Source organism: Sceloporus occidentalis, unplaced genomic scaffold (assembly GCF_023333645.1).
Source record: "Sceloporus occidentalis isolate IW3139 unplaced genomic scaffold, rSceOcc1.0.p SCAF_27, whole genome shotgun sequence".
Lineage (NCBI taxonomy): Eukaryota > Metazoa > Chordata > Lepidosauria > Squamata > Phrynosomatidae > Sceloporus > Sceloporus occidentalis.
Window position 1 is genome coordinate 6,556,685 of NW_028317007.1, and position 72,089 is coordinate 6,628,773.

Here is a 72,089-nt window from a genome sequence, read left to right on the forward strand (position 1 = left end):
AGGCATGGTAACTCTTCTCCAGATTAAATTTAAAATTCAGTTAGCGCTGTCCCAATAAATGTATTGCATTCTTGACAGCTTTTTTTCCCCCCAAGTTCTTTTTTTTTTAGTTCTTTTTCGTATGGTGGTTTTGCTGACCATATAATTTATTTTATAAAATGCATTTCTGTGCAATTTAGTGGTAGGAAGACAGATTTGCTTACATGTAGTTTTGTGCTCTATGATAAAAGGGACAAATTAACCACATGAGAGGTTGGTATTAACCATTTCAAACTATTGCAAGTCAGATTGGTCTGTCACCTATGTGTCACATGCTGGGGTAGCATCGATGAATCAGCAGCAGCTTTTTTCAACAGCTTGGTTGATATTAAGAGGTATATCATTATAATTTCCTCAGCATGAAATTGGCAATATGGATTGGCCTGTAGCCTAAGTACTTGTCTATGGAATACGCTAATTAGCTATCACAAGAACATGAATAATTTCCAGTGCTTCTGTATTTTACAGTATTCAAATAAAAGTGATATTTTTTCTCATTAAATTTCTCATTAAAGAGACACTATATATATAAATAGATGAATTGATATAGATTTATATACTTTCAAAGGGTCTTGAAATCGTGTGCAATAATGTTACTGGTCAAAATGGGTATTTACAAGCAAAAGGAAATAAACATAAATAAAAAACACCATCTAAACGAATGTCGCCCCTCACTAATATCAGGTGGTTAAATCCACTCACCGGCAAAACAGAATCCTAAAAGGTAAATGTACAGGACAAACAACACTGGCCAAGCCTTCAAATTCACATTTCTCTCAGTTATTAGGAGAGGTATTGAAGGTCCTGAGCTTCACCTGCTTCACCTTCTTAAACTAATTTTGTTAATTAACTTTGGATGTGGTTCATTACCACTGCCTAACCTGATGTGTAGACTGCTGGGAAATGTAGTTTGATGAATGAGACCTTGTAGAGGGTATACTCTATGAAATATCCATGGTCCGAAACACATTCCCTCCACAACCAATCCTCTGTCCCTGTTGCACATCTGTTCCACTATCACAAACCTACTGGGGTGAATGATCTGACTCAACTGGCAGTTAGCTCTGGAGAGATTTTCTACAATTCCCAATTTTATTCCTGGCAAGTAACTGTTGCATTTTTTCTTGGTTTGGGCTCATCAAAGTAAGAGGCATATGGTAACTTAAAGTGCCTCCTGAGTATAAATGATACCTCAGAGTTGAATTCTAGAAACTCTTTCTCAACTATGGAATAGTTTTTCTCCCGGAAATTCAATTTTCTGCTTAGACACAAAATGAAATACTCTTTGCCCTTGATCTCCTGTGATAGTACTGTTCCCAAACCAGCATCAAGTCTACACTATAAACACTTTGGAGAAGTCTGATGTAGCAATTACAGGTTTAGCACATAAAGCAGCTTTCAGTGCATTTAATGTCCTCTTCTGCCTCAGGTTCCATTTTGCCATAACAGGACCTAGTAAGGCCAGTTAGAGGTCTTTCCACAAGAGCAGTCAACTCATCAGCAGTGTGGGGGTTTCCTTGGATGATCTAGCTGCTAAGAGATGAAGCTACGCTCTTTGTGAAAGATCGATCACCAATTGTTCCACAACCTGCACACCTGTGCTGATTTCGGGATGCAGCCATTTGCATGCCAGGTGGATCAGGTCATATACCGTATTTGCTCGATTATAAGACGAGGTTTTTTCCAGAGCAAATGCTCTGAAAAATACCCCTCGTCTTATAATCAGACCTCAAATAGGTCTGACTATGAGACGACTAAGATCCAGATCCCCCGCAGCTGCAGGGGACCTGGATCCTCCTGTCTCCCCCCGCCCGCCCCACTTACCGGTACTTCTAAGTCCCCGGTGTGTAGCTGGGGCAGCGTGTAGATGTCTACGTGATTCGTGCAGACAACTTCCGCTGCAGCAGGAAGGAGGTGTGGCTAGCAGCGGGGGTTGTCTGCGTCCATTGTGTAGACCTTCCCCGGCTGTCAGAGATCAGAGTTCCCCGCACCGGGAGGCACTTTAAGTTAGCCACGTCTCCTTCCGGCTGCAGCATAAGTGCGTGGAATCTACACGCTTCCCCGGCTACATGACAGGGAAGTCAGAAGCACCGGTAAGTTTGGGGGGGGGGGGCGGGGGAGTGTTAAATGGGGGGCATAAGGCATTTCTGGAGGCAGAGTGCTCTGTGAAATGCCTTTTAACCCCCTTAATGCCACTCTGCCTCCAGAAATGCCTTTTTAACCCTCTATACGCCACTCTGCCTCCTGAATGCCTTAAACCTCCCTATATGCCACTCTTCCCCATAATATGCCTTTTAACCCTCTAAATGCCAGAGTGGCATATAGGGGTATAAGGCATTTCTGGAGGCAGAGTGGCACATAGGGGGTTAAAAGGCATATCATGGGGCACAGTGGCTTTTAGAGGGTTAAAAGGCATATCATGGGGCACAGTGGCATATAGGGGGTATAAGGCATTTCTGGGGCATATGTGCATAACTGGGGGGCAGGTTGGAAAATAGAAGGAAATAAAACCAAAATATTTTTCTCAATCATAGCTTTTAGTTAAAAAAAAATACATTTACTCGTAAAACTTTTTTCCTATAGGGTCGTCTTATAATCAGGCTTTTTCTTTTTTTTCTAAATTAATATTCAGATTTGGGGGGTCGTCTTATAATCAGGGTTGTCTTATAATCGAGCAAATACGGTATCTCTGATATATACAGTACTGAGCAAATGTATTATGCAGATGTAAAAAAATGGTGGAAAGTAAAAATGTGTTAAAATAGACATGTTAATAGTTTATTCTTGTAAGAGAGCATGAGTGAGAGTGTGAGAGAATATGAGAAAGTGAATGAGGGTGAGTGGCATCTATTTTTTTTCCTAATGTAAAAAGCCCTCCGAATTTCATCCGAACCGAAAGGGCAGGATACAAACCTTTTCCCGTTCCTCCAAATTCGTCCAAATCATTTTGGTCCATTTGCATAAGTTCTTTATGATTTTGGCTGTGTGTCTGGGGTTGTTGTCATGCTGCAGAATAAATTGAGGGGCAATCAAATACCTCCCTGATGGTATTGCATAATGGATAAGTATCTTCCTATACTTCTCAATGTTGAGTAGACCATTAATTCTGACCTAATCCCCAAATAACCTTCTACTACAGCCAAATGTTTTAAATTTTGACTCAGCAATTTTTCTCTACTCAGTTCATGTTTTTTTATGAATAGTTGAGTTGCTTGACCTTGTTTCTACTTCGAGGTATGGCTTTGTGCGTCTTCAAAAGAACTGGAAACATCTGTCTGCTTTGAATTTTCTGCCTAGGGGAGAGATCTTGCTGACGCAGTATGCGTACCTTGTGTCTTGTTCCTGTGCTCAGTTTTTCCATGGTTTAAACTGTCATTAAACTGTCTTCAGAAACCTCACCTTGTTTTTAAGTTTGGCTGTTCCTCACTTCCTCACAGTGTTATTCCTCCTACACAGCTGATTCTGTTCCAGTTAATGATTGTGTTTCACCCTACACATTAAATTGATGATCATTGGCACCTGTTTGGTATAAGTGTTTAATCATACACTATATGCCTAAAAAAATCATGATTTTGTTCAAATATAAGTGTAAATTTTAACATAATGTGTCAATTTTGTCAATTTGTATGAATTTACGAAAACAAGGAGGAACCCCAAACAAAACAAATCAATTGAAGCAAAGAGCGCTGATTTTTTTTTATTTGTTTGAATTTTGGGTTTTACTCAACTCACCTTCATTCATTCTCTAATGCTCTTTCATACTCTCTCACACTGTCTCTGATTGTTTGCCTACCTTCCCGGCCAGCTGCTTTTGTCTCCCTGTCTCCTCATTGCTCAGCACCGCCTCTTTTCTTTCTTCATTTGATGCTCCGTGGACAACTTCACATGGTCTCCCGGTGAACTTCTGTAACCTCCAGACACACCCTTTGCTCCAATTGGGTCTGCTATTTTGCAGGAATCCACAGAGAGACCAGAACAATGCAGATATATTTGTGGAGAAAGAGAGGTGCAGAAACGCTCATCTTTCTCAGCAAATCTGTCTTCGTTATTCTGGTCTTTTGGTGAATTTCTGCAAAAGGACAAAGCCTCCAGGCACACCATATCCATTGTTTCTTCAGTTGGGGGAGAGTCTTTGCCCAGAAGCTCCTTTATTTTTGCAGATAACTATTTCTGCAGTTTGCTTGTAGCCATGGCTAGAGAGTAATGGGTTCTTTTATTTTTAACCATTTCAGTACGGCGTGTTATATGGCCAATTCTTTATCTGAGGTACAGGCTTGTGTGCCACAACTAGGTTATCTGGAAGAAAGCTTTGTTGTTTTCCAGGGAAGAGGGTGGCCCAGAGGCTCCGCCCTTTTTCAAATTGTCCGTTATATTAATTGGCCATTTCTATGTTTCTGGTAAATCCCAGTGGTACTTCTAACTTATTAAAAGCACATCGACTGAGTGTTGATTATCCCAAAGTATCAGGGTAGAGCCACAGAGAGAATAGCATAATTGTGTTTCTTGTCAAAATATTACCAAACGTTTAAATGTTAGTAATAGTAGGTTTGCAATAACTAAAATGCATCAATGTTGATGCAATATTGACATAATACATTGATTGGAGAGGGCTGGCATAGTTAAGCCAATGATATAGTACCCCTAAATATTTGTCTACTCCTTGCAACTTAAACAATGCTCAATGTGCACAGTCTGGTCCTGTGAAATAACAATGAACTGCTTAAAGTTCTCTTAAAGTAGAGAAATTATACAATTAGGGCATAAATGCTGCCTAAAGCACTTAATACCCTACACACCATAATGACTATATGTGAAACTGCAAGGAAAATGCACAGAACATGATTTCTGGCAGTGGCCCAAAGCCTTCAATTCAAAGTACCCCAGGGGAATTGTATATTCTGCCTAACTATAACTACAGAAAATGTCTTTTTGATATAACATGTACTTTATAGAGATTACAAATGTACCCGAATTTATCAATGATCTTGCAAATTCAGTAGATATAAAAAAAAATCTAATTTCCTAACAAGTCTGGTTGTCCTGGAAAACGTTATTTTAGAATCTTTGTACTTCATGTGGTCAGGGTTAGTAATGTAAAATAGTAGAAAGAGTACATGTTTCTATTCTTGTTGCTATTCATGCTGACTAATTTGAGGTATGCTCAAGCCAAGTAGAGGCTTAATTTGCAAAGTAAATATGAGGGGGATATTTTTCTGGATATCCGGGTATGGTACATTATGTACATTATGTAAGATTTATTTTTCCTAACATGCATTAACCATTGTTCCTTTCAAGGCGAGCACAATAGTAAATTAAGCATTACCAATTCCATTGTGTGAGGCATTCTTCAGTGTTTATATTATGTATTGTCTATGATCATCCTCCATGCATCTTCACATCTCACCCAAGAGACTACCCTTGGTCACTTTTTAATTGCATTAAAAATAAGAATACCACAATCTATAATTATACAGCAATTGAATTAAATTCTGAAATTTTATTGATTATGTTACAAGCATTTCAGCATGTCATATGGGTTGGCCGACCATGGGTTCTTAACATTTCTTAAAATGTTGTCTTTTTTTTCCTTTTCTTACTTATTTTAAGTCTTAAAAAAACATATCTTTAATAATTTGGGTATACATGTGAAAACAGCAAACATAACATAAAACTTGTAGAACAAGTGTTGAATTATTGAAATGCCCAGGAGCATTTTAGACTTAGGTAACATCAGCTGATTAGCTTTTATTATCCAGAGCTGTCTAAAAACACATTTACATTTTACTGAAGTAGTAAATAGGACAGGATATGCATTATTTGTCATTTCAGCATCAGCTCCAGCAGACAAGTACATTGATTACATTTTTAACACCTGTAGGGGGAATTTGGGCTATGCTACATATAAGCATCAGCCAGTCTACAAAAAGAAAATCCAAAGAAGGTTTGGAAAAAACAGAAAACAGGCGAAGGCTGGCACCTTCTGGCCCTGGGGGACAGGTAAGGCACAATTCCCCTTCCTCGGCTCCCCCATTTGGTAACTAGAATACACAATTAAATTCACTTATACACACATAGACTCTTACACTCACTGTAACACCAGGGGCAGGCTGGGGGGCAGGGGGGCAATTGAATCTACATTAACCCCTTCGTAACAAAGGCTGATTTTACTTTTTGTACCCTTCGTGACAATGGCCGTTTTAACATTTCTGCGCTGCTCGTGTTTAGTTGTAATTTTCTTCTTTCCCGTTTACTGAACCCACACACATTATATATTGGTTTTTTTCAGGACAAGAAGGGCTTTCTTTAGATGACATTGTTTTGATTGTATCATATTATTTACTATTAAAAAAAGTATAAAATATGGTGAAACATTTTGAAAAAAATGACTGTTTCTAACTTTTAGTTGAAAAATCTTTTACTCATCTATAAAAGGTAGTGAAAAAACCTGCTAAATAGATTCTACTATTTGTCCTGAGTTTAGAAATACCCAATGTTTTTATGTTTTTTTGCTTTTTTCTACACATTATGGGGCAAAAAGTACAGGTAGCGTTTTGCTATTTCAAACCCATTTTTTCCAAATCTGGTAATTCTTCCCCTCATGTGTCATTTCGGGTATCTTTGAAGCCGGCCAATGCAATTTACCCCATCAAGTCATATATTTTTGAAAACTAGACAGCCCAGGGTATTCCAAATGCTAGTATTTTAACCCTTTTCAAGCACCAATTCTACCATCAGCCTTTGTCAAACTTTATGGTAGTAATTTTTTTTGCATTTGTTTTTCCACACACATTTTACTTCAGGTATGAATTAAAAGGTTCTGGTATATGTCACTATCACGAAACACCCCAATATGTGTTCAGCAACATCTCCAGAGTACAGCGATACCTCACATGAATGATTTTGTCTGGCTGTTTGGGGGCAAAAGGGCCACATTTGGGACATGCGCATTTTTCAATGTTGAACTTTGGCATTTGGGGATCCACTGCCCATGCCCTATTTGGTACATCTTTGAGCCGGGCCATTTCAGTGTGGCCAATAAAGCCATATATTTTTGAAAACTAGACACCCCAGGGTATTTTAAATGCTGGTATTTTAACTCTTTGCATGCACACATTTTACCACCAGAATTTTTTCAAAGTTTGCAGTAGTATTTTTTTGTGTGTATGTTTCCCCCACACACCTATTTTATGTATGAATTTACAGCTCCTGGTTTATGCCGCTGTCACATGACACCCCAATATGTGTTCAGCAACATCTCCTGAGCGCAGTGATACCCCACATGCATGGGTTTGTCATTGTTTGGGGGAACTAAAAGGCCACATTTGGTACGTGTGCATTTTTCTAATTGGAAATTAGATGTGTGGCCATCCTTCCCCCCGTGTTATTTGGGACATTGTTGAACCCGGCCAATTCAATTTACCCCATCAAATCATACATTTTTTAAAAGTAGACACCCCATGGGCATTTAATATGCCAGTATTTTAACTCTTTCCATGCGAGAATTGTTTTAAGCTAATGTGCTAATTTTAGGACTTGCTCACAAAAATATATTTTTTATATATATATTTTATTTAAACATTTTTTTCAACTTGAAGGTTCCCCTGATAGTGACATCAGTGGGAAATTATTTTTACATTTTACTGTTTTTTTTACTATTTTTTTCTAATTATTATTAATTTTATTTTATTTTTTTATTTATTTTTACTAATCACACTGTGATTAGAAAGCTGGGCTCCATTGACTTGCATGGTTGAATGCAGTACCTGTATTCAACCTGCAAGTGGAGCCAGAGTTCTCTAGAGGGTCAGGAGACCGTCTAGCGAACTTTTTCACCTTTATTGTTTTTTTTTCCCGGGCTGCCGCCATCTTGCAGATGGTGAAGATCACTGGCAGCTGCGGCTGTAACCGCTCTCCGGAGGGGTCACAGTCCATCCAAAGGTAAGTGTTTGGTGTCGCTGGATGCCTCCTGATCGAGGCATTCCAGCGACACCATTTAAGTTTAGGAGGTGATCGTTGATCGCCTCCTAAACGCTTTTAAAACGGGCGTCCGCCGCCATACAATGTATGGCGGTTGTTGACGCCCCGGGGAGGGGCCAGACATGGCCCCTGGTGCCGATCGTGGCGTTGCTGAATGCCTCGAGGTCGAGGCATTACAGCAACGCCGTTTGGGTGCAGAAAGCGAACGTAGATCGCTTTCTGCACCCGTTTAAAGGCGTGCCGGTTCTGGCACGTCATTTGTCATAATCGACTTGTTTTTCCGTGCCGTGCCAGAACCGGCAATTGTCATTAAGGGGTTAAACGGCCGCACGGCCGCCCATTTAAGCGGCTGATTCGGCCACACCAGGGCCGTCTTTAACGCCCGCAGCATCCGCGGTAGGCCGGCCGAACTGGCCGGCACATCGAAATGCCATTGCAGCCGATGTGGCTGTGACTCTTAAAGCGGCCAGCGTGTCTTACAGCCGCTTTAAGAGTCACAGCCACATCGGCTGCAATGGTTAATCATTAAGCGGCCGTAAGACACCAGCGTGCCAGCGTGCCTGCACAGTGCCGCCCAGTGTCCTGTGTGACTCCGCCCCCTTGCCAATGTGATGGGCCGCTCAAGGGGGCGGAGTCACACAGAACAGCTCCTCGTGACAGCTAGAAGAGAACGTTGGAGCACAGCAGCATTGAAGGATGCGGCAAAAACATAAGTATTAAAAAAAATAAAAAAATACACTTTTGCTGCTGCAGCTAATGAAAAAAGTAAGGATACTTAACTTGGGTACTAACCATTTCATTTCTGCCAATTAAAAAAAATAAAAAATAAAAAATGGGGTAATAGGCGGAAGGGGAGCCATATTCAAAGGGCCGCATTGGGACAACAATTAAATGCAAAATGGGGTGGCTAGGGGGTATAAGTACACAAAAGGGTGGTTGGGGCACCACATAAATCAATACACAAAGGTGGGGGGCTGGGTTCAAATTATATGGGTCAGTCATTAACAATGCAAAGGGGGGCATCAATACACAAGGGAGGGGGCTGGCTGGGGACATCACATAAATCAATACACAAGGGTGTTGGGGCATAATGTACAAAGGGGGCTGGCTGTGGGCAAATCGACATGGGGCAATACACAAGGGGCATAATGTACAAAGGGGTCTGGTTGGGGGCACAAATCCACATGGGGCAATACACAAGGGTGTGGGGGGAAATACATTAAAACCAAAGGGGGGGCTGGCTGGGCATCAATACACAAGGGGGAAAACAAACAAACAACAAACCAGTGTGGAAAGCATTTTGGATGTGGGTGTCAGTGTCGCAGAGCCTGTCCTGGTGTGTGTGTGTTTGGATATCGGTGTGGCAGAGCCTGTCCTGGTGTCTGTGTGTTTGGCTGTCTGTGTGGCAGAGCCTGTCCTGGTGTGTGTGTGTGTGTGTGTGTGTGTTTGGGTGTTGGTGTGGCAGAGCCTGTCCTGGTGTGTGTTTGGATGTTGATGTGGTAGAGCCTGTCCTGGTGTCTGTGTGTTTGGCTGTCTGTGTGGCAGGGCCTGTCATGGTGTGTGTGTGTTTGGGTGTCAGTGTGGCAGAGCCTGTCCTGGTGTGTGTGTCTGGGTGTCGGTGTGGTAGAGCCTGTCCTGGTGTGTGTGTTTGGGTGTCGGTGTTGCAAAGCTTGTACTGGTGTGTGTGTTTGGGTGTCGGTGTTGCAGAGCTTGTACTGGTGTCAGGGCAGGCTGTTTGGGGACAAAATTGGCTCACCCTGGGCTGTTTGGGGATAAAATTGGCTCACTCTGGACTGTAATTTGTTAATGTTATCTTGGTGCTGGTCGGGTTCTATGGGGGCAGTGTGGACACCAGGGCTGGCTTTGGGGGTGTGCATCCTGTGATCTATGCCTGTAATTTAGGGGTTTTATCTATACCTTTAATGCTTAGTTGTTATGTGATTTCCAGTTGATCTGTACCTGCAAAGCTGGGTTTGTGTGTTATTCTGCTATGCTATGTTTGCATACATTATTTATGTATACCTGCAAATACAGAGTTTGTATTTCTTATTCAGTTGATCTATACATGCACGTGCTGTTTACATGTGTTGTTTATTTGATCTATACCTGAACTACCTGGAGTAAGTAAAACAGAGGTGTGGCTTAGTGAATGAGGGACAAAGGGACTCTGGGGATAATTACAGGCAGGGGCCCAAGGAAATGCCTAGGGTCAAATTTTTCCATATTTAAATTTTATTTTGTTACAAAGATTAGCTGTTTTTTAATGTATTAAACATAATTTTTTTTACTCCCAGTCCCATCACATTACATCAATATGCGTTAGAAAATCAGGAAAAGATGGGCATGTATAGTGGGCTGATTCGGTGGCGCAACGGGCCACTTGACTAGACTTGCCCCCAGGCCTTAGGCTGCCAGCCCTCCCCTGTGTAACACACATTTAAAAATGTAACAGCTTTCCGGCTTTCAGGTGTTTCCCTTTCTATAGATGTCACTGCTGACATCCACTAGAAGCTTTTTGGAAGATTAAGTAGGGTCTGTCTAGACTTCCCTGCTAGCTGATTGCACACATTGTGATAAGCAATGTAAGGATGTGAAGAACTGCTCGCTGATCACAGTAGGATCAGTGCAGGGGAGATTGGAGGGAAGAGAGTGAGAAACAGCATTTCTCCCTATTCCCACAAATGTAAAACATTTAAAAAAATCATTATATATATATATTTATATATATATATATATATATATATATATATATATATATATATTCCACACCTTTTACATGATTAATGAATGATAAGATCTGTTTCCACATTTCTAGATAATGGGAATTGTAGGACATGAACACCCCTTTTAGCCTTGTGAACATTTTTCACATATGTAAAAATGTCATCAATATTTTTTTTTACCTGAATTGTATTTACTATTTCCATGTATGAAATATAATTCAAAACATTGAACCTTTTGGCAACTAAAACCACAGATTTATATTTCACCTTGTAGTCCTGTATTATCTCTTATTATGAGCAAAAACATAAATTCAGTTTGTGAAGAGTTAATGCAAATATGAATACATTGTTTCTTTAAGGTCACTTAAAAAAAGGAAGGAAGGCAACGTTCCCTCTTGCCAAACACTATATCCCACACAGTACAAATTGTGTCAGTCTCATAATTGGCTTGATAATTAATCTTGGAAAAATCCCAATTTATAATTTTTTTACTGTGACATTTTTGTAAGGGGGTGTAAGTGTGGAATATCTGCTCTTATCAGCTGCATTGGATTTGATCCAACAGTAATAATACAATAACTTAAAAGTATTAATTATTTAGAATTTAGGTTTGTATATCATAGTTTGAAGGCTAATCTTTCATAACCTGCTGCTTTAAAAGTAGAGCAAATCAAATAGTCAGTAGAAGCGTAATAAGCCAGATACTTTAATTAAGGCTGTTTTTGCTATAAGACTTTTCTTTCCTCAAAACAAGTTATGTATTCAGATTTAATAAAAAGCAGATATACACTTGGCCTAGATTAACTCCCTACATGTATATGTTATGTAGAGTTATCAAATATCAATCATCATATAATAAAAATAATAAATAACAAATCAGCAATTCTTTAGCAACAGATGTAAGACATTCTTTGCCATAAATGTATCAAGACCTACATTTATGTTTCAAATAATACACATAGAGGCATATCAAAATAGAAGGTGATGGCAGATAAGAACCATTCAGCCCACCTAGTGTGCCCATTTTCCTGATACCCAGATCTTAATTAGTTAGTTTAATGGGTTTGCCTTAAGGTTTATAGAACAATCAACTCTCCAGTCTTCAGTTTTATGAAAATGTATTATTATCTATTGAAAGCTCTCACACCCAGACACCACAGTAACATACCTAAACACAGAATAACACACTATCCCACCAAGGCACTTGCACTAACCAAAATATATGTAATAAAATGTTGTGCAAAACAGAAAAAAGTGATAATAATAAATATAATATTATACTTAGCAATGTATGTTTCCACAATTTTTAGACACGCAAACTAAAACAAAATATAACAAATGTGTGAGCCTGTATTATTAATAGGAGACTACATTTTAAATCTATAAAGTTGCACTCACATTCACTAGAGCCACTTAAATATGGGCTCTAGTATATAACACACATACATTTACATCTGCCTCAGAATATCTTAAACAATAGGTACACATAATCAGTAATGTTTTTTTCCCCAGTATACTCTTTTACTGCTGCTTGAAGTAAATCTTGTTGAAATGTGAGTCCAGAAGGAGACAGGACCCCCTCCAATGAAATCTATTTTGAAACAAGAAACCTATCCAAACTGAAAAGTTAGGAAACAAAATGTGTAGTCCAAAAACAAATGCGCCAAAAAACTAAACAAAAAAATATAGTCCAAACTATTTTGCTCACCATGCAGTTAGATTCTAGTCCCTATTTTATCTCATTTGTATTCTGCTGCAGTATATGAGAAGATTGGAATTCAAATACTAGAGATAAAGATATCTTATGTAATTAGATCCAGCCCTGGATATGTCATTGTAACAGTAATATGCAACATGGATAATGCCATAAGCTTTTATAAACTTTTCAAGGCTTCAGTCTGAAAAATATAAGTCACTTGTCTAATAATTTTTCTGAGTCTAATGGACTAGCAATGTCTTATACCCTGCCTGTGCTTAAACTAATCACTGCTTGTCAGTTTCCCAGCAAGTATAGATGTGTAATTGCTAATGATCTGAATAGTATATGCATTTGATTGTATTATAATGCATTTACAGAGAGGCACTCCATAATATGTTTATAGTGCCCCTGTTTGTTAATAATTATATGATGGAGCTCATTTTTATTGCAGTGTATACTAAATGAATCTAAACTTATGCAGATTTGTTTTTCTAAAGAACTATTTTTCATTAAACTATAACATGTAATTATAGTATTTAAATATACCCCAAATTACAGCACTCAAGTAGGTATATGTGCTTGTATGTATATATATGTATGTATGTATGTATGTATGTATGTAAGCATGGATGTGTACTTGTGTGTGTGAGCATGGATGTGTACTTGTCTGTTTGTGAGCATGGATTTGTATGTGTATACATGTGTGTGTGTGAGCATGGATGTGTACTTTTGTGCATGTGTGCATGGATTTTTACTTGTGTGTGTGTGCATGGATGTGTAAGTGTAAGAGTATGAGTAAGTGTGTGTAATGTTTACATATTGTATGTTGGAAGGGGGCAAGGGGCAAAGAAGGCATGGACCAGTTGTCTGGGGCAATGATGGCACAGACTAGCTGTTGAAGTTGGGGGGCCCAGGAAGAATTGTCCAACAAGTCTGATCAAATGGCTCCTAATATTATCAGATGCATCAGGACCTACTGTTCCGCATGGGCTGATAATTTAAGAATCTGATAATTAAGAATGTAAGGACCCAATGGCCCATACTTTGGCATGATCCACACCTATCCAAGGTATTAACACCACATCCTGCTATTTCTACCAGGAGGTCAAAGAACCTGAAGGACATGCTCGTGCAAAATTAAATACCAACCCTGCGCAGGGTATCATTGACGTGGCTAGGTAATGCACCAGAAGATATGCATGGTTTGGAAGATGTAAAGCATGCCGATACATAAGACCGACTCACACATTTAGAGATGCCTCAGATCTGTATACATTACAGATACGTACCTTTATGAATTATTGAAGCACAGGTGTAGTTTATCTGATTGAGTGCTCTTGTTGCAAAAGATATGGTAAAGACCTGTAGAGAATTCCACGTAAGGGATCTTGAACATGTCAGTTCGATTCAATGCTTAAGGAGAAGCACACTCGCCATGTGCAGTTTTAGCAAAATAGCAAAGCCTTGTGTCTTAGCTTTGTCACCATTGGAAAAGTGAAACAATCCACCAGAAAGGGGGACATAATCCAGAGTGTTTCTGAATCTATCACTTACAGACCCTCTCCCCCACAGTGTTAAATGAGGGCTTTTCTTTTTCTCCATTTATCGACAATAACTAAGAACTTACTATCTCCTTTTGTAGCAGATATTTAGGTGCTATGTGAATAAGAAGCAGCAAGAAATTTAAAAACGGTGGTGATAGTAGCCCCTAAAACTTTTAATTATCTGTGACATCATGGGGGTCCGTGGGTTATAGAGGTGGATACACAAAGTCCTGGACATCTTCCAAAATGGTGATTCCTTTAGTAAATGTGGGTGGGGATAGTATTTATATATCACCTCTACTGTGATCTGTTAACTGTCTATAGGATGTCTGATTACAATGGCTTTTGCATGATTAGTTTATCGTTCTAACTATTACAGTATAAATACTGCAGTGGCAAGCTACCGTGTTGCCGAATCTGAAACTATGTAACTAAGAATACGAAAAAAAATTAAAATGTGGGCAAGAATATTTATTTCACAAATTTGTTAACTGTATGTCAACTGATAAAAACTAGAAATCTGAAAAAATGTATTAACTTATAAATAAATTAAATAAGTTTAAATAACATTTGCTGAACAGATATGGTACAGCATAACTCCCATTAGTAGTAAGAAGGTATATATGTTGTCAAACTTAATTTGACAGGTGACCCGCCCCTTTATGGGCGGAGTTAACAAACCTCATTTTAGCCACGCCCCCAGTAAAATCTCGTCAAACTTAATTTGACAGGTGCCACGCCCCCTTTGATCTTGAATAACCGCGCCCTTTTTTATACGCGCTTGATTTCATTCAATTTCTGATTATAAACCTATTTAATTATAATGAATTAAACACACACCTTTTGTTATACGTATCTGGTCTCATTCACCGTACCAAAATACGATTAATAACCCTTTTGGACACGTATCTGGTCTCATTCACCGTACCAAAATACGATTAATAACCCTTTTTGACACGTATCTGGTCTCATTCACCGTACCAAAATACGTTAATATTAGGTATTTTATATGTTGCTACATGTTTTTACAAATAGTGGGCATATTTATAACTGAAAGAGGGTTTGAATAAAAAAACAGAAAAGAAAAATTTCTACAGATGCAAACAGTTACAATGAATAGGGTTTGAATAAAAAACAGAAAAGAAAAATTTCTACAGATACAAACAGTTACAATGAATAGGGTTTGAATAAAAAACAGAAAAGAAAAATTTCTACAGAAACAAACAGTTACAATGATTAGGGTTGGAATAAAAAAACAGAAAAGAAAAATTTCTACAGATACAAACAGTTACAATGATTAGGGTTTGAATAAAAAACAAATGATTAGGGTTGGAATAAAAAAACAGAAAAGAAAAATTTCTACAGATACAAACAGTTACAATGATTAGGGTTTGAATAAAAAACAAATGATTAGGGTTTGAATAAAAAACAGAAAATAAACATTTCTACAGAAACAAATAGTTACAATGATTAGGGTTTGAATAAAAAACAGAAAAGAAAATTTTCATAGTGACAAATACAGACTGGCATTAACTGCCTTACCAGAAATACACGACTTCTTACCTCCACAATGCGTAGTTAGAGAATGAACTAAACCCGATCACTACAGGAGACAAAACTCAACAACACAAAGGACATGTTACTTGAGCAACAGATAGCTCTGTCTTACTACTAATGACCTATCAACTAACAATGACTAGTCTATCCTATTATTAATGAGTCATCACGAGCCTAAAATGATGTGACGCTACTAATGACCTATCATAAACCTAAACAATGACTAGGTTGTCCTATTATCAATGAACCGTCTAGAGCCTAAAGGCATGGTTAACAATTAATAGGAACATCTGTGGATATTCGGATGAAACAAAAGGTTGTTTGAAAACTATATACATTTTATATAAAGACAGTATAAAGCATGGCACAAAATACATTGTGTAATAATCATAATAAGTTAATGCAAAAAATATACTTAACACCAAAAGAAACTGCTAGCTTTGGCAGTATTGAGAAACTGTTTCAGGCAACCCAAACACCCGGATTAAAAAGATCAGCGGTTAAAGAATGGTTGACAGAACAAGACACTTATACGTTACACAAACCTGCAAGAATTTTTTTTAAACGTAATATGATTTGTGTCTCCGACATCGATGGTCAATGGCAAGCGGATCTTGTCTCAATGATCGAATTTGCAAAATACAACAGCGGAATAAAATATATTCTGACCGTTATAGACGTATTATCCAAATATGCTTGGGCCGTAGTTTTGAGGACTAAAACGGGAAAAAGCGTAGCAGATGCCTTTAAGACTATATTTCAGGAAGGCCGTGTACCTCAAAAGTTACAAACAGACAGAGGAAAAGAATTCCTAAACAGAGATGTAAATGCATTATTAAAAAACTACAGAACCCTACATTTTGTGACAAATAACACCGTGAAAGCGGCGATTGTAGAACGCTTTAACAGAACTCTAAAATCCAAAATGTGGCGCTATTTCACCTCTCGTAACACATACCGATATATAGATGTTCTCCCCGACCTAATATTTAGTTATAACCACACCGCACATCGGACAATACGCTGCACCCCAGCTGAGGTTTCGAGGGATAACAGTCTAACCGTATGGAAAACTGTTTATGGCGATTATTTCAAGAGTAAAAGGATTACACCGACACTGAAAATTGGAGATCAGGTCAGAATATCTAAATACAAAGGTATTTTTGATAAAGGATACGAACAGACTTTCACAGATGAAATATTTACAGTGTACGGTATAAATACCAAAGGTGTAAAACCACTTTATATATTAAAAGATTGTAACGGTGAACCTATTGAGGGGTCATTTTATGCCGAAGAAATACAAAAGATTCCTCCAAACGCTAATCGTGTTTACAGAATTGAAAAAATTCTAAGACAGAAGACGGAAAGAGGAAAAAAATTCTACTACGTTAAATGGTTAGGACATCCAACATCATTTAATAGCTGGATCGAGAAAAACCAACTGACTAGTATCTAAAATATATAGCGATGGAAGAAAACGCATTTTATATCACTCTACCCAGTAACGCCTCTTATTTAATGTATCCTCATAATGAGATTTCCAATTATACAACAAAACTTTCCAAGCCGGTGTTCTTAAAAGGAGAATGGGAGGTTGCTTTATCAGAAATCCAGTATCCGCACACATGGAATACCTTTGAACCTCACGAGGGTGTGATATTTGTGGGTTGTCCAGGAGGGCCCCTCAAACAACTCAAGATATAACACGGATATTATAGAGATGTTAAAAGTTTGGTGAAAAATATTAATGAAGCAATTGCTAACAACAAACAACAACCCCTGGACTTGAAGGTGCACTATAATGAGTTAGAAAGAACAATGTCAGTTACGGGTACAGACACTTTTATAGCCAGTGATCGATTGACACACATTCTTGGTATTGATTCTAATCGCACCGACACCAACATAAAAGGACGCATGTGCGCCGATATAAAAGACAGCTTTTACACGTTTTTCATGTACACGGATATAATAGAACATCAACGTGTCGGGGATAGCTTTGTTCCTCTATTATGTACGGTTGAAATCACAGGAAACAATAATGAAATAATTACACAACGTTACATCAAACCCGATTACATACCCGTGAGTAAATACCATTTTGATCACATAACCATCGAGATAAAGAACGACCAGAACACAAATGTGTCATTCAAATACGGGAAGGTCATCGTTAAACTACACTTTCGTCCACGGAGGGTTGGTTTTTACTGAAACAAGCAAGGATGGTGGTTGTTAAAACTTACGGTGAGCCGCATGTTTACAGCGCTTATTACAAGTCGCAGGCCGGGCACGGCCCCCCAGGCTTCCATGGTATCGTGTATATGTATGGACGTGGATTGGGAGGTATTTTTCGCAATTTATTCAGAAAGGCTGTACCGTTGTTCAGACGCGGTTTGGATATTGTAAAACCTCATGTAAAAACCGCCGCTAAGAACATTGCAAAAGATATTGTGGGGCGTGTTTCAACAGCCGTTATGAGCAGAATGGCCGATCAACCTCAGGAGGGGTCGGGTCTTGTTTACATAGGCAAACAAATTCCAAAGAAGAAGCGGAAACACGTTGCAGCATTTCCTCCTAGCGCCTTAATAAAGAGGCGAGCAGCAAGTCTAGAAAAAAGAGAAAGACATCGAGACGGAGAACGGAAAACATCTTTTAAGCTGCTATCATGGCGTTTATCCATACAGCATCCGTGGAGTGTGCCAAATCCGAACTGGACCTGTTTGATATAAAACCGACACAGACCAGCATAGAAAAAAGTCTGTATGTAGAAGTGCAGCCGCTCGCAGCCATTTCTGAAACTTCACCGCTTGAATTCTACATCGCAGGGAGCGGAGAACATTATTTTGATTTGAATAACACCCTATTATATATTACGTGTAAAATTGTAAAAAATGACAACTCGCAAATTCCTGAAGGAGCGCGCGTCAGTCTAATCAACTACCCTATAGCGACTCTGTTCAATCAACTGGATATCACCCTTGGTGATAGATTAATATCACAATCTAATAATTTGTACTCTTACAGAGCATACATCGAGACGCTTCTGAATTATAGCGCCGATGCTTTGTCTACACAGTTTATTCTACAAAGATACAGCCGGGCATCATCAAGACCGTGTGCTAAACGGAGACAATAATGGTTTTACAAAACGGGCTCAAATGACAGAACGAGGAAAAACTGTAGAACTACTAGGACATCTACACAGCGATATTTTTTTCCAAGAAAAACTCATACTGAATGGTTTGGACTTGAAAATAAAACTCATCAGAAATAAAGATACATTTTGTTTAATGTCTGCAGAACAGGACCCATCAAACGTGTGCAAATTTCGCCGGCCGTGCGAATAGGTCACGCCCAAGCACTTTTAACCGGTAATGCTAAGTACGCCATTGAACGTGTTAGTATGAAAGTATTTAGCGTACCAACAGGAAGCCGAGTTTGTAATCAAGAGAATCTGTTCCTGGGGCCGATACCAAAGTTTGTAATTTTAGCATTTGTTGATAATGAAGCATTTTCTGGCGCTTACGACAGAAACCCTTTATGCTTTAAACATAACAATGTGAATTTTGCGGCTCTCTATCTGGATGGTGAACAAATACCCGCAAAACCGTTTCAACCCGATTTTGAACACTTTAACGCTGTACGTGAATATATGGCATTTTTACAATTGGCGCAGAAGAACTGCAGCGATTCGGGGGTTATCATCGACAGAGAAGAATTTGTGAACGGTTATACGCTATTTGCTTTCGATCTATCTCCTGATCAAGAGTGTAATACCCACTTCTCACTCATTCGGTTCGGTAACCTGAGGGCCGAAATACGTTTTTCCAGGGCATTGGAACGCACCGTAAATCTGTTGGTTTACGGTCAGTTTGAAAATATTATCGAAATAAATCAACGTAGGGAAGTGCTGTACGATTACCTCTAAAGATAAGCATGAACACTTTAGAGTTGACACACATTTTAAAGACGGATCCTTTTTCCAAGGATATATTTGTGGGGTTATTTCCCTGCGACTTGCTACCGATTGATAAACTGACCAATGTGCCTGCAGCGTTCATTATAAATACAGACCCACATACATTACCCGGAGAACATTGGTTAGCCTGCTATATCGATCAAAAGAGAAGAGGATATTTTTTTGATTCATACGGACTCTCCCCCGCAAGCCCATTATTTCCTAAAGAAATATTAGCTTTTTTGAATATAAATGTTAAGCGGATATGTTTTCAAAATGTGCAGTTGCAAAGTACTCTGTCATCCGTCTGTGGAGAATTTTGTGTATTTTTTATTCATCATATGTGTAAAGGATTATCATTTAAAGAAGTTTTAAACCATTTTACTAATGAATTTAAACAAAATGATCGATTGGTGTCACGTTTTGTGTGGAAATATATGCGTGGTATACGAAATGGGGGTTATCGTAGTGTGCATATTCAGAAATGTATAGCGTGTTATCAAAAACGTCATTGATTCAATAATTTTTTTATTAGCTTATGCATGTATTTGAGTTATCAATAATAAAACATACAACTTTTATAATGAAAAGTATTCAGTGGTTATTTTTTTTTAACCAATATTCACCCTGACCCCAGATCATTAAGAAACAATCAATCAAACCCACCGACAGTTTAAAAGGGTGTATAAACTCTTTAGAGGTTTCATCCTTTACAAGTCTAGGAGGTACAAGAAAAGCATGGACAAGACCACTATTTTCACTGATTTAATGGATGCGGTAAGCTCTTGAAAGTTTTAATAACTGTGTAAATTTTCTTGTACGATGAACATTATTCTGTAGTATTCTTTAACAAATATAAAAAATTTTGCATATGTGTGGCGTGTGTGCGGAAATAGTCTCTAGACCTTTAAATTGTATCCCTACGCGGTGTGAATGAGAAAATTCATAAAAATTTCAATATGTGGTCGGGAGTCTTGTATTTCTTATATTTATCTTTAAAAAAATGTGTATGTTAACCTTTAAATGTATGCCGCGGATGTAAGTATCTTGTAGGCGTGGTTAAGTGATCAATTTTACGTCACATACCGCTCAATACCCTATGGTGTTTCAGGAACAAACAAGTCAGACGTCATTTGACGCCAGCCTTTTGAACAATTTCTTTACAACCCTCAAAACCCAAAGCCTGCGCCCCTATGCCTTCTGTAGATCATTATGGTTATGATCAAATGATGCCTGATGAAAAAAACGACTTCATGATTTGGTACCGTGAGAACAATAATTGTAGATTTAACTTTGAAGACGAACTGAAAAAATACTGTATTGAAGATGTTAAAATTCTCAAACAGGCTTGTATCCGTTACAGAGATAGTATAATCAAAATGACAACAAGTAAAAGGGTAATTAAGGGTGACTTGGGCTCTGAGGTAGTCAAAGAATACATTGACCCTTTTCAGCTAACAACTTTAGCCTCTGTGTGTATGGCCATGTACAGGTTTAAATATTTACCGGAAAACACTATAGCGATTTTGCCAGCTGACAACTATCATAGAAATAAGAAGCGGTTTTCAACAGTGTCTATACAGTGGTTGATGTATATCGCTCATAAAGAGGGCATCACGATACAGCACGCCTTACAAGGTGGTGAAAAACCTGTTGGTTCCTATTTTTTGGATGGTTATGCATTAATTAATGGTAAGCCTACAGCATTTGAATTTCAGGGTTGCTTTTACCACGGTTGTCCCATGTGCTACAACGAAAAGGACTTTAACAGCGTTACAAATACAACCTACGCTCAGCTGTACCATAAAACTAAAATTAAAACACATTTTCTAAAAAAACAGGGTTATGAAGTCCGTGAGATGTGGGAACATGAGTGGAAACACTTAATAGAGACCGATCAGAGCGTACAGGAATTTATTCTTAAACAAAAATTCCCACAGCCTATGGAACCTCGCGATGCTCTCTACGGCGGCCGCACAAACGCTATTAAGCTGTACCACAAAGCGGCTCCCGGTGAGACCATACACTATTATGATTTCACTAGTCTATACCCCTTTGTTAATAAAACAAAAACATACCCCATCGGTCACCCGGAGATTATTTTTGAAAATTTTAAATCTTTTGACAGCTACTTTGGTATTGCCAAAGTAAAAGTCTACCCACCTAGAGGCTTATTCTTCCCTGTTTTACCTGTTAAGATGAACGGTAAACTAATGTTTCCATTATGCCACAAATGCGCTAACAGTAGCCAAACAATTATTTGTGCGCATACGGATGAGGAGCGGGCTCTCACGGGTACTTGGTGTACCGTTGAAATACAACAAGCGTTGACAAAGGGGTACAGGCTGGGTGAAATATTTGAAATTTGGCATTTCCCAAGGTTTACTAGCAGATTGTTTGAAGACTATATAAAAGTCCGTCTTAGGGATAAGCAGGAGGCCTCGGGGTACCCGAGCTGGTGCACAAACCAGGAGACAAAACAAAAATACATCATGGACTGAAAAGAGGATGTACGGTTAAGACCTGAAAAGATAGAGGTCAACCCTGCAAAAAGACAGATTGCTAAACTGTTTTTAAACTCTTTATGGGGTAAATTTGGCCAGAAATCAAATTTGCAGACCACAAGTATAGTAACCGACCCCGATGAGCTTTTTGCCTATACATTTTTACCCCAATACGATGTGTCCTCTTTAAATTTTGTCAACGATGAAACAGCTATGCTCAGTTGGAAGTATGCTGAGGGGTGTCACAGTACGGCTCGTAATACAAACATCTTTATCGCTTGTTTCACAACTGCCTACGCACGGTTAGAGTTGCGTATTGTCCGATGTGCGGTGTGGTTATAACTAAATATTAGGTCGGGGAGAACATCTATATATCGGTATGTGTTACGAGAGGTGAAATAGCGCCACATTTTGGATTTTAGAGTTCTGTTAAAGCGTTCTACAATCGCCGCTTTCACGGTGTTATTTGTCACAAAATGTAGGATTCTGTAGTTTTTTAATAATGCATTTACATCTCTGTTTAGGAATTCTTTTCCTCTGTCTGTTTGTAACTTTTGAGGTACACGGCCTTCCTGAAATATAGTCTTAAAGGCATCTGCTACGCTTTTTCCTGTTTTAGTCCTCAAAACTACGGCCCAAGCATATTTGGATAATACGTCTATAACGGTCAGAATATATTTTATTCCGCTGTTGTATTTTACAAATTCGATCATTGAGACAAGATCCGCTTGCCATTGACCATCGATGTCGGAGACACAAATCATATTACGTTTAAAATTTTTTCTTGCAGGTTTGTGTAACGTATAAGTGTCTTGTTCTGTCAACCATTCTTTAACCGCTGATCTTTTTAATCCGGGTGTTTGGGTTGCCTGAAACAGTTTCTCAATACTGCCAAAGCTAGCAGTTTCTTTTGGTGTTAAGTATATTTTTTGCATTAACTTATTATGATTATTACACAATGTATTTTGTGCCATGCTTTATACTGTCTTTATATAAAATGTATATAGTTTTCAAACAACCTTTTGTTTCATCCGAATATCCACAGATGTTCCTATTAATTGTTAACCATGCCTTTAGGCTCTAGACGGTTCATTGATAATAGGACAACCTAGTCATTGTTTAGGTTTATGATAGGTCATTAGTAGCGTCACATCATTTTAGGCTCGTGATGACTCATTAATAATAGGATAGACTAGTCATTGTTAGTTGATAGGTCATTAGTAGTAAGACAGAGCTATCTGTTGCTCAAGTAACATGTCCTTTGTGTTGTTGAGTTTTGTCTCCTGTAGTGATCGGGTTTAGTTCATTCTCTAACTACGCATTGTGGAGGTAAGAAGTCGTGTATTTCTGGTAAGGCAGTTAATGCCAGTCTGTATTTGTCACTATGAAAATTTTCTTTTCTGTTTTTTATTCAAACCCTAATCATTGTAACTATTTGTTTCTGTAGAAATGTTTATTTTCTGTTTTTTATTCAAACCCTAATCATTGTAACTGTTTGTATCTGTAGAAATTTTTCTTTTCTGTTTTTTATTCAAACCCTAATCATTGTAACTGTTTGTATCTGTAGAAATTTTTCTTTTCTGTTTTTTATTCAAACCCTAATCATTGTAACTATTTGTCACTATGAAAATTTTCTTTTCTGTTTTTTATTCAAACCCTAATCATTGTAACTATTTGTTTCTGTAGAAATGTTTATTTTCTGTTTTTATTCAAACCCTATTCATTGTAACTGTTTGCATCTGTAGAAATTTTTCTTTTCTGTTTTTTTATTCAAACCCTCTTTCAGTTATAAATATGCCCACTATTTGTAAAAACATGTAGCAACATATAAAATACCTAATATTAACGTATTTTGGTACGGTGAATGAGACCAGATACGTGTCCAAAAGGGTTATTAATCGTATTTTGGTACGGTGAATGAGACCAGATACGTATAACAAAAGGTGTGTGTTTAATTCATTATAATTAAATAGGTTTATAATCAGAAATTGAATGAAATCAAGCGCGTATAAAAAGGGCGCGGTTATTCAAGATCAAAGGGGGCGTGGCGATTGACGATTGAATAAATATTTTATTTCTATATTACTTCTGGGACTCATTTATTTTTTAGTCACGGCATTACCCGCTACTATTTCAGTTATAAACATGCCCAGACACGTCCGCTATTTCTAAAAACATGTCCGGACTTGTCTTAAACATGCCCAGACACGTCCGCTATTTCTAAAAACATGTCCAGACTTGTCCTGAACAGCACATACCCATTCCTAATGTGTACACCAATCGCACATAAGCAACATAAAAAAATACCTAATATAAACGTATTTTGGTACGGTGAATGAGACCAGATACGTGTCCAAAAGGGTTATTAATCGTATTTTGGTACGGTGAATGAGACCAGATACGTATAACAAAAGGTGTGTGTTTAATTCATTATAATTAAATAGGTTTATAATCAGAAATTGAATGAAATCAATCGTGTATAAAAAAGGGCGCGGTTATTCAAGATCAAAGGGGGCGTGGCATCTGTCAAATTAAGTTTGACGAGATTTTACTGGGGGGCGTGGCTAAAAGGAGGTTTGTTAACTCCTCCCACAAAGGGGCGGGGCACCTGTCAAATTAAGTTTGACAACATATATACCTTCTTACTACTCCCATTACTAGTTACTGAGCCAGACATTGACAGTAGTGCTGCATAACCCCTATCACAATACAGTAAGCCCCTGAGACAGCCTGTCTGTGTCACCACTACCCCTAAAACAGCCTGTCTGTGCCACCACTACCCCTAAAACAGTCTTTCTGTGCCACTGCTGCCCCTTAAACAGCCTTTCTGTGCCACCGCTGCCCCTAAAACAGCCTGCCTGTGCCACAGCTGCCCTTAACCCCTTAAGGACAATGGGCGGTCCCTGAACCCATTGAAAATTCATTTTGGGCCCGTACATGTACGGGCTTTGTCATTAAGGGGTTAAAACAACCTGTCTGTGCCACCACTGCCCCTAAACAGCCCGCCTGTGCCACCTCTGTCCTGAAGTGGCCTGGTTGTGCAACCTCTGGCCCTGAAACAACCTGCCAGTACCAACTCTGCCCCTGAAGCAGTCTGTCTGTGCCCCTTCTGGCCCAAAGCAACCTGCCTGTGCCACCTCTGCCCCTCTAAACAGCCTGCCTGTCCAATTTCTGCCCCCTAAACATATGAGGAAATGTATAATATGGTGTTTTTTCAGTTATTGTGTGTATAAAAGTTTAATTTTTTATTTTTGTACCCTGTGGGAGCGAGGCTGTTTTAACACTTTTGCGGTGCTCGTGTTCAGCTGTAATTTTCTCCTCACCCATTTAGTGTACCCGGTTATATATTGTTTTTTTTCAGGACAAGATGGGCTTTCTTCAGATACCATTATTTTTTCATATCATCTTATTTACTATATATATAAAAAAAAAAAACATGGTGAAAATTTGAAAAAAAACACCTTTTATGACTTTTATTTGAAAAATCTTTTAGTCACCTACAAAAGCAAGTAAAAAATAGATTCTACTATTTGTCCTGAGTTTAGAAATACCCAATGTTTTTATGTTTTTTGCTGTTTTTTGTAAGTTATAGGGCAATAAGTACAAGTAGCATTTTATGATTTCCTAACCCTTTTTGCAAATCTTGTTATTCTGCCTCCATCTCCTCTTTGGAACATCCTTGAAGCCAGTTAACTCAATTTATCCCCATCAAACCATATATTTTCTTAAACTAAACACCCCAGGGTATTTTAAATGCTGGTATTTTAACCCTTTCCATGCACTGATTATACAACCACACATTGTTAAACTTTGTAATAGTAATATTTTTTGTGTTTCTCACAAATTGTAATTTAGTTATAAATATACTGGTCCTGGTATATGTCACTGTCAAACAACATGCCAATATGTGTTCAGCAACATCTCCTGAGTACGGTGATACCCCACAATTCAGGTTTTCAACACAGACTTTTAGCATTTCGTCATTCTGCCTCCATTTTCCCCTTGGAACATCTTTGAAGCCAACTAATTCAATTTACCCCATCAAACCATATATTTGAAAACTAGACACCCCAAGGTATTTCAAATGCTGGTATTTTAACCATTTTCATGCATGAGATTCTCCCACCAGCCTTTGCCAAAGTTTGTGATAGTATTTTTGTTTTTGTATTTTTTTCACACAAATTGTACTTCAGGAATGAATTCATAGCTCCTGGTATGCTTCACTATCAAACAACACCTCAATATGTGTTCAGCAACATCTCCAGAGTGCAGTGATACCTCACATGCATGGGTTTGTCAGGTTGTTTGGGATTTAAAATGGCACATTTGGGATGTGCGCTTTTTTTCTCCATTTTGGTCAGTCTGTGTCTATGCCCTATCTTTGAGCCCGGCCACTCCAAACCATTCATTTTTTATTAAATTAGACACCCCTGTTTGAAATGCTTTTATTTTAACTCTTTCCATGTCAAGATTTTTGAGAAGATAAAGCGCTAATTTTAGCACTTGCTCATAATAATAAACTTTAATTTTATTTTAGTTATTTTATTTTGCTGGTACTGGGTGGTTCCTCTGGTGACATCACTGCATAATAATGTTTAAATGTTAGCACTTTTTTTTTTTCTATCAATACTGTTTATTGGCAAAGCGTGATACAATAGAACACCGGACAGTACAATTCCTGTAAGTGAAAAATCTGATACATAGTATGCCGGAACCTCAGAACTACAGTTTACATGAAGGTATTGAGAGGCATTGTACAACAGAACAGTACCGCGGCAGGTAAGAACATAACCATACTAACAGAGACATCAACGGTTGTGACCGAAGATGACATACATCACAGTACATCTGCTATCGGATGGAGATGAGTCCCGGTGTAAACATAAAGGGTGATACAGTATCAGTGAATTCACTGTAGTGATGCATACAATACAACATTATAAACAGCAAGAAAACTAAAAATAATATGTTCCAAGGGTACAACACATACTGGTATCTGATGGTTGAATTGACACAATTACAGAGACCTGACGTGGGATTGGAAAAAGGACCAAAGTCTTCAGAGCCCTCCAAGATCACAACATTGTGTAAAGACAATGTTTAACTCAAAATACATAGGTCAAGCAACTGAGGTGAGGAGACAAAAGTCGCCAAGGCAGCCATTTAAGGCCATTGGCATATTCACGACCGTGGGCAGAGGCCACAAGGTCTTCCATGTGTGAGATAAGATTGACCCTCAGCACTTTTTTTTGTTGTTGAATATTTTACTAATCACATTGTGATTAGAAAGCTGGGCTCCATTGACTTGCATGGTTGAATGCAGTACCTGTATTCAACCTGAAAGTGGAGCCAGATTCTCTGGTGGGTCTGGAAGTCTTTTCAACTTCATTGTTTTGTTTTTTTTTGAAGGGCACCGCCATATTGCTAGACTGTAAGCTTGTTTGAGTAGGGCCCTCCTCACCTGTTGTCTCTGTTAGTCAATTTGTTATGTTACATACTACTTGTTATGTCTTGTCTACCCATTGTACAGCGCTACGGAATTTGATGGCGCTATATAAAACAATAAATAATAATAATATTGCGAGTGGCAAAATTGCTCGCAGTGGCGGTTGTGACCGCTCTCTGCCATTCTTCCCAGCTGAACCTCCTTGGTCCCAGCACATCATTGGATTCACAGATAGGGGCTGCCTAAACTGAACCACCGTGCCACCCCCCCATATGTACGGTACCCTTGCATATCCCATCGAGATAGCAGAAAAGTCTCAAGTATTTATCTGGCACCTTCCCGCTTTCTAACTACACTAGCCAGGATGCAAAAGGTGCGGTTCCCAACGGATTTAAGCCTGGGAGTTCCAGGAGTTAAAGGTGGTCCATACAAGCGACTCTATTGGTCACTGGCAGGGGCCTCCACTGTTATCCACCAATGAAGGTCAGCTGCAACCGATCTTACGCGGGCCGCACCTCGAGCCCTGCTACAACAAGAGCGCTGCTACTTACGTGTGGGAGGGTCTTTTATACTGCATAAAGGAAGCGGAACCCAGCAGAGTTCACGTGACATCACATGACTCTGCTCCAGTACTCCTTCCTGCTTCCTTCCTGGTGCAGTACCAGAGATTGCAGAGGGAGGCCGCGCCCCCTGCTGAAGTCTGTGAGCGGCATCGAGGAGCTGCAGTGCAGGTAAGGGGGTGGGGAGGGTGTTTGAATGAGTATGCGTGATTGAGGGAATTAATCTGTGAATGAATGAGTATATGAATGAATGAGTGTGTGTGTGATAGCATGGATGTGTAAGTGCTGGAACCTATGCATGATGGGACTGTGATTGTTGTTAGCAATCACACTCCTATCATGCCAAGTCAGCCAGTACATGCTGAAACCTAGCTAGCTGCCCCCCTTGTGTATTGATGCTGCCAGCAGTATGGGGTCTGCACATCACTTACAGCCACCCTGTACCAGCATGTACTGGCTGACTTGGCATGATAGGAGTGTGATTGCTAACAGCAATCACAGTCCCATCATGCATAGGTTCCAGCATTTACTGTTTGGATGTGTAAGTGCTGAAACCTAAGCATGATGGGACTGTGATTGCTGTTAGCAATCACACTCCTATCATGCCAAGTCAGCCAGTACATGCTGAAACCTAGCTAGCTGCCCCCCTTGTGTATTGATGTTGCCAGCAATATGGGGTCTGTACATCACTTACAGCCACCCTGTACCAGCATGTACTGGCTGACTTGGCATGATAGGAGTGTGATTGCTAACAGCAATCACAGCAAGCACAGTCCCATCATGCCTAGGTACCAGCATTTACTGGTTGCCTGGGCATGATAGGAGTGTGATTGCTAACAGCAATCACAGTCCCATCATGCATAGGTTCCAGCATTTACTGTTTGGATGTGTAAGTGCTGAAACCTAAGCATGATGGGACTGTGATTGCTGTTAGCAATCACACTCCTATCATGCCAAGTCAGCCAGTACATGCTGAAACCTAGCTAGCTGCCCCCCTTGTGTATTGATGTTGCCAGCAATATGGGGTCTGTACATCACTTACAGCCACCCTGTACCAGCATGTACTGGCTGACTTGGCATGATAGGAGTGTGATTGCTAACAGCAATCACAGCAAGCACAGTCCCATCATGCCTAGGTACCAGCATTTACTGGTTGCCTGGGTATGATAGGAGTGTGATTGCTGTTAGCAATCACACTCCTATCATGCCAAGTCATATTGCTATTTTTTTTTGTCCAATTGTGGTGTGTTACCTACTTTTATTAAAAATGTGAGTTTTTATTATTATTTTTAAAGGTGGCGGGTCATTTTCAGTTTTGGCTAAGTGAACCGTGAATGTTTTGGTCCAGAATTTTCATTTTGGTGCATCCCTAGAATAAATAGAACTATTTCATTTTTAATTATCCTGAATTTGTAGTCACACAACTTTCTAGGCCCAGAAATCAGTGAGAGGAAAAGTAAAGGTTTTGTGTCATTTACTTTATTTTAATCTGCATATTTTATTAAAGGCCATATTTTCTCACAGTGAAAAATGAGTGCGGCCCGCATTCTGGTGAAGTGGCCCACTGCAGAAAAAACTTGGACACCCCTGCAGTAGGTAGTAAAGAAATTAAATTTGAGTGCTAGCCTTCCCTTAATCCTTGGATAACAAAGGCATGCTAGCATCATTTTGGGACGTCACTAGAAGTACTGCCATTTTGGTGGGAATTCCCACCGGTTATGTCTGTAGAGGTGTGGACAAAGATAGCAGAATCAAAAAAGAAGAAGATGCAGAAGTTGTGGGCAGAAGCAGAAGTGGTCAGCTGTCAGATATTTTAGGCTGGAAAACAAGTATTTTAGATTTCAGTATATGACATGAAATGGAGCCAGAGCCATTTTGCTTGCCTTAATCATGTAAAGGATTTTTTTCTTGTTCTCTCTATATTGAGAACAAATAAGCTTTTCATATAGCTGTTTCAGCAAGTATTTCCTAATTAGTTTATAGTCAATGGGAAAATTTAAGGAGTAGAAGCTACTTATCTCTAGGAATACAAATTTTAATGGGGACTACATTGCAAGACCACCAAAACTTATTTACTACCTAGGAGGTATTATCTTCTAGAGATATGTGTAATTAAGAACAAATTCCAGATGTCTTAAAGTTATTTCTTAGACCAGAGGTAAATAATAAAAATACAATGGTGCAAAAATGCTAGGAAGTTTTAATTATAATGAGTAAAATCCACAATTATGGAGGATTTCAATCAATAGGTAGAGAATATGGTAAAAAGCCCTATCTTTAAAAGTTTATGTTTTAAACAAAGGAAGGCCAGATAATTACATTTTGGACATCACAAGATCTTGGCACCATATTTTACTCTTATAATTACCTTGAGTATCTAACATTCTTCTGACAAATTGCAATTTAATGGCAGTTATATGACTTTAAGAAAGTTATTTTTCTTCCACTTCATTTTTCCACTGAACCTGTATTGATATCTACAAGGACCAGTTGGACCACAGCAACAAGTGGTGGTAAATATAATGGTATAATGATGGTATAATATCTCGTTTTGAATTATACATTTTGGCACAATTTGAAAGAATTTAAGATCAGAGGTAAAATATAGGGTATCTCTTTATAATAATATTGTGGGTGTGATGCTACAATAATTAATAGCGCCAGCATTTTGTGTATGTGATAGAATATTGGTTTTGCCTATTTTATTTCATTAATATCCCTAACACAGCAGAAGTGGTCGGCAGATAGTGTGAGTGAATGTGTGTCCATGTCTTTCAGAAGTAAATGCTGAGCTTTTTGCTTAGTTTTTGTCCGATTCATGGGGGTCTGACCTCAGTTTCATGGTCTTGTGGGAATTGTCAAATGTACTAAAATTCTGTAAATTTGCATTACATTTTGGGATAGATGCTTTACAAGGTGCTTAGGCTAACTGGAAGAAAGAAAGAAGTATTTGAGCTCCCATGCACTGGGCCTGATTTCATGCTATTTAAAACAATTTTTTAAAAGATCTTACAGCGCCCGGCAGATTGATAGAGCTCATCGACCTCTCCGACAGAAAACAACAGGTGATCTACTGCCTAGGGACATTATCTGCTGCCTGCAGGATTATCTGACCAAGGAGGCTATTCTCCAAAAATACAGAGGTATCGACCCAGTGAAATGGGAATCTTGTCCCCAGCAATACTACTGTCACGGGGTCAGGGAAAGAGGAAGGATCCTACTATGCAGATAAGCACTGTAGAGAAGTCCAGTATACAGTCCGTAATCAAAAGGGCAAAGGCAGGCAGCGGTGTCAAACGTATCCGAGGTCGAGGCAGGCAGGATAGGAGCAAAACGGTTAAACAGGTCCGAGGTCGTGGGCAGGCAGCAGGAATCGTAGTCAAAAAACAGGCAATGGTCGGTACACAAGGAAATCGAGATAATATAGAGTAATCAGCACACCCAGAAAGCATAACACTTTGAACGGGTGACTACAGGAGAGAAAAGTGGTGTTTAAATAGGTGAGTGATTACAAACAGCTGTGCAGCGTATTCTACGCACGTTGCGTACGTTGCGTACGCCGCGTACGCTGCACAGGCTGCATAGGCTGCGTACGCTGCGTATTTTGCGTACGCTGCGTAGATTGCGTACACTGCGGTACGCCAGATGCGGACCTACGCCGCGTCATACCCGCGTCCCCTTCGGCACGCGCGGGGGACGCGCCGGCGCGTCCACGGACAGCAGACGCGACCCTAGCCGAAGAGGAGGAGGTGGGACCGCGACACCGCCATGTGCGCCCGGCGGGGACCGCCGCGGAGTAGTCGGGACCAGGCGTGGCAGCCCTGGTGTCAGAGGTAGGGACGGCGGCGCGCGTGACAACTACACACATACTACGACAAGCTTCAGACGCCCCAAACCTCCCGAAAGCTTTAGGTTTGCCGCTCATCTCCATCAACAATTGGGAACCCACATTTCAAGCCCTGACAAGTCTCCTGGATCCATCGGGAGAACGGTCACCGAGGCCACAATGTCATAAGAGGCATTGCTTCCCTGAAAGTTCGAATGCTTAGAATATTTCTCACACTTCACATCATAACACGGTTCGGATTCTCTGCTGTGTACGGCTCTCAGCTATTCCGTTTCATTTGAATAAGGGTATTGGTTAATGACCTTGCTTTTGTTCAGCTGGCTCGATATTTGATATTGTGTCATCCAGATAATTTTTTCTCTGTTATGCAGAGTGTTCTCATGGTTAGGGTATTTGTTTTTTCCTCCAGATGTCCCATATGTCTACAGACCAAATTAAAATTATGTCTCTAAATATTAGAGGTCTAAACAAGCCCCAGCAGAGGTCAAAACTCCTCTATTTCTGCAATCTACCAAATCACACATTGCATTAATAACAGCAAAAACACTAAAATTTCGAAGGAATTTAAATTTACAGATAGGAATTATTCTCATGTCTTTCTCTCTAGCTCCCCTGACAAAACTAAAGGTGTTGCCATATTGATTCACAAAAGGATTCCATTTCAGCCCCTGGACATCTGGAGGGATTCCATGGGGCAAGCTCTCTTCTTAAAAGGTTTTATTGGGACTCAAAAAGTGACTAATATATACGTACCAAACTGAAGTCAATCTTTATTTTTGACTCAGATTTTATCCAAATTGGCAGACTACCAAGAGGGACTCATGATATTTGGGGGTGATCGCCACATGATTTTGGATCCCAGAGTAGATTCTTCCTCCCAGTCCTCCAATATCTCTTTTTCTAATCTTAAAAAGATGAAACGTTGGTTGCACCTGACCCAATTGGTTGATGCTTGGAGAGCGCAACACTCAAGGGATCAGGATTATACTTTCTTCTCTTCAACACATGATAGGTATACTAGGATAGATGCCTTGTTTTTGTTGCACCAACACTTATTACAACTTTGTTCTTCGAATTGGAATTCAAGATTGGAATACAGGCCATTAGTGACCGTGCACCGTTCTATATTATATTAAAATGTAAGCAATCCACACTTAAGCAGTGATGTTGGTGTTTAAATGGAAACTTTTTAGATAATCCCACATACTTGGCTGATTTGTCGACACATCTTAAGAATTATTTTAATGAGAATATTACCCACAAGTTTTCTTTTTCCACGACCTGGGAGGCACATAATTAAATTAGGCTCCAGTATTAAAAAGCAAATTTGGCACAGATCCATTCTCTTACACAACAGATACATAGATCATTTAGAAGAAGAGGAGTGTATTTTATTTACACAATTTCATTTTTAAAGAAAGTCCAAAAAAAGGACTGTGGATGGTATGCATAGGTCCAGAGCCTTTTTTTCTTGCAACGTAACCCAGAAGTAGCCTGTTTGTCCCACCTGCAAAGATTCATATTTGGTTTAGAAAGGTTTAAAGGCTCTAAATATTAAAGTGATTTTGATATAAAAGAACGCATGACATGTACCCACAAGTGCTTCTCTAAATGATTATGATTTATGGTTTTCTCCTTAAATCCCATAAATATGTACTTTCATCTGAATTTCATTTTGTTTTTCATTTTTGTGCAGTGATTTATAGTATCTTTAGATTATTTGTAAACATTTTGGATGAGAAAGTTTTTTTATTCTGATGATTTTCTGACATTTTAATTTGAAGACAGTGAAAGCATTTTCATGTTTTGTTTTGCTGTATGGGAACATTTTATGACTTATTTAAAATGAAGTTGTTGGCCAACTTAAATTGATCTCAGTGGAAAGGAAATATAGATATACATGTAATTTTCATTATATTTTGGACAGAACCCAGTGCCATCTAGACTGATCATGGCTACAAGCCTACTTAAAATTACTTGGTTTTTCAAATGCAATAAAGTACCACAAAACAACTTTAACTTCCAATAAAATTATCTCCCTCCCAAAATGATGAACCTAACCAAAGGCATTAATTCCTCTGTTTTTTGTGAATGTAATTTTTGTGATTCTTAGTCTTTTTATGATTCTTATATAATATGTTTAATAAATATGACCATTAAAAGAAATGAATATTGCATGTACGTTTCTACTTCCAAAATTAAATGAAGTGTTGGAATGAAACCTAGATATTAAATTGCTGTCTTTAAGTAATTTTGTTAAAAGCTTGGCTTTATTTTCTGTCACTGAGTTATATTTAACTGCAGTCTTTCCCTGGCAGACTGTTAATATCCCTATGCAGTATTTTAAGCTACGTTAAGAACAAAAGAGTACAATGTGTTTTTTTTATACAGTATCTAATGCTTGATTTACATAATCCTTGATTATCATTTGCAGAAGACAAAATATTAGACAGAATAAAAAAGAAATTCATTGTCACCAATGTGTAGTAGATCCTTATTGACTTAATATAAACTGTGAGCCAATGACAGCACATCTATGCCTGCAAGTACAAAAAGGGTTCTGCAGAAAATAATATGTGAGAATTCAACAACATAGATTTTCTAGACAAAATGTTTTTCTTCCATTTCTTCTCAGCTATTTGTACACCAAAGAAGCTCTGCCTGGGTTTTTTATTATTATTTTTTTTATTATTATTATTATTTGCTAGAATGTGTTACACATCTAAAGCAAACAGAATGCTATGTTTTTTTTATCTATAAAAAATACAATAAGGAACACAATTATTTTGATTGATCAATACCAGGATACGGGCAGAGAGGACTATATTGAGTTTCTTTTAGACTTAAGTAAACAGAAGTAATGAGGGTCATGTAAACAGACTGATTCTCGATCAACATTTTAAAACTGGTCTGAACATCATAGCAACCAATTAAATGTTCCTGTAGTTTAGACAGTTACATTTGTTGCCACTGTTAAAAGATCACATCTTAAAGATGTTTACATTACAAAGAATAACTATAAATCAAGAGAATTTTGAAAAACAACCCTCACTAATGTCATTCTGACAAATTGGGAGTTAATAATATGAAAATATGCCTTTTATGTGGTAGAAAAAAAACACTATCCCATGTCAATTTATGTACTATACAATAAATGTCTACAGGGAAATACATTTTCATTAGCATATTTTGACTCTGCAACCAATTAATGAAGTATAAGAATGTAAATGTCATTATGCAAAATGTAGTCAAACTGGTTTACATATACCACTAATTAAACAATGTATGCATATTCACTAAAACTAATGGAACAAACCTGTCAAAGGCCGGATCTTTGTGGGCACTGACTATAAATATAAATGCAGTGAACTTTAAATGAGCAATCATGCAGTGCATGTAATTGAACTCTTCTGAAATGTTATCTTTGTCAAATACATCTGACTAATCCTAAGATGTGTACTTTTTTGTGTCAATGTTCATCTAAGATAAAACTCAGATAAACCCTAGAGGAAATGAGTTATGAATATCATATATTAAAACTATAAGATAACATTTTGGAATAAATTGTTAAATTATATATTAATCACAGACATCTATATGAATTAGATATATTTAAAATGAAAATAGGAAGATAACGTCCTGATGTATGTCCATAAGAACCTTTTCCTTTGTAGAGAAAATGGATAATTATCTCTAAAATATCATCCCTCTATCTATCTATCTATCTATCTATCTATCTATCTATCTATCTATCTATCTATCTACCTATCATTCTATTTATCAGAGCTAGTAGTTTATACTTATTAATCTTCTCTGAAAAGGAATACTTTCCTATGAAAATACATCTTCATAGAATAATTATTAGTAATCATATAGTAAATGTAAAAGTTTGTCCTAAAAATATTTTCAGTATCTTAGATTTAGTTGCCAGAATCTCAGTCTTTTAACACTCATGAATGTTTAGATCAGTGGAGTCAGTGATCCAGTAAAATGAAAGAATACTAGCCCTCTCATATTTAACATGACTTGGTGCTCAATCATATCACTAATTGGCACGAACATGGTAATTGTCACCTGAATGGTGAACACTTGGCATTTATATTCAATTATGCAGCAGTTTCAAATGTACTTCTCTTAAATATCCCACTCAATGTCAGATTCTCACTTGTGTTAGTCGTTTTCCACCATATGATTTTTCCACCTTGCTTTTTTCATTTGTCACAATCTCTTTTCCTGTCATCTATGTGCCTTACTCGATCTTCAGCTATTTTCACCTATTTCTTAAGTAATAATTTTGTTTTCTGTCACTACAAGAATGTTGCCTTACACTTTATTTTCTAGACATGTGCAAATGGTTCTTTTTTGGGTGATTTTGGAGCAAATAAATTTGTTCCCTGCCCCTTTGGTTTGGATGAAAATTGGGGGGGGAATTTTTAAGTTAGGAACAAAATTAAACTTTGACACTCTCGTTCACCCTGTCACGCTCTCCAAATATTTCCATACCTTCTCTGCCAACCTTTTTGTTCTTCATCTTTTCTCTTCTACCTTCTGTCTTTCATCTTCTCTCCTTATCTTGTATCTTCTGTCTTTTTTCTTCGTCTGCATCTCCAGGAAGTACCTGGTGCATGCTCTCTCCTGACTATCGAAATAAGGGAGAGAACATCATTGAACATCACAATTTTGCCCCAAGGTGAACTTCCACCTTGTGATGCTTTCACTTATGTCTTTTCCCTTAATCCTCTCATTGGGGAGAGGACGTCAGTGAAAGTGCTGTGATTTTGGTAGAACATTGGGTAAAAACATTAAGAGAACATGTGAGAGAGTGATCTTGAATGAGAGTGTGAGCAAGAAGGCCTGAGGACTTTGTTTGCTTTGTGGGGGTCTAGGTTTGTTTTAAATTCTGTACATTTGCAATTACGAATCTGAATGCCTATCCTACAACATTTTTCCAACAGATTCCTGAATGTCATATTTAAATTGATAAACTACTTATTAGCACAAAAGTATACATTGCTTATTTTTCTTAATTATTTTCATTTGAAATTTGAGAGGCTTATCTCAATCTACCAGCTTTTAACTTCAAAATTTGTGATTTTATTCAGATGTGTTTTTGGATTTTTCTATTATACATAATCAACATTAAAATCAATCTGCTCAACAATTTTAAAAATGTGCACTTTATAAATAAAATGAGTTCTATCAGCTTTTTTTCACAACAATAATATCACATAAATGTTACCTATACATTTTTTATTACTGTAATAATATTAATAATAATAAGAATAATAATGGAGAGAAGTGTTAATCTGCTAGAGTTAGATATTATTCTCAAAATTTAAATATATTTTTCAAAATTTTGTACCTTGCCAAAGATATGTACCTCTTAAATATGGAATAAAAAAAGTTTGTTTTGCAAGACAATTCTACCATGTCCTTTTATCACTTCAGTCAAGTGCTACTTCATTTGGAAGGTTGAAGTCCAACTTCTTTACAAATAAGTATTGACATTGGAGACTTGTTTTCTATTACATTAAGCTATGCCTTTTGACCTCTTTTTACATTTCTGTGCAATTACCTTTGATGTAAACTGGGTTTTTCTACTACTTGAAGCAATACAATTTCACATGCAATTTAAAAATAGGATTACACAGATACAAAGTAAATGGTTAGAAAATGTTCTAAAGTATTTTGGTCATGTCTAGTATAATCTGGAATTTCATAATATACATGTGTATATTTATACATTTTTTAGTTTAGTTTAAGTAGCAAAGCTTGGGAACATAAAGGCTATATACACATACAGTCGTGTGAAAAAGAAAGTACACCGTCTTTGAAATACCTGGTTTCACATTTCATATCAGGAGATAATAACAATCATCTGTTCCTTATCAGGTCTAAAGATTAAGTAAATATAACCTCAGATGACATGACATCTAACACTGTGTTAAGATTTATTCAACAAAAAATAAGCCTAAACGGAGGAGACATGTATGAAAAACGAAGTACACCTTAGGATTCAATAGCTTGTATATCCACCTTTAACAGTTATAAGTAATCTTTGACTATATGACTTTATTAGCCTCTAAAAGAATTTTGGCCCACACTTAACAACATTGTTTCAGTTCATTGAGGTTTTTGAGCCTTTGTTAATGCACAGCTCTCTTAAGGTCCCCCCACACCATTTCAATTGAGATGAGGTCTGGACTTTGCCTGGACTATTGCAACACCTTGATTATTTTCTTTTTCACCTATTATGTTACAGATTTGCTGTTGTTCTTCATCATCATCCTGTTGCATGACCCAATTTCAGCCAAGCCTTAGCTGATGGCTTCACATTTGACTCTAGAATACTTTGGTATACAGCGGAGTTCATGGTGAACTCAAAGACTGCAAGGTTCCCAGGTCCTTTGACTGAAAAACAAGCCCAAATAATCACCCCTCCACCACCATGCTTGACAGATGGTATGATTTGTTTGTGCTGATATACTTGTTTTGGCTTTCGTTGTGCATTATGGTCAAACATCTCCACTGTGGTCCTGTCTCTCTACATTGTTCCAGAAATGTTGTGGTTTGTTCAGATGCAACTTTGCAAACCTAAACTGTGCTGCCATGTTCTTTTAAGCAAGAAGAGGCTTTCTACTGGCAACCCTTCCAAACAATCAGTCTTTTTCTAATTGTACTGCCATGAACTTTAACATGCTAACTGAGGCCTGTATAGTGTAAGATGTAACTCTTGGGTTTTTAGCAATTTCTATGAGCATTGTACAATCTGACCCAGGGGTGAATTTGCTGGGATGTTGCACTTTTGAATTACCTTTCTCACCGTAGAATAATGGACTTACAAAATTTACAAAATTGCTTATAACCCTTCCCAGATTGATGGGAAGCTACAATTGCTTCTCTAAGATCATTGCTGATTTCTTTCATCTGTGGCATTGTGTTAACACACACCTGAATGCTCCAGACCAGCTGCTAAAACCTTGCCTTTTACAGAGATGGTCACACTTGCTGATGATCAATTAATCAAGGTCATTTGATTAGCAGCACTTTCTGTTACTTAGCATCTTAATTCCTATGGAAGCAGTAAGGATGTACTTTGTTTTTCACATATGGCTTCCACATTTTGGTTTTATTTTTGTTGAATAAACAATGATATAGTGTAATATGTCATCTGTTGTTGTTCATCTGATGTTGTATTTACCTAATTTTTAGACTTGCTAAGGAACAGATGATTGTTATGCCCTGATACATAAAACCATAGAATTCGAAATGGGAGTACTTTCTTTTTCACACAACTGTAAGAGCAATTTAAATTCATAAGACATGCTTACATTTTGTTTTTAGCAATATTTTTAGGTAGGGAAATAGTTTTAAGTGGTGTTTTGTGGATAATATAAACTTCTTGAGAAATTGTTGTGATTGGATATTCCTGGTATCCGTCCTAGGGGAAAGTTGTGATCGGGTGCCCTGCTATCCACCTGAAGGTATTGTGATCGGGTAGCCCTGGTATCCGCCCAAATAGGTTGAGATAGGGCGCCCAGGTATACATCCACAGGGAGGTGAATGGATAGTCAGGCTGCTGGGAGCAAGGTGTAGTAATCTTAATATCCACCTTGTATATATGATTTATTTAGTGCACTCCTGATATTCTCAGTCAGAAGTGCAATGAGTTTTAATGTTAGTATCTGTCCTGTTCGTAGCATTAATCAGCCTATTTGGTTATGACAGGGGTGTACTGAATCAAAAGGGATTGAATTGATCACCTGATAATTTATCATGGGGAGTGTTAATTCAAAACCAAGATGCTATAGAGGCCTAGTTCTGTGTCCTCTTGTAGACCTGTGGTGTAATGAAACAAAGTGTTTGAGATTAGAGGAATGGGACCTTAGATGCCCTATAGATTTAATATGTCTAAAAATATTGCCTTGGATGTTTGATGTTTTGTTCTATGTGGAATCCAATGTTAGTGCTTGGTGGCTTGTTTTTTGTGTTGTGGTGCTTGCATGCAGGAAAGTAACGTGAGTCTGGTGTGTTTCTCCTTCCTCTGGGCAGTAGAAGAGTGCCACAGCGGTAAATTGTGAGCCCCACATGGACAAGCAGTCACATCAGTTACACTGTGGTTGTTATACCCCATAGGCCTCTCAACAACATTTGATCATTTCATAGGACCCTGCCACAAATGAAGTGCTTAAGCATTTTGACACAGCTAAACACATACTGCCTTTTGAATACCATCTTGAATGTCAGTGAATCAAATATCTAGAGTGATATTATCAAAGTGGACTATGCTACACCTGTGCTGATGAAGACTCTTCCCAACAAGCAGTTGTTACCTGACAAATATCCTCCCTATACCAGGAACCGAGTAATGTTAATTTTTACAGGTAAATTATCCACAATAATTTAATAGGAATGCTTCTAAGCTTTCCAATGTGGGATCACATGTCTTACCATACCAATATTGCTTATAAAATTGAAATTATGCCACACTTTTTAGATACCTCATGTATGCGTAACCATGATCAAACTTAAGTTAAATCTCAACCAAAATCTGCTAGACTCCTTTTTTGCACTTTCTTTCTGCTTGAGGAAATGAGATGATCTATCCTTGTACCATATATTTCCTAATGCGGGTTTAACTAAAAGTTAAAAACAAATTAAACTGTCAGGTTCCACCCTTCGCAGCCTGGAATATTCAAAACTTTATGCTGCTCACGTTCTTCAGGCAATCACTAGTGGCCGCTCTTCCTTTTTTGGAGCACCCGTTATTGATTGTTTGGGACAGCTGAGCCTGATTACAATTATTAAAGCAAATAAACAAGGCAGCTAATCACGATGAGGTGGTTATTATGGGGGACTTTAACTATCCCGACATAAACTGGGAAACCGAGACCTGTGAATCTCATAAAGGAAACCGGTTTCTGACTATAAGTAAGGATAATTATCTGTCCCAAATGGTACAGGACCCGACCAGAGGGGGCGCCCTACTGGACTTAATATTAACCAACAGACCTGACAGAGTAACTAATGTGCAGGTCAGGGGACATCTAGGAAATAGTGATCACAATATGATGCATTATAACTTGTCCTTCAATAAGGGAACTCTTAGAGGAGCCACAAGAACTATGCACTTTAGGAGGGCAAAGTTTGATCAACTAAGAGAAGCCCTTAACACTGTAAATTGGGAAAATGTCCTCAAAAACAAGAGTACAGACGCTCAATGGGAGATTTTTAAGAATATCTTAAATTCTCACTGTGAAAGGTACATACCGTATGGGAATAAAAGAGTCAGGAACAAGAGAAAACCAATGTGGATAAATAAAAATGTAAAGGGGGCAATAAATGGCAAAAAAAAGGCATTTAAGCTACTAAAACAGGAAGGCAGTGAGGAAGCACTAAAAAGCTATCGGGAAAAAAATAAAATATGTAAAAATCAGATAAAAGCAGCAAAATTGGAGACAGAAAGACTCATTGCCAAAGAGAGTAAAACAAACCCCAAAATGTTCTTTAACTATATAAATAGTAAAAAGGTTAACAATGAAAGCGTTGGCCCCTTAAAAAGTAATGAGGGAGAAGTTATAGACGGGGATCAGGAAAAAGCTAATCTATTAAATATATTCTTCTCTGCTGTATTCACAGAGGAAAATGAAATGCCAGGTAATATACAGCAGGATGAGATAAATGCCCCAGTACATGTCGCCTGTCTAACCCAGGAAGAAGTGCAGTGCCGCCTAAAAAAAATCAAAATAGACAAATCACCAGGTCCAGATGGCATTCACCCCCGCGTTCTAAGGGAGTTAAGTAATGTAATAGACAGACCCCTATTTCTAATATTCAAGGACTCTATAGTGACAGGGTCTGTTCCCCAGGACTGGCGCATAGCAAATGTTGTGCCAATATTCAAAAAGGGGACAAAAAGTGACCCGGGGAATTATAGGCCTGTTAGTTTAACTTCTGTTGTGTGTAAACTGTTTGAGGGTTTCCTAAGAGATGCTATTTTGGAGTATCTCAATGAAAATAAGTGTATGACTCCATATCAGCATGGGTTTACAAGGGATCGGTCCTGTCAAACTAACCTGATCAGCTTTTATGAGGAGGTGAGCTCAAGACTGGATCGGGGTGAATCGCTGGATGTCGTATATCTTGATTTTTCCAAAGCATTTGATACGGTGCCACATAAAAGGCTCGTACATAAAATGAGAATGCTTGGGCTGGGGGAGAATGTGTGTATGTGGGTAAGTAACTGGCTCAGTGATAGGAAACAGAGGGTGGTTATTAATGGTACATACTCTGAGTGGGTGACTGTTGCTAGTGGGGTACCACAGGGGTCAGTTTTGGGTCCTATTCTTTTTAATATATTTATTAATGACCTTGTAGAGGGATTGCATAGTAAAGTATCAATCTTTGCAGACGATACTAAGCTCTGTAACGTGGTTAACACAATAGATGACAGCGCACGATTACAAATGGATCTGCATAGGTTGGAGGCTTGGGCTGGGATGTGGCAGATGAGGTTCAACACAGATAAATGTAAGGTTATGCACATGGGGAAGAAAAATCCAGGCTGGGAATATGTATTAAATGGGAAAACACTGGGGACGACTGACATGGAAAAGGACTTAGGAGTTTTAGTTAACAGTAAATTTACCTGTAGCGACCAGTGTCAGGCAGCTGCTGCTAAGGCAAATAAAATCATGGGGTGCATCAAAAGGGGCATAGATGCCCACGACAAGGAAATAATTCTACCCCTGTACAAGTCACTAGTCAGACCACACATGGAATACTGTGTACAGTACTGGGCACCAGTGTACAAGAAAGATATAGTGGAGCTGGAGAGGGTTCAAAGACGGGCAACCAGAGTAATAAGGGGAATGGGAGGACTACAGTACCCAGAAAGATTATCAGAATTGGGGTTATTTAGTTTGGAAAAAAGACGGCTTAGGGGGGACTTAATAACTATGTATAAATATATAAGGGGACAGTACAGAGATCACTCCCAGGACCTATTTATACCCAGGACTGTATCTATAACAAGGGGACATCCTCTACGGCTGGAGGAAAGAAGGTTTCTACACCAGCACAGACGGGGGTTCTTTACAGTAAGAGCGGTGAGATTATGGAACTCTCTGCCAGAGGAAGTGGTGATGGTAAACTCAATAAAAGAGTTCAAAAGGAGCCTGGACGTGTTTCTTGAAAGCAATAATATTACAAGTTATGGATATTAGATTAATAGGGACAGAACGTTGATCCAGGGATTTATTCTGATTGCCATATTTGGAGTCGGGAAGGAATTTTCCCCCTGGTATGGGGCAATTGGCATCTGCTTCATAAGGGTTTTTTGCCTTCCTCTGGATCAACACAGTAGGGACACAATATGTATATAGGTTGAACTTGATGGACTTTGGTCTTTTTTCAACCTTATGAACTATGTTACTATGTTACTATGTTACTATGTTACCTGTGTGGAGTCCTGCCGGTATTAACCTGCCCTTCAGCCAGGGCCTTGGCATTAACATATGAGGACTCCTTTGCTCTGGCCCTGTATCTGACCCTGTATTGTTCCAGCTGTCTGCCCTGCCAGTGGGCTTCCAGCCGTCTGCCCTGCCAGTGGGCTTCCTGCCTTTAGCCCTTCCAGTGGGCTTCCTACCATGTGCCCCCTCCAGTGGGCTTCCTGCCATATGCCCCGCAGTGGACTCCCAAGCCGAGTGCCCTGCAATTGGGCTTCCTGCCGTACACCCCGCCAGTGGACTCCCAAGCCGAGTGCCCTGCAAGTGGGCTTCCTGCCGTACTCCCCGCCAGTGGACTCCCAAGCCAAGTGCCCTGTAACTAGGCTTCCTGCCATGCGCCCCGCCATTGGGCTTCCTGCTGTGCGCCCCACCATTGGGCTTCCTGCCGTGCGCCCCGCCATTAGGTTTCCTGCCGTGCACCCTGCGATTGGGCTTCCTGCCAAATAGACTTCTTATCTTGTACTTACTTGTCCTGCCAGTTACCTCAATATAGACTATATCTCAGTATTCTGTCTGTGGTGTCTTCCTGTTCATCAGTCTGTATCTTCCCTCAGCTATGAGGCATAGTGGGGTACAGACAGAACCCCAAGTATCCCCTGCTACTGGGCTCTTTCCCGACCTGCTCGTCCGGGTCCTGACATAAACATTGTTTCTCAGAATATTTGTACTTGTTTTTATGAGGTTTTTTACATTTTTTTATTTCCATACCAGCTGAAAATTCTCCTTTGGCAAAATGTAGATACTCTTGAGAGAATTCCTGAACATATACAATAATTCTATGTAGCAGTTGATTTTAATAATCCTTTTAAAACTATACGCTCCTCTGAAAAATGTAAATTTTTATAGTTTTAGATTTGGCATGCAACTTGAAATATCTTGAGTATACATTTAAAAAAAATATCTACAGTAAACAAACACACTGTTTTATTAAATATCATATGGAAGCATCTTGAGAACAATCATACTGTTCCGCATACTAATCAAGGAGCTGTTGTAAATATTGTGATGCTAAGTAACAGCTTTTTTCTTGATGTTTATATTAAGGCGTAACTGGAACAGTCTATATAAAAACTAGACCTGTGCATTTAATTCATAGCAGTTTACATTTAATGAGATTTGCCAATTTAGTCACTTGGTACGCATCTCCAAAAATGAGGGACCCCCAAAGAAACTAACAAAAACTAAGGAAAGACCACTGAAGGGGGCGGAAAGAAGGAGAGGCTGTCCCCGTGTGCAGAAGTGTCAGAGAGGCCAGCATAATGCAGACAGATTTGCTGAAAGAGAGGTGCAGAAATACTTCTCCTCATTTCTACCAATCGGGGGAAAGGGTGTTCCCACCATTTTCCGAGGTCAGTGGAGGGATTTAGGGAGTACGATTAAAAAATGGACCTCCCAGGTAGTATTCTCTGAGATACTATCTGTGCCATGTGCTACACCAGAAAGACAGCGGGAGATTAGGCAGCTAAATGCATGGCTGAAGTCTTGGTGTAAGAAGGGGGCTTTGGGTTTTTAGACCACCGAGCTGATTTTGCTTTTGGGTACGATCTCTACAGTCGCAATGGATTGCACTGAATGCAAGAGGGTCCAATGTGCTTGTAACAGCAATGGCAACTAAGAATGTTGTTTTAGTGGCTGTTACTGAGACATGGTATAATGAGAAAAATGACTGGGACATAGCAATACCAGGGTACTCCTTATATAGCAAAGACAGAAATTGCAAGATAGGGAGATGTGAAAAATCACATACAATCTAACCTAACACAAGTTGCTGAGGAGAACATAGAGTCAGTTTGATAAAAGTAGAGTAACTACTCTAAGTGTAGAGTCACACCTCTTGTAGGTGTGATTTATAGACCCACTGGACAAGTAGATGAGCTAAATAATCTACTAATTGAGGAAATAGCTAAAATGACAGTGAAGGGGGAGGTTATAATCATGGGTGACTTTAATCTTCCTGATGTGAATTGGAAAACCGAAGTAGCTGGTTGTGCCCAGAGTGCAGATCTTTTAAACTCCCTACTGGGATTATCTTTAAAACAAGTAGTTGAGGAGCCAACTCATAAGGGTGGGATATTAGATTTTGTGATTACAAATGGAGATTTCTGTAGGTGAAAGTTTGGGCTCTAGTGATCATCAGTCTGTGTGATTTAAATATACGAACAGTGGTGAATCACACCACACAAAAACAAAAGCTTTAGATTTTAGAAAAAATTTAGAAAGGCTCACTTGCACTGCCATGTAACCCCTGAAGGCGAACCTGTGGATTTTCGCTTCCATCAACTCCCGCGATGCCGTGAAGATAAGGTAGGGTAGATGGGGAAGGGACCAGGGAGATTAGTAGACGAAGATGATCACGAAGATTCTTCGTGTGTGTGTCTTCGTCTACGTTTACACTTCGTGTTCGTTTTCATGTTCGCCCAAAGACGAAGGCACAAGTCTAATAAAGATACCAGTTTTGGACACAGTACTGAGAGAAATTTCTTATAACACAGGTTAGTGATGCCATCTAGGCCTGGGGATTTGCCTGCTGGGGATGATTTTATGGCAGCTTTAACCTCCTCAAGGAGGATCGGGGAATTAAAACTTTTTGCATCAAGCTCAGGCAAGGGTTTAGGAGAATATTTCTCAAGGTAAGTTTTTAGTGTCTGTGAGTACGTGTGGGTCCCGCCTGGGGCAGGAAGCAAGTTGCACAATAAGAGATAAGACTTCTGGTCAGAGTTATGAGTATTGCTTGATAATAGGTTTTCCTTTAGCTGCTATATCCAGGCTTTTGGAGGGAATTTAGCATACCCCCTGGATTTATATCACAGGAGGATGGAGAGGACACGCCCATGATCCCAGAAGGCTTTCCTGGGAAGGGTATAGCTCCACCTTCTAAGTGTCTAAGTAGCTGGGGCTATAAAGCTCCAACACACCTGAACTTCATTGCCAGGTTATTCGGTTGCCTCATGCACAGAAGCCCAACATTTTCTCCTGTTTGTTTGTTCCTTGTTCCTGCGCTCCTGTTCCCCATTTTAGACTCTCGACTACAAAGGATTCTTTCCTGCCTGCCCAAACCCGTACTTCCTGACCACAATTTTCCTCACACAGGCCAGCCTTCACCCCCCACATGCATCAATGAGCCTTAGCCACCAATAACCCGGTCGCCGGTTGACCGCTTTTCCTTCCTTGGGCCACCTTTTACTACTGCAGACCAGGAACACCCCACAAGAGTTTTTTAGATGCTCTCACCCAGTTGTCTAGCCATCACAATTAGGCCATTGTGAAAGTAGCACAGACTCCTTATGCGTGCCCATTTTTTCCTGTATCAACACATCAACTTTAAGGGACCAGTTGCCAATGACATTTGCCATGATAACATCATCAGTGTTATTCACTTTACCTATCAGTGGTCATAATATTCTGGCTGAATGGTACATATATATATATATATATATATATATATATATATATATATATATATATATATATATATATATATATATACTGTATAACATGGCAAATGGGCCAATAATTATTTGAAAACATTTCCATTCCTTTTTGGCTCATTTATTTTCAGGTAATGGATTTCATTCCATGCCCATTTGGTTTGGCCAATATTTATTGCCCACATTCACTCACACTATCACACTCTCTTATGCTCTCTATCTTTTCTTTCACTCCATATCATCTATTTGCATTGATAAAAAAATATTGGTGACAAAAGCTGGCATTATAGTATTTATAATGTACAATAATGAGGGAATCCAATGGTCTTCATTTGCCTTTCATCATACCTGGGGCCTCTCTAGGTCTCACCCGAATTCTCAGGTGAGGGTCCTCAAACCCGACTCTTCGCCGTCAGCGGGACCACTCACTAACATGAGTGGGTGGTTCTAGGCATCCTACAAGGGCTGCCCAGGCTAGGTGCCCTACTACTACTACTGCTATTCTTTCACCAACGTTTTAATTTCTATAACATTGGGGAAATGTCTGCCCAGGGCCAGTGCTCTGCTGCTGTTGTTGATGCAAATATTTGACTGTCCTTATTCTGCAGGAACCTTCTGTTAATATTTCTATAATGAAAGGTGAGTCCAGACGGTGTCAGGGACCATCAAAAAAGGCACCTGAAATACATTCCCCAAAACAAACTTGGTAAAAACAATCTAAAAAAGGTTGTCCAAGGCAGTTTTGCTCACTGTGCACAAGTCTAGTCACCAATATTATGTTGTATGTGGAGGACATATTAGACAACATTTTTCTAACATAGCTATACGCATACCAGGAAAATAAATAACATCTTTCCTTGTGGTTTATTTTCCATTCTGACTTTTTTCTTTAGTATGCTGCTGCTAAGAACAAAACACTTCAACTATTTCTACAGTCACCTTTTTCTACCAGAAACACAAAATGCTTTTTTTTACGCACAGTTACTTTTATACTATAATCAAACTGCCTCTAAAGATTGTACAACTAATGGAAATAATAGGCCACCTGTCAACAAGCTGTCGCATATGTTTTAAATGTTTTAATATTTTCCTCCCAATGCCTGTACAGATTCAATTTAATCCTTTTTTTACTGCATACAGTAGTCCCCCCATAGTGATATTGAATACTGTTGATTAGCTACACATTTTTCAATGCGGTCACATGTTGCCCCAAAAGATCAAAATGTTCTCCAACTAATGCTTCATTTGACCACCCTCTATGATGTATTGCTATTTATTTTTCCTACAATGTGCTTGCACAAAAAATCACCATACTGACCATATAAAAATTTTATGTTTGATTTTCATTTAAAGGATTAAATAAATCAAAATGCTTTTTTTTGCTTTCTGTCATTTAGATGATTTTGATATTTTGATCCATTCAATGTAGGATAAGAATAGTTGTAACTAGCGCAAGTAAATCTTGAGCAGCCTCTAACGAAAGATTTGGTATGCTTATGGTGGGTGGATAGTAACAAAAGTCATCCATTATCGAGAGCACAGCAGGCATAAGAGCTATGAAAACAATGAAATGCAAACAAAAATTCTAAATTACCTGCTTTGTTTCATTTTCTTGGGGTCCCTCTTTTTTGGACATTCAAAATTGGCAAAGGCAATTGGTTCATTTAAAAAATAAAAAAGTAGGTTCATGCAGCGTCTTTGCTACCTTGAGTGATATGCTGAAAAAGGCATTTAGGCATTTAAATCTCTTTTAGTGTAGCAGCTGCAAGTGCAATTGCTGTTACAATGCATTGAACCCTGAGGAGACAGAAATGGCTATAACTGAGAAAGGGGAGACCAGGCTGTTGGCATACAAGCAACATATGTTATAAGAGGTGTTTTGGTGTCACAGGTCTCCTATGCAGAGCCAGCTGAAATGCATATATATATATATATAAATCGTGAAAGAAAGGCTGGTACAGTAGTGGTTTGGTGGTACATATGGCCTACTTTGGCTAATTTTATTTGCCCTTATATGTAAAATTGAAGCCCCATGGAAAGATAAGCACAATTAATAACTAAAATATAAGTATGAGACTTATAAATTGTGTAATGGGTCCCTGGGGTGGAGTATCCAGAAGAGCAGGGTGCTCCAACAGTTTTTAAAATCCAAACCAGGAGTTACAGGTGACTAACCACAGCTCACCTGGTCTAATCAGGAGGGTTTAAAAAGACCAGCTTGGTGCGATTCACTCTCCTTCTTATTCTAGCCAAGAAAGCTGCTGGACAAAAGCCTTGCTGCATCTATTTAGTTTGGTTGGAGTGTTTTGTTGGGAGGTGAACAACAAAACCCTCAGAGGAGCAAGGGTGTATTTTTGTTTATATTGTATTTTGGTTTCGCTGCTGATTTGAAGAAATTAAATATTTCAATTTTACTTTATAGGACGTTCAGTCACAATATATATATATATATATATATATATATATATATATATATATATATATATAAACAAATACAAAAAGAAAGCACTCACCTGAACTAGCATTAATTATAAGGGGGTGCTGCTGAAGACCAAAATCATACACAATCTCTAAATCAGCGCACACACATCAAATAGATTATAAATACTTTGGTGTAGTGGTGGGCTTACCATAATATGGCCATATAATGTGATTAAAACTCCAATTTTGTCATCTTAGAAAGGTGTTTTTAAGTAGTTTTAACTACAGTCATGAGAGTTTATAATCTATTTGATGTGTGTGCGCTGATTTAGAGATTGTATGTATATATATATATATATATATATAGTTAAATTAAACTTGTGCACGTGGACAAAAAATGATTCTAACAACTTTTTTTCAATTTTGGCCCATTCCTTTTCGGAGCAATTTAGTTTCCTGCCATTTTGGTTCTAATGAAATTCAGAGTGATTTGGAAACAATACTTATTGTCACTCATCCTCACACACTCTCACAATCTTCCACACTCTCTGTCAATGTCTCCCTACCTTCTCCTCCAACCACTTTTGTTGTTATTCTTTCTTCTTTCTTGGACCACTTCTCCTCGCTATGCGCTGCATTGCCCAAGCCTCCCGGAGTGCTTCTGTAAAAGGACAAAACCTCCATGCACACCCTCTCCCCATAATTAGAGGAATGGGATCTCGCAAATATCTTTTGGATGTCAGTGATGTCATTTTTTGATATAAGGTTTCTCCATCTGACCTACCCTGTACTGATCACAATGTGCAACAGACCCCTGCACTTCTGATGATAATGTAAGGTTCTTCCAACAGTTTTAATCAATACCGGCCATAAAGGAATGCCCAATCATGTAACTGGCCATTCAAACAGTAAGGGCTTACTAGCGTTTTTGCTGAGTGCCATTAAATCAGATCTCTCAGGAGGAAGACAGCAATGCTGTTTTTAGATTACCCTGCAGCTGTAAACAAACACTATATGTACTGATATGTCCAAAAGGTCTTACTGGTGCCTTTGTTGTGCAAGTGTACATTCAAATGGATGGCAATGGATCAATGATTTGGCATATAGGTGGTTTGGTAACTAGTTTTGTTCTGGAATAAGATGTAGGGTGTTACTTGCCAAAGTAAATTAAGGACGAACATTGTTGCCCAACCAGTTCATGACGCTGATAGGAATAGTTCAAGTTAAAGCACATCAAGTTAGTAAAAAAAATAATAATTTTATTCCGTCTGTATGAACTCATTCACTATATTAACATAACATAAAACATTGAACAAATGTAGTGAAAAAGCATTGTATTTAAAATTAAGAATCAAAAGAAAATATAATATTATTGAGAGGATTTGTCTCTCGATACATAGCTTGCTTTATTTGGGCTTTTTTTAAGGGATACTTGGTTCTTTTAAGAGTAAATTCCATATTTAAATCTCAAAGGTTAAATTGGTTCATCTTAAAATATGCTGAGCTTATCTTTGTTTTAACAATATTTTTACATAACAATTTGAGTTGTATTAAATGTTATGACATTTATAATTTTTACAATACCCTCTTTTAATTTTCTTCTTTTTCTGAATAAGTAAAATATTTTGCCTGGAACATTATTTTTCAAGGGATCTTTATTATATATTTATATTTTTATATATTTATATTTATCCTTGCATTACATCAAAACCTCTGACACTCAAGTTTCAGGTAATGACCTCTTGTTCTAACATTTTTCCTCCTTTGAAATTAACTTCCCTTTTTACTTTGTTAAAACCCTTTCATTATTTCAATATTACTGAGCAACTTCCTCTGGAGAACCAAAATCATATAATCAATAATAATATTATCACTACTTATTTGCCGGACAATTACAGGATACTGGAGCTTCAGGAGTGATGCATCAATGGCAGCCAGAAGCTAGAAGATTGCTTTGGAATCAAGTATCACAACATAATTGACAACTTTGTAACTTATATAAAACACATACTGAGGTCCTTGTTTCTGAGGTTATTGAGCAAAGGACTGTGCAAAGATTACTTATGAAGCTAAGAGTTTGAGAAATGGTTCTATACAGCTAAAAACAGCAGACACAAGCACTGAAGAAATGCCATTGACAAGTGCTATCATGCCTTTACTGTATTTATTTTCTCTTGGTTTTACCAGTTGAAATTACCTATTACTAGCAGTTTAAAACACAGTGCAAATGCCAGATTGATGTCAGTAGGGGTCCTGTATCAATTTTTCAATTATGAGGATGACTGGAACTTTTCCCTTTATCAGGTAGCATGCTATGCACCATCTACTTGCTCCACTCTGCTATAAGGTTTAATCAGATTTTTTCCAGCCTGTAGCCACTCTCAATCATTCTCTGTCGTTGCTGCTATCAATTTAGACCACTCTTGTAAGTCTTTACAGTAGAAATAATGTAGTAGTAAAAATGTGGTGTTTTTGAACATGAATAAAGATTATTATTATTATTTTACATGTTGAAATTGTTTGAATTATCTTTTAATTTACATTGTAGAGAATATACTATTTCAATGAATATACAGCTAAATCTCTCTGGCTGAAGGTTGCCTTTTCACTGGACAGAATATTTTTCCCTTGGCCCGTGTGCCATTAAGTACGCTCAACATTTTGCCCTCTTCCAACTTGCCTCACAGACTGTCTTTCTGGAATTGCATCATGGATGGCGTTGCATTACCTAAAATTCAACATCTCCAAGACTGAGTTTATGGTAATCCCACCATTGGCTTTGTCCACAATTCCTGACATCACTATTAACAACTCTACTATTCAACCAACAGACCAACTTCATTGTCTTGGTGTCACACTTGACTCTGCTCTCTCCTTCATCCCTCACATCCAGTCCCTCACCAAATCCTGTCGCTTTCACCTGAAAAACATCTTCCAAATCCGCCCCATTCCTTACACAAGAAACAACAGAAATACTAATCCACCCCTTGTGATATTCTACTTGGATTATTGCAACTCCCTATTAACTAGTCTCCCCCTTGCTCACCTTTCACTGCTCCGATCCATCCTCAACACTGCAGCTAGATTAATATTTCTCTGTCACTGTTCCTCTTTGCCAATCACTCCACTTGCTCCCTTACCCTTCAGAGTCAAATTGAAATGCCTGACCTACAGATTCCTTAACAACACTGCACACCTCTAACCGCCCTCTCCATTCACCTCATGACCTTCCATGACCATGTTTCTCTTCTACCATCATTACCTCTTCCCACTCCCACGTCCAGGATTTCACCCTTGCTGTACCCCTTCTCTGGAATTCCCTTCCCCATTCTGCCAGATTTTTTTACTCATTCAAATTTCAAAAGCTCTCTGAAAACCCACTTTCGAGAAGTATACAAACTTTCCTCATCAGCATCTTGTGTAAGCCATCTGAACAACCAACAACCTTGACAGCTCATCCGGACTCAACCAACTCCAAGCAGTGCTCTCCAGGGTTTCACTTTCCCTTCAACTGACTAAGATTGCAAGATCAGGGCCATTTTCTCCCTTTGTACCAGTTTCTTATTCTGTTTGATTTTATATTTATCACTATGGAATCTGCTGGCACTATATATAGTAAATACATATAATATAATGTACAATGAATCTACTATTTCTGACACGTTTCCTCTATTTATTTAGTTATTATCCTTTCCTAATTTATACATTTTCAATTTTACTTTTAAAAAAAAGTCAAAGGAAACATAATTAAATATTAGGGTTTTTTCTACATTTTATACAGTACACGTTATTAATAAAAAACATACACTCAAGTTTAAAAAAAAGTAACTTATCACAGTTTGTCCAACCTTAAGCTATGTATAAAAATAGACTTTATTTAGTAAGATTATATTTTGCAGTACAGTCAATAAATATGATTAAAAAATAATATATTTAGAATATCAAACCAGCCTATATAAACCCAAGACATGGCCACCTTAACTTAATTTTCAAAGGACTTGCCTCACCACAGGACATCTTATCACAGCTTTCATAAGGTAGACTATTTGGTAAAATGGACAATATAGCTAAATGTTGTTTTCATAAATAACTTATTATTCTAAAAGCTGTGACAGCAATTTTTCATCTTTAAAATATGCAAACCCAATTGTTAAGTGATAAAGGGGCCAAGACATTTGTTCTTTGTCCAGACCTGGCATCATTGTACAAAGCAAACAGTGGTGTTCAAAGCAATCACGAGATCCAACAACAATCTGTAGGAATTATTGCACTGTATTCACATAGAAGTATCCAGGAATCCTGAAACATTTGTTGGCCTTGAAAATTGTATTAATAGAAGAGTTGGTGCTAATAACAAATTATCTTAAATATAAAGAAATAGAATGATAGTGTTAATGTACAGGGTTAACAAGCATATGTGTAATGGCACTAAAGTTGTAGAACATGTCCCCTACAACTTTCGGTTAAGCATTCATTTCCCCCCCAAAAAATAAGCCATACAGATCAGCATTCTGCTGTATATGATTGTAACCTATTACATCAAACTCAGGTTATTGAAGCCAAAAATACCAAATATGATTTGTCAAAGAAAAATAAATCATGGGCACAGACTAAACTATGTACACAACGCTTAGAGAGTCTCTATGCTTAATAACATTTCTCCTAATGGTGCCAATAAAGAGAGTTGAATAATATAGTTTCACAATTTCTTCTACTAATGCTCATCTTCTTATTCACTTCTACAATTTTGGTTTTCAATGAAAAGTTCAATATTTACATAAGTATCTATAACTTGCAATGGTAACTTAAACTATTTGTTCATCAAATTAAGCATTAAAAAAGTTACAGCAATTCAGTTGAACATGGTAGCAATAGTTTGAGTGTATTTTTTGCATTACATGTTATTTAATAAAGCAGGGTTTCACAAATTTGTTGTGAATCTAGGCTCCAGCTAAAAAAGTTAGGAGCCAGGATTTTTTTTAAACTAACAGTTGGTCAGGAGTGATCTGATCATCATCAGCCCACCTACTAAACTCAAAGCATTTGACCTGGAAGCACCCTGGACTTTCAGGTCAGTGTTGTTTTTTGTTATTTTTTTTTAATTATTTTTTGATACTTTTTTTAACTCTTTAAATGCTGATGTTCCATTGGAGCACAGCATTGACTGATATTTAGTCCCCATAAGCTTGTACATAGTTATTGGCAGACTGGCATCTACTTCTGTTCTTTTCCACGGAAGGCAAGTCCAGGGACTGGAAGTCTCTTTTGATGACACAATTTGAGGTTACAAATGTTTCTGTTGTAGTTCCTGTTATTTTTGTTGTTTTCATTGTTGGGTTCATGGTCTATCCGTACTCACTACACTCTGGTCCTACTAGTAGGTTCCTCCCTGAGCGCTGGGACACGGGGCCCTTTCTATTTGTCATCTATATCTGCCACTGCCCCTTAAAGAGAGGTGATAGCTAACGTGCCACAGTTGGCAACCCCCATTCCACATACTTTCTCATGTCCTAATACTCTGAAATTTTGTTCCTGGAATGTTAACGGTCTTAATACTCCAATGAAACGTAAATTAATTACAAGTCATCTTAAAAGGCTTCGATCACAGGTTGTTTTTTTTACAGGAGACCCATTGGAAGAGTGATGATACCACAACTCTTAAAGCTGCCTGGAAAGGGGAGTGTTTTTCGGCCTCATATAGATCAAACTTCCTGGGGTTGCCATCTTGCTACATAAATCCTTAAATTATACTAAGTACTCTGTTATCTTAGATCCCGATGGTAGATACAATTTTGCTGATATTATGATTGAATATAAAAGACTGCTCTTGGTCAATGTTTATGCTCCTAATGTTCCTAATGACTACTTTTTCTGTAAATTATTTGAGTTGTTAACTGTTGCTTCACAGATGTTCTCAGGGGTGGTGACTTCAATACTGTTTTAGACGTTACACTGGACAAACTGGGCCTTACTCGACCTACACGACCTGACGTACATGAAAGTTTACAACTTCTTACACACAATTTACATTTTACAGATCCATGGAGAGCCACTCACCCTTTTAGTCATGTCATCTCTTATTCCTCAGGTTCAACATAGATCCATAGGAGATATTATTATTTCAGATCATGCCCCGGTAACATTGCTCTTAGACTTACAATCTAGAACAACATACACTCATCATTGGAGATTCCCTCAATATCTTACAAGTGAGAGCTTTAAATCACATGGGGAAACTTTGTAGACGATAAAATTGACCACGTAGCTACTTCGGTCTTGTATTGTCAAATGGCTAAAGCAGTAGTACGAGGGCATATAATTTCCTACATGGTCAAGCATAACAAATTAAAATGCCTTTCTTAGCTCACATAAACACACCTTTGTTAGACACTAAACTTCACAATCAGCACACTAAACAATTGCTAGATACCTTTTTACAAGCTAAGGGACAATCTCAATTGAACTATGCATGATCTCTTGGCCTCACTTGTTTAGAATTATTAAACATCAGCATTTTGGCCAAAACATTCCTGGTCCTAATTCGCCAACTATACTACCCCCAATTTCTTTACAATGTGGTGTACGACAGGGTTGTCCTCTTTTGACCCTACTGTTTAATTTGGCCGTGGACCCCATATTATGATTATTTCTCCTTTCACAGGACATTCAGGGTATCTCGATAGGATCTTCCCAATTGAAGATATTTGCTTCATACTATACAGGTTCGTCCAACTCACCTGACCCAGTAAATTTTCTGCACTACACCATTGAAACTTGTAGCATGGTAGTTGAGCCTCAATCTTAGCATCAACACTGTTGTTGTCACTGTCATTGGTTGTCTCACAAGTTACCGACTACAAATGCACAAAATTGACAAATTCGGTAAAATTTGGCCCATTTTATTCATTTTGATTTTGGCTGATGAAATTTGAAGGGCTTTTTCCATTTGAAAACAAAATTTGTTGTCACTCAGTTCACTAATGCTCTCTCACATTCTCTTACTCTCTAAATGTCTTCCTACTTTCTCCACCGACCGTTTCAGTGTCTTTTTTTCCTTTCCTGCAGTCAGGGCCGGCCCAAGACAGTGTGCTTCCTGGGGCAAAGTGTGAAATGCTGCCCCCCCCCCCGGAAAAAAGTGCTGCAAAAACCGTTCCACATCCATTATGTTATATCATGATAGTTAAAACAAAAATTAAACTTATCAGCAAGTGAGAATTTACATCCAACAGCCCCTTGTCTATATGCAAAATTATATGATATACCATTACGGGGTGAAAACAAAGGTGAAATTAAACTATATTTGTCCAGGCTCACTATGGAATTAACCCGACTCAATAAAATGTATAGAAATAATATAATAATAAAATATTTTTTTCAATGAGTGAGAGCTCACCCACCCACGGGGATCACGGATCAATTATTTGTCACTGCTGGCTGCCGTTGTAATTGGTGTCAGCTCCATGATTCACTCTGAGTGAGCGCTGACATGATGCCTGATATCACTTCACTCTCTGGGAAACTCACACCCATGCTGCCATGCGAGAGCTGACCTCCAATCAAGGAGTAGAAGACACTCTGTGCAGTGTGCATTATGTCCGCAGACAGCAGGACAGCAGACACGCTAATAATAGCTTCCTGCGGGCTGCAGTATCCAAAAGCATTTCATGGGGCGGCAAAGTGCCGCCTCTTCAAAAGTACTGCCTGGGGAAATTGCCCCACTCTGCTCCATAACAGGGCCGGCCCTGCCTGCAGCTCGACTTCTTCTCATATCTGTTCTTGTTCTTTCGTAATCTTATGTTTTCATTTGGAGTGTTTCTACCTGTGTCTTCTTTCTTCGGCGGCTTCTTTGTGAGCCAGGCTTCACAGTGCACAGTGTAGAAAAAGTACAAGGACATAGGGATACGAAAGTGATCGGTGGAGAAGGTAGGGAGACATTAAGACACAGCATGAAAGAGTGTGAGAGAGAGCATGACAGAGTGTCAATAAGAGTGTGAAGGAGTGCATCAATAAATGAATGAAAAAAACAATGAAATTCAAGCAAAAATTAGTAGCTATCTGATTTCGTACAAGTTGACAAAATTGTCAAAATGCTGAGATTCTACTTAAAGTATGAATAAAAGATAATTGATTGCACTCAGTTGCTCTCAGTGGTAGTATTGTATTGTTTAATGATTATTAAACACAGACTATATTCCAGAGTCAAGGGAAAAGAAAAACATTGGAGCTGTACAAAGTAACATTTTACTGCAAAACAAAATACTACAATCATACACTTGGATCAAGGGAAATCTGATTTTGATTATTTCATCAGACTTTCATAAAAAAATCAATAACATAATTTCTTCTTTTTTAAAAAATTAGATAACCTGAGAATTGGTGCATGAGCAATATTTTTTTTATTATTAGGAACCTTTGCAGAAACAAAATTTAATAATGCATTCCTTTCTAAAAATAAATCTTTCTAGAAAATGTTTAGCACACACCAAAAAAAATTCACTTATAGTAGGCTAAAAGAGAATAATGAATGGAATAGAAAGTAAGGTAAATAAAAAAACAAAAATGCTGTTTATTCTATAATAACACTTTCAATCTAAAGACATTATATGTCACACCTCACTTCAATTAAAGAAAATTAAAAATAAATTAACTCATTTGAATTCCTCTTTTGGAGTCTCATGGGTGTCAACAGAAATGTTATCAATCAATCCCACAGATCCTTAACATCCTTTGTTACAACCAATTTTTCCACTCAGGTTTATCTAATTTTACCTTTCATTTTAGATCATCTCATTTCTAATATTTCCATCATTGTGATGGCTCCAATGGGCTCCTATGTGTCTGATAATAACATAACTTCTTGTTGGTTACTTTATTTAGGTCAGCTTCAAAGTTAGTCATCAGACCTTCGCTTGCACATAAAAGAGCTATCAAATTTTTAGGAACATTCAATATGGTCAACAAGCGATATATATATTTGTTTTAAGAGGTGTGATTAAATGGCTGGCTAGTGAGTGGGGCTTCACTTAAACCTTTTATGTGACTATGATCTATTGACAGCAACAGTATCTATATAGCTAAATAAGACATATAAAAGAAAAAAGACGAAGAATGTAATTTATTTACACAAATAAAACTAAGCAGACATATATAAACTCGACATGCCAATGTGTTTTTGTTCGAATGCGTTTTCGTGCCGAATTTTGCTGTGTTATCCATTTGTATAATGTTTGAATGCAACATTGGACAAAAGAAAACAAGTTTATTTATTGTTTCCATGGCAACCCGGACGGACGAAATGGAATTTCTGAAAACGAAAATGTTAGAGGAATTTCATTGAATACGAAGACAGTGACAGCCGAAGTTTGACTCCCCCCCTCTCGAAAACAAACACAAACTTTCTGCTGGCACCCAAGTCTAATATAAACCTATTGTGACTTTAGGGCTGCATGGCACATTGATATTCACAAAACATTTTGAGCTCTTATAAAAGATAGACATAATTTCACTGAAAAAAAAAGCAAAGAGTACATGGTACATTCTTCAACACTTACACATTTAGTTATGTAACTAGAATCTAATATCTTAAATTCAAATAATCTTTAAAGTTATTTAGTTATAGCCAACTGCTACTTATTCATTGAAAAAGTTGAAAATGTACCTGTGAGAGAATGACCTGTCATACAGGGGCCCAAGGTACTCAGAGATGGCTCCAGCCTGGCTGCCAAACAGGCAGATACTCCATTGTTAAATTAATCCCATTAACAGGATGGCTACCAGGGGGATATTCAAGGGGATTAAAGGTTGGGTTGTCTACATGTACCTGTTTATCAATGTTGATTTATGTTAATGAAGTTCTGTGGCCATATCAGTCTATGTTTTACAACAATAAACTGTTCATTCCTGCTGTACTAGTTCAAGGTAGTTGTGTCTACTTATTGGGTACACATAGCAGGGTTCCAAGGTGCGCATGCTGAGTGGTGCTGGAAGTGATTCCGGGGACAACAGGAGGATACATATGGGTGATCTCTGGGAGTTCCTACAGCTCTCTTGGTGAACCCGTTACATTGGTGGCAGCGGTGGGAACCTCCTTGCAAACGTCCCAGCGGAGTACCAGCGGGTATACCAGCAGCAAGCCAAAGATGGTTCCAGCACTACAGGACGTGTTTGTGCACAGCAGAGTCGCAAGTTACATAAATGCCTGGATGGAGGCTCTCAGAGTGGACCAGGGTGTCCGGGGAATAGTCCTCCCATCCTCCAAGGAATGGTACGTGCTACAACTAGATTGGCGAATGCAATACCTGGGAGAGCAGCCTCAAGACGACTTGGTGGCTGAGTTGGAGAAGTTGCTTCCACTTGAAATGACTGTGGATTGTGGATACCGGGCCCTGTATTGGCAGGCCATGCAGTGGTGTCCAGAGCTGAAGGATGACTACATGCCAGAGGGCGATGACTTTGGCGGCCCGGGATTGATAATGGAAAGCCTACAAGAGGACCGAGAATTTGGGAGCCCATCGAAATATCGGTGCGAGGAGATCCGGGAGTTCAGGGAAGGGATTCTCGCAGATGTTCCCTGTTACCTGCCCGACTTGTGGGCTGATTTTGATTATTTAGTTTACCAGTTTTCCTAGAGCAGGCCTACCGAGAACTCTTTGACCGTGCTCAGCAGTGGATTCCGTGAGTATTGTGCCCCCACCAGAAGCACAAACATCTGAGCAGAGCGCAACTGGCCTCTGCCCACTCCCTTCCCTCACCCCAGACACTTTGCCCTATTCCCCGCAATATGGCCCAGAAACTGACCAAGACCCCCCCTGCATGTCCCAGCCAGATCCCCCAGCTGAACTGCTGGCTTCGAGGCAGAGCGCTGCTGGCCTCTGCTCACCCCTTCCACTTGTTCCCAAGCCTGACCGCAGTAACCAAGGAGGGTCCGGTCAGGCAGCCACAGAGTTGGTGTTGCCCCTGGATTTTACAAATGCAGCTGAAGCGCTGCCCTCGGGGCAGAGTGCCGCTGGCCTCTGCCCGCCCCCCTCTGTGACCCCAGCTCCATTGGCTTTACCCCCCCAATGTTGCCCAGAGGCAGTGATTTCTATGGACCCTGTATCCCCAGCAGAAGTGTTGGCAATGGGAGAGAGGCAGATCGACATCTCTCCCCAGTAGATGGAGTATACAGGAAGGGATGCATGTGGCTTTCCTCCCCTCGCCGAGGATCATACAAACATTTGTACCATGCAGGTGGATTGGACTACGGTCGCCACCTGCAGTCCTCAGAGGTGCCGAGCAGTCAGCCCAGAACCCCATATGGAAGGGACCCCAGCCTCTCTGTTTTCTCCCCAGCGGCTGAGAGGACTCCAGGGAGAAGGCACATTTGGCCCTTCTCCCCAGCGGCAGTTATACTACTTGGGAGAAGCAGAGTGCGGTTGGGTGAGTACTGGTCCTTTGTTAAATTGTTTTGGGGAGTACCAATTTGTGGCTGGCAGTGGTGGTCCGGATATGGACTTTGGAGTCAAACCGTGTGGAAGTCAGTCTCCCCCAGAAAAAGGAGATATGTGATGGAGTGTGTGACGGAACTGTCCATCACTGGCGCCCCTGGAGAGGACTGAAAGCAAGCCTGCTACCCACAGATTATGGACCCTGTCTCCCTGCCCGGGGCGAATGGGACTGTTGTCCTCGTCTGGGACCCGAACTCCCCAGTCTCTAAGTGCACCGCAGGACTGGTTAGTGGGACAGGTCCCCTTTGCCTGCCCCCTGCATCCACAACTCTAGGAGAGACGGAGCTGTGCTCCCCGACTGAACTGGATGCAGACCCGGTTGGGGTCCGGCCCCAGTTCAGTCTTCTTTTTAAAAGGGGAGATATGTGACAGAATGACCTGTCATACAGGGGCCCAAGGTACTCAGAGATGGCTCCAGCCTGGCTGCCAAACAGGCAGGAACTCCATTGTTAAACTAATCCCATTAACAGGATGGCTACCAGGGGGATATTCAGTAGCTAAAGGGGATTAAAGGTTGGGTTGTCTACATGTACCTGTTTATCAATGTTGATTTATGTTAATGAAGTTCTGTGGCTATATCAGTCTATGTTTTATAACAATAAACTGTTCATTCCTGTTGTACTCAGTTCAAGGTAGTTGTGTCTACTTATTGGGTACACATAGCAGGGTTCCAAGGTGCGCATGCTGACTGGTGCTGTAAGTGATTCCGGGGACAACAGGAGGATACATATGGGTGATCTCTGGGAGTTCCTACAGCTCTCTTGGTGAACCTGTTACAGTACCCACACTTATTATTCAATTAATTAATAGGCTCATAATGCACATTGTAACTTAAACAATGAGTTATTGCCATCAGTTTTTCATTATTAGTCAACCACTGTCATTTGTCATTTTTGGCCATTCTGAATCTGCCTTCCACTCAAAGTGGTTTTATAATTTACTAGTTTGTTAATGAGGACAACATTTTTTTTTCAGACGTAGACTTTACAGTGTTTATTATTCAAACTGCATTTTGCCAGGTACAGACTACATGGTCCCTCGTCTGACTATTTGATGGAGCCTACATACAGCCCTTGAAGTAAGAGACTTCTGGCTGCTTGTTGGGATCATATACCTAACAAGCTTCATCTCATCATTCAGCTCATTATTTGCCTTTATAAACCTGCCTTCTCTCACATTGTCATTATGCTTCTTTTGGAGCTTACCTAACAATATATGATACTGAATCCCCTTGGCTGTACTGCTCTTTGTCTCTGTGCAGCCTGACCATGAGTTCCTCTATCCTTCTTCTCCTGTGCCTCTGTTACTTGGTATCTGTGCATTGGTTGTCTCTTTGGTTTCTAATTACCATAGTTTGTCTGTGTTATGTTATTCCTTGCTAATGTGACCCTTGCATCCTGTCACTTTGCATGTTATTAAGCACTTTAGTCTCAACATTTGACTTGCACCTCATCACTACCTTTGGAGACAACATCATTGTCTCATTCATCAATGTTTCCCCAGACAATAAAGCTATAGAGTTACTGTATGTGTGCTCCTTATAATTCATCAGACAATACTAAACATTAGACTTGGGCGCCGGCAAACTCTTTGTGTTCGTCTTCATGTTCGTGGGGAATAAAATCTTCGTATTCCACAAATATTCACCCGTTCCTGTGTTTGGTTCGGGCGAATATTCGTTTTTTTCTTCATTTTTTGTAGAAGGGGTTAATACGGGGTTAATACGGTACGCACTATGCAGCAGCTTTGGCGCCAGGATTTTAAAGGTCCGTATGAGCAACTCTATTGGTTGCCTGCAGAGGTCTCCTCTGCAATCAACAAATGAAGTGCAAGTGTTTATCTTCCTCTCACATCGCTTTACTAATGTATCTCCCCTCTATCAGTCTCTTCACTGGCTGCCTCTGCGCATCAGGATTCATTTCAAAATTCTCACTCTTACTTCCAATGCCCTTCACAGCAGTTCCCCTCCCTACATCTCCTCACTCATATCCAAATACACTCCTAACCGGTCTCTCTGCTCATCCAATGATCTCCTTCTATCCTCTCCTCTGATTTCTAGCTCTCATGCATGCTTACAATATTTCTCAAGGGCTGCCCCTATCCTCTGCAATGCCCTCCCCCGGTCTATCCGTCTCTCCCCCTGACTTTATTCCTTCAAAAAATCCCTCAAGACCCACTTCTTTAAGGATGCTTACAACATTGCACATTAACGCCCTCCAATATTCCTTTAGCTCACCTTCCTAGTCCCTCTAATGCAACACTTACACTAGTGTGGCTGGTCTATCCCTAACAACGGCAATTTTACCTATTGTGTAATACACCCAACATCCCTCTAGACTGTAAGCTCGTTTGAGCAGGGCCCTCAACTGTTGTATCTGTTAGTCAATTTGTTATGTTACATACTACTTGTTATGTCCTGTCTACCCATTGTACAGGGCTACAGAATTTGATGGCACTATTTAAAACAATAAATAATAATAATATATAAATAAAATAGTTACACTAAAGAGTTAATAAACAGTTAAAAATAAAAAGTAAAAAAATTAAAATAAAATTTAAAATACCTTGTCTAAACTCCTTTTCTCTTTTAAACTCCTACTTCAAAATAGCCTACTTCAAAAGAGACTATCTCTATGTAGAAGCAACACCAAGGTAATTACCGTATTTGCTCGATTATAAGACGCTCTGAAAAATGCTCTGAAAAATACCCCTCGGCTTATAATCGAGGTTGTCTTCTAATCAGACCTCCGCTGGGGCCAGGCTGCTTACTGGTGCTTTGGTCGCGAGCAGCTTCTCTTCTACCAGCGGCAGGAGAACAGGAAGCTAGAAGAGTGTCACATAACTCTACCTCCCCCCTACTTCCTCTGGGGGCGGGGCCAGAGAAGTTGCTCACACAGCCGGGCCCCTGCAGAAGTCTTAGAGTGCGAGATCTACAGTTCAGGTAAGGGGGTGGGGGAGGGTTTTTGTGATTAATGTGTGAAGTATGTGTGATTAATAGAATGAATGAGTATTTAAATGTTTGTGAATGAGTGTGTGTGTGATAGCATGGATGTGTAAGGGTGGTGGAGGTGGTAGCATGGCATAGGGAGGCTGTATTCACACTCCTTTCATCCCCAGGTCTCAGCATGTACTGGCTGCCTTGGCTTGATAGGAGTGTGATTGCTGTTAGCAGTTATATATATATATACCTCCAGAAATGCCTTTTAACCCCCTATATGCCACTCTGCCCCATGATATGCCTTTTAACCCCCTATATGCCACTCTGGCATATAGGGGGTTAAAAGGCATATCATGGGGCAGAGTGGCATATAGGAGGGTATAAGACATTTCTGGAGGCAGAGTGGCATATAGAGGGTTAAAAGGCACATCATGGGGCAGACTGGCAAATAGGGGGTATAAGGCATTTCTGGGGGCAGAGTGGCAACCCTGGGGGCAGATGTGCATAACTGGGGGGGGCAGGTTGACAAATAAAAGGAAATAAAAAAATATATATTTTTCTCAATCATAGCTTTTATTAAATATGAAAAAATTGTTTACATGAATTAATATTTACTAGTAAAACTTTTTTCCCTATAGGGTAGTCTTATATTCAGGCTTTTTTTCCCCCCCTAAATTAATATTTAGATTTTGGGGGGTCGTCTTATAATCAGGGTCGTCTTATAATCGAGCAAATACGGTATGTTATATCAAATTTCATCAGCGTTTATATCAAAACTGCAAGGATTATTTGTGTTGCCATAGTTACTCATAGTTTCGGCTGAGTGTGTAGTTACACGTTATCATATCTAATCTCTTCTGGTCTCTCACAGAATGCAATCACTGCAGGAATGGCTCCAAGAGCTTGCAATCTAACTCAAGCTAGCATTTGTTTATAATTTTTACTTAAATTATTTAGGAAATGCTAACTTGACTTAGACTGCAAGCTCTTGGGGACAATCCTTATATGTCCTGATGAGCAGGTCTATGTGACTAGAACAGTGGCACTAGCAGCAGGTATTTAAATGTAAATTATAATTTTAAATTAAAAGTAATGTAATTAAATTAGTGTACCTGACACAGAAGTAGTGTCTTGTGAGACAGTCAGCAGTGACCCCTATGCACACTGGAGCTTCTGATTGGCTCACACAAAGAAGAAGCCTCACACAGATTTGCTCCGCCCCTCTGTGACCTCCAAATATTTCAGCCAGGCAGATGGGAAACATTTGGAGACCAGCCCCATATAGCTTATCTCGCGGTCAAGCTCTTATACCCACACGCACCCCTTATACATACCCGAGTCACACTATTTGCCATACGAATAACTATAAAACCTTCTTTTTATCACATTATTTGTCTTAAAATGCCAGAAAGCAAACGTGTTAAGAGGCCCTAATAAATAAAATACATTAGACATAATGGAATCAAAACATTTGCTACTGCAAATGTTTTTAGATGAAAAAGTTTGATTTTATTCAGTGGAACAAAACAGTGATTTTATTTCTTTATTAATTCATGTAAACAATTTTTTCATATTTAATAAAAGCTATGATTGAGAAAAATATTCTTTTTGTTTTTATTTCCTTTTATTTGCCAATCTGCCCCCCCAGTTATGCACATCTGCCCCCAGGCTTGCCACTCTGCCCCCAGAAATGCCTTATACCTCCTATATGCCACTCTGCATCCCTGATATGCCCTATACCCTCCTATATGCCACTCTGCCCCATGATATGCCTTTTAACCCCCTATAGAGTGGCATATAGCGGATTAAAATTAGACTTGGGCACCAGGGGGCTCTTCGTGTTCGTCTTCGTACTCGTCTTCGGAGAAAAAAAACCCTTCGTATTCCGCGAATATTCTTCTTTTCGGGCGAATATTCGTGGCTATTCTTCGTGCTCGTTTCATCTTCGTTTCCTCCCGGCTGCGTAGCAGGGGTTAATACGGGGTTAAGAACACATCGGAGCAGCAGCAGCAGCAGATGCGTTCGCGCCGTGAAGGTACGTGTGTGCGACTCTATTGCTCGCCGGAAGGGGGCTGGTCTGGCATCAACAAATTAATTGCAGAACTGCAGAATGCACCTCATTCGTTGATGGCAGGCGAGCCCCCTGCCGAAACGACCAATAGAGTTGCACACACGTACCGAGGTGTACTGTACACAAAATGACCTAGACAAATGCTCCAAGGAACTTGGCCTCCTTTGTTTTTATCGTACACAGTCACACATCCATAGATGTTTAATAAAAGAATAGGGAGTATTTTACATTTTCAAATTGATTTTTGACCACTTGTAATACATGCCTAACATTTACTACCTATTTATAATGGCATACTTTGCAACAACCCAACTTTTACAGGACAGGACTGGAAAAAAGCAGGACTGTCCACAAAAATGTTGGGTGTGTTGGCAGGTATGCGAATGGCAAAATGTTGGACAAGAACTAAAAAATAGCTTAGGGTTAATGTATGGTTATTTTTAAGATTATTAGCAGTGCACTGTTTTGGTTAAAGATGTATTATGTCTAAATAATAATTACATTTTAATGGGTTTATTGAATTTTATTTTAAAGTTATATTTATTATTATTTACTTTATTATATTTATTTAATGTTGTAGTGCCACCCTACCCAGCTATACCTATGTGCACTAGCATACCTAGTTTAGCTAAATTTGATGGGACAGGAAAAAAGCAGGACTGTCCCTGAAAAAGTTGGGTCTGTTGGCAGCTATGTGGATGGAAAAATGTTATAGGGTGAAGTGTGAGTTATAGCGTTAATGCTAGTGAGTGTAGAAGTGAAGGCCAGGGCAAATAACAGGAGGAAAGGTCCTTGTGATTTGTGAATTGTACATGTGTGTGTTATGTGTGTTATGTGTGTTATGTGTTATGTCACTGTGTTATATGTGTTATTGTGTGTGTTATGTTTGGTAGGTTGTGTATCAGACAGAAAAAAATGAAATGGAAATGGAAAAGGAAATGGAAAAGGCGAACTGGCAAAGAAGAGACGCTGGCACCACCACCACCACCAGCAGCATTGAAAAATGGAAAAGGCGAATGAGTGGGCAATTGGCGACCCACTCACCTGTTTCACCCCAGGGCAAAGCATCCAAACAACTGTCAGTCCTAGACATTTGGCAGCGGACTTCCAGAGCTCAGACACTAAGTCCTAGCGTAAGCTGGCTACGCCGGCGGAGGTACCAGGCGTTGCCACACCGCAAACAGACGCAGCCAGGGGGGAGAAACTGCCCTTACCATTAGGGAAATTTTGGGCATGACTCTAGCCAGAAAGGGAACTGGCATTAAAGAGACGCTGGCACCAGCACCAGCAGCAGCAGCAGCAATATTGGGAGAGGCGAATGAGTGGGCAATTCAGACGCAAACAGACGCAGCCAGGGGGGAGAAACTACCCTTACCATTAGGGACATTTGAGGCATGACACTAGCCAGGAAGTGAACTGGCAGAGAAGAGACGCTGGCACCACCACCACCAGCAGCAGAAGCATTGGGAAAGGCGAATGAGTGGGCAATTGACGACCCGCTCACCTGTTCCACCCCAGAGCAAAGTATCCAAAGACTGTCAGTCCTAGGCGTTTGGGAGCGGACTTCCAGAGCTCAGACACTAGGCCCTAGCGTAAATTGGCTACACCGGCGGAGGTAGCAGACGTTGCCACACCGCAAACAGACACAGCCAGGGGGAGAAACTACCTTGAACATTTTGGACATTTGAGGCATGACACTAGCCAGGAAGCGAACTGGCAGAGAAGAGAGGCTGGCACCACCACCAGCAGCAGCATTGGGAAAGTTGAATGAGTGGGCAATTGACGACCCGCTAACCTGTTTCACCCAGGGCAAAGCATCAAAGTCTGTCAGTCCATGGCATTTGGGAGCGGACTTCCAGAACTCAGACACTAGGCCCTAGCGTAAATTGGCTACACCGGCTGAGATAGCAGACGTTGCAACACCACAAACACGTGCAACCAGGGGGAGAAACTACCTTAAACATTAGAGAAAAAAAAACTTAACTTTCCAAGCTAAGAGCTGGGTAACCCAACTTGGGCAGATTGAATTTAAGAAAGGCAATCTGCTCCATCAGATGAGGTGCCATGCGTGAGCGCTGTGGACTCAGTATGTTTCCAGTCATAGAAAACACGCGCTCACTTTGAACTAGACTTGTGCATTCGTCTTCGGGCGAACATGAAAACGAGCACGAAGAGGCCGTTTTTTTGTTCGTTCCGAAGGAACGTAGAACAGAATACAGTGCCGGCAAACCGTAGGCGAAGACGAAGACTCACAATCACGAAGATTCGAAGATTCTTCGTGATCGTCTTCGTTTTTGCCGCGCAACCGCCAAAATTTCAAACAGGAGTGAGCTGATCCTCGTCTGTCCAATCAGCTCACTCTTGTGACGTAACGCTAAGGGTCTCGTCCAATGCCTGTGCTGCTGTTTTTTGAATTCTGAAGGCGCCTTTATAAGACCAGAGCTTGCCTGAGAGATCCATTCATTTTTCGCTGTGACTGCTTTGGCAACACTGCTGTGCTGCATCCGAGCGTTACAGAGAGAGATTGTTCTGTTCTGTGTGAGACTGGTAAGCCTTAGCCTGCCATTTCTCACTGTGTACTTCATCCTCACTTCAGTGCTACTTAATTAATATATTTAATAATAATAATTTGATTAATTTAATTTTTTTAAAATTAATTTGTCATCAACTTTAGTGTAAGTGCTGTTGAGTTGACAGTGCACCCAGTGCCTCAGTGGCACTGGGGTGCCCTTGCCCTGGGCTGGCACTAGTGCCTATTGCCTGTCCTGCTTAAATAAATTAAATAGAATTTATAAATTACAATTTAATAGAATCTATAATTTAATAGTTCATTATAATATTATATATATATATATATTTGTCAGTCATATATATATATACTATAGTATACTAGTGTAGAGTGTACTGTAGACATTCATCTACTAGTGTCTAATTTAAAATCAGTAATATTAATTAATATAATTAATAATTGAATTCATTATAAAATTATATATATATTTGTCAGTTATAGTTAGTAATAGTATACTAGTGTAGAGTGTACTGTAGACATTCAGAACATCTACTAGTGTCTAATCTAAAATCAGTAATATCAATAATTCTCTAATTCTTTCTTATCTTAATAGTTAATTAAATTAGCTATAAATAAAAGTAATAATATTAATTAATTACTACTAGCGTATAGTTCAGCTAATCTTATTAGTACTGGTGCTGCAGCTCTATAGTTTGTGCTTTGTTTTAGCAACAGTAAGAGACCAAGTCAATTTTTCTTAATTAATCTTTCATTTTATTTCATTTGTTTTGCTCACCTCAGTCCATCAGTGAAGTGAACTTGTTGGGCTAGTGAGTGCAGCCGCATAAGTGCTGTGTTTTTTTTTGATCAGCAAGCAGTGACGTTAACTGTTTTGCAAAGATTTTCTCATTTATTTTACATTTTATTTCAATTTTATTAAAAGTACCCTTAGTGTTTTGCTCACCTCAGTCCATCAGTGAAGTGAACTTGTTGGGCTAGTGAGTGCAGCAAGCAGTGAAGATAACTGTTTTGCTGTGACATTTTATTTTATTTCTAATTCTTTTCAAGAAAAATTGACTGTGACGAGCTGTACTAAGCAAAGCTTCAAGCTACTAGCTGTAGTACTAAAATAATTCTAATCTTCTTTAATCTTAATCTATAATATATTATAAATAATAATATTCTAATTCATAATCTATAATATAAGTAATTCTAATTCTAAATTCTAATTCATAATCTATATTCTTCTATCTATAATACATAATATATAAGTAAATTAGTTCTAATCTATTAATATTATATAACTTAATATTAATTAATAAATCATATACTGAATCTGATTTAACCTCACTTTAGCTTAGTGGGTTTGAGAGCGTCTGCCTAGAGGTAGACTTATAGTAAGGAAATATAGCTTTAGGCTAGCATAGTGGTAGGCTAAGCTCTTAGGCCCGTGTAAATTCAAATTAAAAATAAAATACTGCTAGTTATTAAATAGTTAATCTTGAGTTAATAATTTCAATAACTTTAGGATTTTGGCAGATTGCACACAGCACAGTGCAGTAGTGCATAGTTTTACTTTTTAAGCAGTAGCACTGAAGAGAACTTCCTCTAATTTTTTTGTCTTTAATTCGTTTTTCCTTTTTTTTATTTTTATTTTTTTATTTTATTTTTTATAGTTTTTTAAACACTACACTACACTACACTACACTACACTACACACACAACACAAAATTTGAAATGGATCCTCCTTTTGGGACTAAGGAGGGACAAGCTCCATCTACCACCACCACCACCACCACCAGCACCACCACCAGCACCACCACCAGCTCTAAGATGCAGCCTTTGCGTCAGTCTAGTCGGCCAAGTAGGCCAAGCTCTCGCTTATCATTTGGGGAAGCATTGCTTGAAGGATCATCAAGTAAAGGAAAGGCACCAAAAGCAGGCAGTAGTAGTGCGGCTAGGCCCACAAGCTCTATGGTTTTTTACGGAAAGCCTAAAGCACCAGAAGCACGTTCAAAGTTAAAGGGTAGCACAAGTAGTACCAGCCCAGTGACTAAAAAGAAGTGCCTTTTGCCCCAAGCAGCATCTTCCCCATCCACCAGCAGCATGCAAGGTACCAAGCAGAGCCAAATTAGCAGCAAGACTCAGAGGGGTCCCAAACCAAAGCGATCTCATTCCTTTGTAGGGAAAACCACCACCACCACCACCCCCGCCTCTACCACCACTAGTGCTGCGCCTACTGTTCCCACTGGTACCGCCACGCCATGTCCTCCTAGTACCTCTAGCAAGCCACCAAGTCCTTACAAAATTTTTGTAAAGACAGTTAGAGAGAGGGCTACACATAGTGGAACTCCACCTAGCGAGGTAGCAGAGGAGCCTGAGACTGAGAGGCCAAGTGCAGAGTCTATTCTTCCTGCTCGCACTACTACTAGTCACGAGTCTCACGACGATATCAGTCTTAGCTCCAGCCTAGCAGGAATTCCATTCGATCTGGCTAATGAAGAGCTAGACTATGAGCCAGAGGAAGTAGAGGAGATGAGTGGTCAGGAATCAGATTCCTCAGGGAGCAGTGTCCAAATGACTAGTGCACAATTTTCCCCTGAGCCTCCACCTTCTCCGCTACGATCATCACCATCACCACCACCAGCAGCAGCAGCAAAACCTAGCAAATCTAAAGCAATTAGCAGTCCCACTATGGCCAGTACTGTTACCACCAGTCCCACCACCACTAGTTCTGCCTCTGTTCATCCACCCCGAGCAGTAAGAGCAGCACCCAAGGCACACTCCAAGGCTATGCGCGCCCCAATTTGGGAGCACTTTGAAAATGTTGAAGAAGGGCGCTATGGAAAGTGCAAACATTGTGGGAAGCTAATAAGCAGAGGGAAAGTGTCTGGCCATTTTACCAGTGCTAGCATGAAGCATCACCTCAGCACTCAACACAACGCTGTGCTATTGGGGAAAGATGCAGAGGTAAAACTTAGTGCAGGCAGCATAGCTGGTGGCCGTGGAAAAACCCCAACAGCTTCTTCTTCTGAGCCAATAGCAGCAGCAGCAGCAGCAGCAACTAGTGCTGGCAGCCAGAGACCAAGGCAGGTTGGAGCACTGCATGCCCAGCCCACCCTGGAAGAATTTGGGGCATTCCACTCCAAGAGAACGATGCCCAAACAGCAGGCCAATAAAGTAACGCGACTTATTGGTCAGTTCATTGCTGTTGGAGGGGCATCCTTCTCCATGATTGAAGGGGAGCCTTTCAAACAATTGATGGCGGCTGTGGCTCCACAATACACAGTTCCGTCACGTTCCACTTTCAGCAGGAACATTGTCCCCTCGCTGTATCGGTCCTGTGTTGCAGCAGTGAAAGAGGAGCTTTCCAAGGCTGCTGGTCAGTGTGTTCATTTCACTACAGATTTGTGGAGTGCACCTAGCGCCCAGCATGCCTTTCTTTCTTTGACAGCACACTGGTGGCAGCCCGGTGTGTCTAAGGAAGTTGCTGCAGCAGGCTACCGATCATTCCTTCTCCATGCAGAAGTGATGGATGAAAAGCACACTTCCCAAAATATTCTGCATGCGATTAGGAAAATGTTTAGCCTTTGGGTGGGAGCAGAGGCGGGCACCAATGTTGAAGTTGGTTTTGTGGTAACTGACGGAGGTGCCAATATGGTGAAAGCGCTGCGAGATGGTCATATTGTTGGTGTGCGCTGTGCAGCCCACATCATCCATCTTGTAGTGAAGGCAGCAATGTCAGAAGGAACTAATGTGGCAGCAGTAGTTCTGTCCCGCTGCAGAAAGATCGCTGGGCACTTTCACCATAGTGTTAAGGCTAGCCAACTTTTGAGGGAAGAGCAAGAGAGGTCAGGTCTTCCCGTACA

General features: G+C 39.3%; 1 protein-coding gene across 1 annotated transcript; it reads left to right on the forward strand.

The window, feature by feature from the left end:
• Positions 1–18,210: 18,210 nt before the first annotated feature.
• On the forward strand, positions 18,211–19,473 carry LOC149299888 (uncharacterized protein F54H12.2-like). The gene is made up of 2 exons (XM_089485845.1): positions 18,211–18,305; positions 18,846–19,473. Exons 1-2 carry the CDS (start codon positions 18,211–18,213, stop codon positions 19,471–19,473), a joined length of 723 nt encoding a protein of 240 aa, XP_089341971.1.
• The last annotated feature ends 52,616 nt before the right edge of the window (positions 19,474–72,089 follow it).

Excerpts from the sequence above, each read along its gene's own strand:
- LOC149299888 (XM_089485845.1), top strand. The coding sequence starts at position 18,211 with ATGGCGTTTATCCATACAGCATCCGTGGAGTGTGCCAAATCCGAACTG. Across the intron at positions 18,306-18,845 it reads ACCAGCATAGAAAAAAGTCT|AACAGGACCCATCAAACGTG; the intron begins GTATGTAGAAGT and ends TAATGTCTGCAG.